The 60,948-nt window shown below is 34.8% G+C and overlaps 4 protein-coding genes and 1 non-coding gene across 6 annotated transcripts; 2 read left to right on the forward strand and 3 right to left on the reverse strand.

Annotated features, from left to right (window-relative positions):
* Nucleotides 1-18,087: 18,087 nt before the first annotated feature.
* On the forward strand, nt 18,088-19,210 carry LOC144576095 (photosystem I reaction center subunit IV A, chloroplastic-like). The gene is made up of 3 exons (XM_078326349.1): nt 18,088-18,566; nt 18,745-18,810; nt 18,984-19,210. The coding sequence occupies exons 1-3, from the start codon at nt 18,312-18,314 to the stop codon at nt 19,086-19,088; spliced, it is 426 nt and encodes a 141-aa protein (XP_078182475.1). The 5' UTR covers nt 18,088-18,311; the 3' UTR covers nt 19,089-19,210.
* A 5,225-nt stretch (nt 19,211-24,435) lies between these two features.
* LOC144576201 (large ribosomal subunit protein eL37x-like) lies at nt 24,436-26,373 on the reverse strand. The gene is made up of 4 exons (XM_078326502.1): nt 26,238-26,373; nt 26,027-26,162; nt 24,998-25,099; nt 24,436-24,677 (listed from the first exon to the last, which is right to left on the reverse strand). Exons 1-4 carry the CDS (start codon nt 26,238-26,240, stop codon nt 24,631-24,633), a joined length of 288 nt encoding a protein of 95 aa, XP_078182628.1. The 5' UTR covers nt 26,241-26,373; the 3' UTR covers nt 24,436-24,630.
* Nucleotides 26,374-26,939: 566 nt separating this feature from the next.
* Nucleotides 26,940-33,168, forward strand: LOC144576200 (TLD-domain containing nucleolar protein). Of its 2 annotated transcripts, none has more exons than XM_078326501.1 (8): nt 26,940-27,290; nt 29,770-30,206; nt 30,521-30,593; nt 30,683-30,763; nt 30,859-30,922; nt 31,075-31,162; nt 31,377-31,461; nt 32,827-33,168. In XM_078326501.1, the coding sequence occupies exons 1-8, from the start codon at nt 27,186-27,188 to the stop codon at nt 32,866-32,868; spliced, it is 975 nt and encodes a 324-aa protein (XP_078182627.1). In that variant the 5' UTR covers nt 26,940-27,185; the 3' UTR covers nt 32,869-33,168. The 2 variants fall into 2 exon arrangements, 1 of the variants encoding a protein (XP_078182627.1); XR_013518615.1 differs by having other exon boundaries at nt 26,984-27,290; nt 31,065-31,162.
* A 595-nt stretch (nt 33,169-33,763) lies between these two features.
* TRNAI-AAU (transfer RNA isoleucine (anticodon AAU)) lies at nt 33,764-33,837 on the reverse strand. The gene has a single exon. It is a non-coding gene; the product is annotated as a tRNA-Ile (tRNA).
* A 3,258-nt stretch (nt 33,838-37,095) lies between these two features.
* On the reverse strand, nt 37,096-38,275 carry LOC144576094 (AWPM-19-like family protein). The gene is made up of 3 exons (XM_078326348.1): nt 38,084-38,275; nt 37,681-37,858; nt 37,096-37,488 (listed from the first exon to the last, which is right to left on the reverse strand). The coding sequence occupies exons 1-3, from the start codon at nt 38,211-38,213 to the stop codon at nt 37,278-37,280; spliced, it is 519 nt and encodes a 172-aa protein (XP_078182474.1). The 5' UTR covers nt 38,214-38,275; the 3' UTR covers nt 37,096-37,277.
* Nucleotides 38,276-60,948: the final 22,673 nt, after the last annotated feature.

Below are 60,948 nucleotides of genomic sequence, written 5' to 3' on the forward strand. Positions count from 1 at the left end.
CTATAGTAGCGTCCCTATATTGCAAGATAATCGGACATTTACAACCCAAGTTCAACATTCCAATTGAAGGTGTTTGGAGCACTCTAGTAGTGTCTATATATTGCAAGATAATATAGCTTTTACAACTGAAATGCAACACTCTAATTGAAGGTATTTGGAGCACTCCAGTAGTGTCTCTATACGACAAAGTAATATGACATTTATAACCTTAATACCACACTCCAATTGAAGGTGTTTAGAGAACTCTAGTAGTGTCTCTAGATGGCAATATAATAGGACATTTACTACCCTAATACGACACACCAATTGGAGGAATTTTGAGCACTCTAATAGTGTCTCTACATGGCAAGATAATATGGTATTTACAACCTTAATACAACATTCCTATTGAAGGTGTGTGGAGCACTCTAATAGTGTCTCCAGATGGCAAGATAATAGGGCTTTTACACCCCTAACATAATACTCCAATTGAAGGTTTTTCAAGCACTCTAGTATGGTTTCAGATGGCAAGAAAATTGGGTATTTACAACCCTAATACAATACTCCAATTGAAGGTGTTTGGTGCACAATAGTAGTGTTTCTATATGGCAAGATAATAGGGCATTTAAAACCCTAATACAACACTACAATTAATGGTGTTTGGAGCACTCTAGTAGTGTCTCTTTATGGCTAGATAATAGGGCATTTACAACCATAATACAACAATCCCAGTGAAGGTGTTTGGAGCACAACAGTAGTGTCTCTATATGGCGAGATAATAAGGCATTTACAACCCAATACAACACTCAAAGTAGTGGTGTTTGGAGCACTCCAGTAGTGTCTCTACATGACAAGATAATGGAGCATTTACAACGCTAATACGACACACCAATTGGTATTGTTTGGAGCACTCTAGTAGTGTCTCTATATTGCAACATAATAAGGCATTTACAATCTAAATACAACAATCCAATTGAAGGCGTTTGTAGTACTCTAGTAGTGTCTCCAAACGGCTAGATAATAGGACATTTACAACCCTAATATGGCACTCTAATTGAAGGAATTTGGAGCACTCTAATAGTGTCTCTATTCGGCAAGATAATATAGTATTTACAGCCTTAATACAACATCCCTATTGACGGTGTTTGGAGCACTATAATAGTGTCTCCAAATAACGGGATAATAGGTCATTTACAACCGTACAACTCTCCAATTCAAGGAGTTTGGAGCACTCTAGTAGTGTCTTTGTTTGGTAAGATAATAGGGTATATACAACCTTAATACAACACAATAAATTGATGGAGTTTCGAGCACTCTTGTAGTGTCTCTATATGGCAAGATAATATGACACTTACAATCATAATACAACGCTCCTATTGAAGGTGTTCGGAGCACTTTCATAGTGTCTTCAGATGGCGAGATAATAGGGCATTTACAACCCTAACACAATACTATATAATTGAAGGTTTTTGGAGTACCCTAGTAGTGTCTCCAGATGGCAAGATAATATGGCAAGATAATAGCGCATTTACAACTCAAAAACAAACCCCAATTGATGGTGTTTGGAGCACTCTATTACTGTCTCTATATGGCTAGATAATATGACATTTATAGCCCTAATACAACACTCCAATTCAAAGTGTTTGGAGCACAATAGTAGTGTCTCTATATGGCTAGATAGTAGGACATCTACAAATATAACAGTCCAATTAATGGTGTTTGAAGCACTCTAGTAATGTCTCCGTATGACAAGATAATAGGGCATTTACAACCCTAATACAACACTCCATTTAATGGTGTTTGGAGCACTCTAGTAGTGTCTCTCTATGGCAAGATAAAAGAGCATTTACAACCCTAATACAACACTCCAATTGTAGGTGTTTGGAGCACTCTAGTAGTGTCTCCAGATGGCAAGATAATAGGACATTTACAACCCTAATACAACACACCAATTGAAGCAATTTGGAGCACTCAATAGTGTTTCAATATGGCTAGATAATAGGGTATTTACAACCTTAATACAATATTCCATTTGAAGGTGTTTAGATCACTCTAATAGTGTCTCCAGATAGCAAGATAATAGGACATTTAGAACCCTAACACAACACACTAACTGATGGTTTTTGGAGCACTCTAGTAGTGTCTTCACATGACAAGATAATAGGGTATTTACAACCCTAATACAACACTCCAATTGAAGGAGTTTGGAGCACTCCAGTAGTGTCTCTATATGGCAAGATAAGAGGGAATTTACAACCCTAATACGACACTCCAATTGAAGGAATTTGGAGCACTCCAGTAGTGTCTCTATATGGCAAGATAATATGGTATTTACAACACTAATATAACACTCCAATTAATGGTGTGTTGAGCACTCTAGTAGTGTCTCCAGATGGCAAGATAATAGGACATTTACAATTGTCATACTGCCCTCCAATTGTAGGAATTTGGAGCACTCTAATAATGTCCCCATAAGGCAAGATAATAGGGTATTTGCAACTTTAATACAACATTCCTATTGAAGGTGTTTGGAGCACTTTAATGGTGTCTCCAGATGGCGAGATAATAGGGCATTTACAACCCTAACACAACACTCTAATTGAAGGTTTTTGGAGCACTCTAGTAGTGTCTCCAGATGGCAAGCCAATAGGGTATTTACAACCCTAATACAACACTCCAATTGAAGGTGTTTGGTGCACAATAGTAGTGTCTCTATATGACAAGATAATAGGGCATTTACAGCTCTAATATAGCACTCCTATGAATGGTGTTTGGAGCACTCTAGTAGTGTCTCTATATGGCAAGATAAGAGGGAATTTACAACCCTAATACAACACTCCAATTGAAGGATTTTGGAGCCCCCTAATAGTGTCTCCAGATGGCAAGATAATAAGGCATTTACAATACTAAGATAGCACACCAATTGAAGGAGTTTGGAGTACTTAAGTAGTGTGTCTCTATATGGTAAGGTAGCAAGGCACATACAACCTTAATACAACACTCCAATTGAAGGAGTTTGGAGCACTCTTATAGTGTCTCTATATGGCAAGGTAACGGGGAATTTACAACCCCAATACAACATTCCAATTGAAGGAGTTTTGAGCACTCTAGTAGTGTTTCTATATGGCAAGATAATAGGGCATTTTCGTTCTTAATACACTCCAATTAAAGGAGTTTGGAGCACTCTAGTAGTATCTCTACATGACAAATATCACATTTACAACCCTAATACTACAGTCCAATTGAAGGTTTGGAGCACTCTTGTAGTGTCTCCAGATGACAAGATAATTGGACATTTACAACCCTAACACAACACTCTAATTGATGGTTTTTGGGAGCACTCTATTAGTGTCTCCAGATGGCAAGATAATAGAGCACATACAACCCTAATATAACACTCCAATTCATGGTGTTTGGAGCACTCTAGTAGTGTCTCCATATGACAAGATAATAAGACATTTACAACCCTAATACAACAGTCCAATTAATAGTGTTTGGAGCGCTCTTGTAGTGTCTCTATATGGCAAGATAATAGGGCATTTACAACCCTAATACAACACTCCAATTGAAGGTGTTTGGAGCAGTCTAGTAGTGTCTCCAGATGACAAGATAAGGACATCAATTTGGAGCAAGATAATATGACATTTACAATTGTCATACTGCCCTCCAATTTTAGGAATTTGGACCACTCTAATATTGTCCTCATAAGGCAAGATAATAGTGTATTTGCAACTTTAATACGACATTCCTATTGAAGGTGTTTGGAGCACTTTAATGGTGTCTCCAGATGGCGAGATAATAGGGCATTTACAACCCTAACACAACACTCTAATTGAAGGTTTTTGGAGCACTTTAGTAGTGTCTCCAGATGGCAAGCCAAAAGGGTATTTACAACCCTAATACAACACTCCAATTGAAGGTCTTTGGTGCACAATAGTAGTGTCTCTATATGACAAAATAATAGGGCATTTACAACCGTCAATCAACACTCTAATTAATGGTGTTTGGAGCAATCTAGTAGTGTCTCTATATGGCAAGATAAGAGGACATTTACAACTTTAATACAACACTCCAATTGAAGGAGTTCGAAGGACTATAGTAGTGTCTATATATGATATGATAATAAGGTATTTACAACCCTAATACAATACTCCAATTGAAGGTCTTTGGTGCACAATAGTAGTGTCTCTATATGACAAGATAATAGGGCATTTACAAACGTAATACAATACTCTAATTAATGATGTTTGGAGCACTCTAGTAGTGTCTCTATATGGCAAGATAAGTGGGCATTTACAACTTTAATACAACACTTCAATTGAAGGAGCTCGAAGGACTATAGTAGTGTCTCTATATGACATGATAACAGGGTATTTACAACCTTAATACAATACTCCAATGGAAGGTGTTTAGAGCACAATAGTAGTGTCTCTATATGGCTAGATAATGGTGTTTGGAGCACTCTAGTAGTGTAGAGTATGGCAAGATAATAGGGCATTTACAACCCTAATACGACAGTCCAATTGAAGGAGTTTGGAGCCCCCTAATAGTGTCTCCGGATGGAAAGATAATAAGGCATTTACAACACTGAGATAGCACTCCAATTGAAGGAGTTTGGAGTACTTAAGTAGTGTGTCTCTATATGGCAAGGTAGTAAGGCACTTACAACCTTAATACAACACTCCAATTGAAGGAGTTTGGAGCACTCCAATAGTGTCTCTATATGGCAAGATAATAGAGTATTTAAATCCCTAATACAACACCCCAATTGAAGGTGTTTGGTGGACAATAGTAGTGTTTCTATATGCCATGATAATCGGGTATTTACAACCTAAATACAACACTCCAATTGAAGGACTGTGGCGCACAGAAGTAGTGTCTCTATATGGCAAGATAATTGGGCATTTACAACCTTAATACAGCATTCCAATTGATGGATTTTGGAGCTTTTATAGTGTCTCTATATGGCAAGATAACAGGGAATTTACAACCCCAATACAACAATCCAATTAAAGGAGTTTTGAGCACTCTAGTAGTGTTTCTATATGGCAAGATAATAGGGCATTTTCGTCCTTAATACACTCCAATTAAAGGAGTTTGGAGCACCCTAGTAGTGTCTCTATATGGGAAATATGGCACATACAACCTTAATACAACACTCCAATTGAAGGAGTTTGGAGCACTCTTATAGTGTCTCTATATGGCAAGGTAACGGGGAATTTACAACCCCAATACAACATTCCAATTGAAGGAGTTTTGAGCACTCTAGTAGTGTTTCTATATGGCAAGATAATAGGGCATTTTCGTTCTTAATACACTCCAATTAAAGGAGTTTGGAGCACTCTAGTAGTATCTCTACATGACAAATATCACATTTACAACCCTAATACTACAGTCCAATTGAAGGTTTGGAGCACTCTTATAGTGTCTCCAGATGGCAAGATAATTGGGCATTTACAACCCTAATACAACACTCCAATTGAAGGAATTTGTAGCACTCTAGTGGGGTCTCCAGATGGCAAGATAATAGGATATTTACAACCCAAATACAACACTCTAATTGAAGGTGTTTGGTGCACAATTGTAGTGTCTCTATATGGCAAGATAATAGGGCATTTACAACCATAATAAACACTCCAATTGATGGTGTTTGGAGCATTCTAGTAGTGTCTCTTTATGGCAAGATAATAGGGCATTTACATCCGTAATACAACACTCCAATTGAAGGTGTTTGGAGCAGAATCATGGTGTCTCAATATGGCGAGATAATAAGACATTTACAACCCCAATACAACACTCTATTTAATAGTGTTTGGAGCACTCCAGTAGTATCTCTATATGACAAGATAATAGAGCACATACAACCCTAATATAACACTCCAATTAATGGTGTTTGGTGCACAATAGTAGTGTCTCTATATGACAATATAATAAGGCATTTACAACCCTAATACAACACTTCAATTAATTGTGTTTGGATCACTCTAGTAGTGTCTCTATATGGCAAGATAATATGGCATTTACAACCCTAATACAACCCTCCAATTGAAGGTGTTTGGAGCACTCTAGTTGTGTCTCCAGATGACAAGATAATAGGACATTTACAACCCTAATACAACCCTCCAATTGAAGCAATTTGGAGAACTCTAATTGTGTCTCAATATGGCAAGCGGGTATTTACAACCAAAATACAACATTCCTTCTGATGGTGTTTGGACCACTCTAATAGCGTCTCCAGATGACGAGATAATAGGGTATTTACAACCCTAACGCAGCACTCGATTTGAAGATCTTTGCAACACTCTAGTAGGATCTCCAGATGACAAAATATTAGGATATTTACAACCCAAATAAGACACTCCAATTGGAATTGTTTGGTGCACAATAGTAGTGTCTCTATATGACAAGATAATAAGGCATTTACAACCCTAATACACTTCAATTAATTGTGTTTGGAGCACTCTAGTTGTGTCTCCATATGACAAGATAATAGGACATTTACAACCCTAATACAACCCTCGAATTGAAGCAATTTGGAGCACTCTAATTGTGTCTAAATATGGCAAGCTAATAGGGTATTTACAACCAAAATACAACATTCCTTATGATGGTGTTTGGAGCACTCTAGTAGCGTCTCCAGATGGCGAGATAATAGGGCCTTTACAACCCCAACGCAGAAATCCATTTGAAGGTCTTTGGAGCACTCTAGCAGGATCTCTAGATGGCAAGATAATAGGGTATTTAAAACCCTAATACAACACTCCAATTGTAGGTGTTTGGAGTACTATAGTACTATATAACAAGATAATAGGGCATTTAGAACCCTAATACGACACTCCAATTAATGGTGTTTGGAGTACTCTAGTAATGTCTCTAAATGGCGACACTCCAATTAATGGTGTTTGGAGTACTCTAGTAATGTCTCTAAATGGCGACACTACAATTAATGGTGTTTGGAGTACTCTAGTAATGCCTCTAAATGGCAAGATAATAGGGCATATACAACCCTAATACAACACTCCAATTGAAGGTGTTTGGAGCACTCTAATAGTGTCTTCATATGGTAAGATAATTGGGCATTTACAACCCTAATATCGCACTCCAATTGAAGGAGTTTGGAGCACTGAAATAGTGTCTCTATATGGCAAGATAACAGGGCATTTACAACTTTAATACAACACTCCAATTGATGGAGTTTGCAGCACTCCAGTATTGTCTCTATATGGCGAAATAATATGGCATTTACAACCCTAATACCATACTCCAATTGAAGGTGTTTGGAGAACTCTAGTAGTGTCTCCAGATGACAAGATAATAGGATATTTACAACCCTAATACGACATACCAATTGAAGGAATTTGGAGCACTCTAATAGTGTCTCTACATTACAAGATAATATGGTATTTACAACCTTAATACAACATTCCTATTGAAGGAGTTTGGAGCACTCTAATAGTGTCTCCTGATGGCGAGATAATAGGGCATTTACATCCCCAACATAATACTCCAATTGAAGGTTTTTCGAGCACTCTTGTAGGGTCTCCAGATGGAAAGATAATTGGGTACAACCCTAATACAATACTCCAATTGAAGGTGTTTGGTGCACAATAGTAGTGTTTCTATATGGCAAGATAATAGGGCATTTACAACCCTTATACAACACTACAATTAATGGTGTTTGGAGCACTCTAGTAGTGTCTCTTTATGGCTAGATAATTGGGTATTTACAACCTCAATACAACAATCCCAGTGAAGGTGTTTGGAGCACAACAGCAGTGTCTCTATATAACGAGAAAATAAAGCATTTACAACCCAATACAACACTCCAATTAGTGGTGTTTGGAGCACTCCAGTAGTGTCTCTACATGACAATATAATAGAGCATTTACAACCCTAATACGACACTCCAATTGGTGTTGTTTGGAGCACTCTAGTAGTGTCTCTATATGGCAAGATAATTGGGCATTTACAACCTTAATACAACATTTCAATTGAAGGAGTTTTGAGCACTCTAGTAGTGTCTCTATTAGGCAAGATAATTGAGTATTTACAACCTTAATACAACATCCCTATTGAAGGTGTTTGGAGCACTCTAATAGTGTCTCCAGATAGCGAGATAATAGGGCATTTACAACCGTACAACTCTCCAATTAAAGGAGTTTGGATTACTCTAGTAGTGTCTCTGTTTGGCAAGATAATAGAGTATTTACAAGCTTAATACAACACAATAAATTGATGGAGTTTTGAGCACTCTTGTAGTGTCTCTATATGGCAAGCCTTGCCTCTACGCTGTCTCCTCTCTGCCATTGCTCTCCCTTGTATACTCCTTGAACCCAAGCACCACCATCTCTACACCCTTTCTTCTCGAATAACCTAAGGTAACCCCCTAAAAAGCTTCAAAAAGTTCAAAATTAGTAGCATCAAGGTTTACTCTACCAAAATTCGCAATTTAGGGGTTTGGACCAGTACCGGTTTACCAGTACCATTAGTACGAAGGGAAAGAAACCCTAAACCGCATGCGATTTAGCCTTGAACCAAGTACCACCTCTCCGACCCTTACCCTCCCACTTGCACACGGTTCATCCCTAAATCGCACGGCCAGTACCATTAACCTAACCCTCACCCGCACACGTTTCCAACCCAAACCGCACAACAATAAGGAAAAGAGATATCCTTAGGGCAATGAAGGCAGGTACCTTCTGGCAGAAGAACCCCGAGATCCCTCCTCCCTCTACCTCTTCTCCCTCTCACCACACCCCTACCTCTTCCGATGAAGAGAGCATCTCTAACTCGACATTCGTTGGGAGGGAGGAGGAAGAGATCTCAAGGGGATACTCCTCTGAGGATGCCAACCCTATGGACACCACTTAGGCCGTGTCCATTTCTAGGAAAGGGAAAGAACCGGCCACTCTGAAGGTTAAGGAGATGAAACTCGATACATTCCGAGTTATTCACCGACCTACCATGGCCACACTTGGGATTGAGGATCAATTCCGAAGCATGGCCAATACCCTCGGCATCTGGGACTTCCTTCTCTCGCTCTGAGAGTGTCATGCCTACGCCAATGCCACCGACGAGTTCCTGTCCACCTTTCGTTTTGGTGATAGGATTACTTTCAAGCTAAATGGGCTGAGGCACCGGTTCACCCTCGAGGCCTTCAAACAAACTCTTGGCTTCCTTACTGATGGCGTTCGCATCTTTAACGGTGATAACGTGAAGAACACTTGGGCTTTCATTAGCCACAGACCAGCCGGTAATAGGAACCGTAAAAGTAATCTCATCTGGCACACCACCATCCAATACTTCCACCATGCCCTCTCCAACTCTATCTTTGCACGGGGAGAGACATAGGCCATAGCTAACCTCGGGGACCTGTTCTTTGTTCACTGTGCTCTCTACCGCCTCGCCAACTTCAACATGCAAAGGCCTGATGTCGGCTATTTCTTGGCCGACCACATAAAGAAGGTGATAAATCACCCGCAGGCTACAGGTTTTGTAGGGTTAGCAGGGGTAGTGCATTTCATTGCACAAAGAATCAGGGTTGCACTCGATCAATACGAGGTACCCGTGGATCTTAAGGTCGAAATGGACCTTAGGTGGATGAGGAGGACCCGAATCCTCCGCGGCAACCAACCGTCGTTCCTCGGCCTGTGTAGCATCGGAGGGAACAATGTAATCTCAACCCCTCTGCCCCTTAAGCCCCTCGTGTACACTGATCCAATTACAAGGGGAGACTGCTGACCTTGGGACAGGCTCCTCCAGCAGAGGCACCTCAGCAGGTTGCACAGCAAGCCCCTGGACCGCACGTGTTTCATGCGGATCAATAGCAACAGCATGCGGCCGCAGTTCCCATCTGGCAGCAACAGGCTGACCATCATGCGACTGGTCATGAATCGCACGCCGATCCGCACTCCCCTCTGGGCTAGGTGCTGGGGGCCATCTAGAGCCTTACTGATGTGGTCAAGTTCGCAATGGCTACAACCAGAGTTTCAGGGCTTTGAACTCTGACTTCGAAGCACTCAATATTCTGATGGATCAATAAGACCTGAGGATTGAAAGAATAGAGCACACATCAATGAGCTCTACTTTCACAGCATTGAGAACAAGAACATGGAGTATAACCCTCCACGTCCTGGTCTCTTCCCCGATGCATGGATCCAACGAGCAAGCCGGCCACCAGCTGGTGATGATGATGACGAGTAGAGGTTGTATCTTTTTCTTTTATCTTGAGTTGTTTAGATGTTAGTTTTTACTTTTCTATTCTTTTTCTCTTTTCTTTACTTGTATGTTTGTACCATGTTGGTGCAAATTCAAGCTTGGGGGAGGGAAAAACTTGTATTGTACCCATTTAGGCATTTAGGCCATATTTATTTATCGAGTCGCTAGAAGTTTTACCTAGTTTTGACTAGAATCACCGTGAATTCTAGAAAGATGAACTAGGGTTTTTATCTAACAAGCATTGCACTTAAAATCTTGTTGCATTAGGTCATGTAGGAGTAAAGCATCCTAGAGGGTAAATTAGGACTTGTTAAATATTATGGAATTGGATATTTATTCATGTCATTGCTTCTCTTGCTCTTTTGATTTCACTTTACATTTTTATTACACTTGATTGATCCTTTTAGAATAAGAAAAACTTGGACTAACAACACATTTGAGATTGAAAAGAAAATTTCAGAAATGGATTTCTTTTAGAATTGTTACATGTTAGAATTTTTTATAAAGTTGAAAATATTTAAATTACATTCCTTTTAAGTTTTGACCTTGATAATTTGATCAAGTCTAAGGATAATTTTTAGGTATGCATATTTAGGAATTGTGTGTATTCATAGTGAACATGACCAATAGTTTGCATTTGTATATATTTTATTTACTTTTCCAAAAATGCAAGAAAAATACAAAAAAAAAAAAGTCAGAAAATAGAAAAACACAAAAATAAGAATAAAGGGTGGAGATAGAAAAATGAGTACATATGCCTACGCAATAATGGTTGTCAATAGGCTCGAAAGATCTCCCATCCACTCGGCTTAATCTTGGGCCTAATGAAATCCTTAGGTGCATTCGGAACGCATAACCTCTCGTTTGTATCTATGCGTTAGAAGGGTAAAACTGTATCAAGTGAGAAGGTGTATTTTACTTTTAATTTCTTTATTTTTTATTTTTACCCTCTTTTAATTTTTCAAAATATTTACATTTGCATAAGTCATGCTTTACTAACACACTTTGTCACTTAGCTTTATCCCAAACCTAAGGGTATGGTCGAAGAAGATATCAAATCATAAAGGGAATTATGAAATGAATGTTTATCTTCTTTATGATTATTCTCATAGTAATAGTTTTAAAAATTTTGTTTTTGGAAATTCCGATTAAAGTCAAGAATGGTGTTGTGAATGCAAGTATTTCTACTTCTAAAAGATCTTCATTCAAGTACAAAAATAGAGTTAGAGCAAGCAATTTCATGGCAAATTTAGATCTGAAGTAATCTAACAAAGTCTTGTAATTCAATTTAGAAACAATGGTCAAAGGTTCGAACCAAGGTAATATGACCCGGGAACGAATTGTTTAGATTTGCTTAGGGACAATCAAATCTTGCACATTTGTAACCTTTGTATTTTATTTGAGGACAAACAAAATCCTCAGATTGTTTGTTCGGGATGAACAAAGGTTTAAGCTTGGAGGTGTGATAGGGGTCAAATTTGTCATGATTTTAGAGAATTGCATATTTTCAATGATTTTGGAGCAAAAACAGGCTTAAAACACCTCAGCCTCAGGTACACAGATGCTGTCATCCACATGTTATCAAAAATGCTACCGCACGGATCTCAACCAAACCGCATGCTATTCCGGCATCCGCACGCAGAAACTGCCAGAACAGCAGTTACAGATCTAACTTCCCAATCAATACCTATTTAAGCAAATGGACGCCTATGAAAGAGAGACTCTCACTCTGGACATATCACAGAACACAATACACATCTGAGAGCACTTAAAACTAGGGTTTCACTCTAGTGGAGGCTATGCAAAATGGAAATCACTAAGGAATAGCAAAGTCTCAACTAGAAGAGAAGGAAGAAACAAGGCGTGAAGACAGCGTGCATGAGATAAGGGGCAGCATAGGTGTTCTCCCTCCATCTCTTTCTATTGCTCTTCCTCTTTATGTACTTTGTTTCTTTTATTGTTAAACCCACCATGAGTGGCTAAACAACCCTATTCTAGGGTGAAAACATGTAATCTTGGATTCTTATGAGTTTAATCTAGTTGTTCATTTATATTATCTTTGCACTATGATTTGAATTCTTACTGAGAGTTTATGTCTTATGATCTTGTTTATTGTGTGCTTAAAGTGACCTCGTATGTGTGGAGTGCGCAATCCACTCATACCTAATCAGGGTTAACCAATATCCGAAGAACATAAGTTATCCTAAGTACAAGTAATAGACTTTTGGGAAGTTGACCCGTTGACCGCTTGTATCCGAACCATAGTCAAGGAACCTATTGGGAAGTTGTTTAGCATATGAATATCTCATTCCATCACCGATAGTGGGGTAATATTGATTATTGTTATTACCAAAGGTTAGAGGAAGGACCGACCAAGTGAACTTGGCCCTTTTGTAATATTGATAGACTTATCATAAATCTTAATGCAACTGAGCCTTACAAAGTATCCAACAGGCGCTTGCTCAGTTAGGGTGTTGTGAGTCCGACCTAGAGATCAACACTAGAATAGGATTAGCAACTCTCAGATCGCATAGATACCAGTATAGGGCGTGTGCGGTTGTGGCCAGACCGTGTGCGATTCCAACTGGAGTTGATACTAGACCTTGTACGGTTTACCCAAACGTGTGTGGATGGTGATAGAGTCGCATGCTATTGAGTAACTTTGCAACTGACATGTATTAGCAATAGCATGCGGATTGTGACAGAACCGTGCGCTATTGTTATGACAACCAGAACCTAGATTAAACAAGTTTGAATGATAGAATGTCTGATTCCCTAGAAGCCCATCTTCTAAACACTTAAACTACTACCACTTCTTTGTTGTAATACAATATTACAACTGAGAAACCAACAATCAACCAACCTAAAGGAACCGATAACCTAGACCTTAGTTTATATTTTAGATCTCTTAATACACCATCAATGCGGATCGACATCCCAATCTATACTACACGGTAAATTCATGAGCTTGTGAATCGACAGTAAGTAGAAATTAGGGTTATAAATATTATTAGCATTGATTTTCACCCTATCACAATACTACAACCCCCTCGGAGACAGATACATCAGGAGGACAGCAGTTTTTGGGATTCAGAGGAAGATATTATTCATTGTTTAGAGGGATTAGACCTCTTTAAGTACATCAGAGACCGTGTTGATACGGATGCTATTAATTCAACCTTCTTCCACTCTTCTGGCCTACTAGATCCCTCTACAACTCAAACAAGTTCTTCCTTTGAAAGCTCCTCTGCAATAGCTTAGAAACTCGGCTACTGTTACTGTTTTAGACTTGCCTTTATAATTTTGTATGCATTTGTGTAATAGACTCTTAGCCCCCTGTGTGTAGATATCTCCTTGCTGCTTCACAGCTTGAGAGATCTCATTTTCTCTTCTTATCAACATTTGAGCTTTATTTTGTATGTGGTTGTATGACTTTGGTAAGAACTCTTTGTTTCTAATGAAACAAGTGGTATTATACCACTTTCATCAAAAAAAAACATACAACATTTGTACCAGTACATTAAATATTACAACTGAATTCCTCTACAAAAGTAGACAAGAAAAAATAGAAAATAAAAGCAGAATCAGGAGTTTCTACGCTCAGATCGGTAGATATATATTGAGCCTTCAAGATTTTCTGTGCTCGTGCTTAGGTTGGCAAATTGTGAGCCGGCGTAATTTCTTGTCGTTAGCACAAAACAATGTAATCAAGACGAGACAAGGGAATCCGGGAGAGCCTTCATGCTCAAATGAGGTTTGTGCCTGATAATACGGCGAGGACACAGAAAGGTCGAAGTAGAGGAGGACGAAGAGGACAAAGAGAAGAAGAGGAGGAAGAAGATCACATTACTACAACAACATCACTGCCATCAACCATAAATGTACCTTATTTATGTATATAAATAGTAGATACTACATACGAGGTGGAACAAATTTACAGCACCTCCATCCGAACCCGGTAAGTCGAGACGAGAGAGTAGCGAGGCAGAGCAGTGGCCAGATTCATTAATAGAAGCACTGCTCGAATTGAGTAAGGTGGAATGGATCGAGCGGAATGAAAAGAGGGTGGAGGGCGGAGGGCGGAAGCTTCTTCAACTCTCAAAACTTCGCTTAAAATGTCGCCAGCGATATTTCCAAGAATGTTGCGGAGGAAACGAGGTTTTTTGGATGGTTAATCGTTGTTAACAACTGCATATGGTTGTCAATAATTATTTTCAACTTTTTGAAGAAACATAAAATAATTGTTTTCAGTAATTAGAGCTGTCAAATCTTTTGAAAGAGTTGTTTGTTTGATCATCTCTGGAAATTATTTACTGAGACAAGAAACTCAAATTAAATTGTTGATATATAGAGTAGAACTATATATGTATCTTTTAGCTCTTTAAGTTTAACTTCAAAATTTATTAGATTGATTTTCAATAACGAACTCTTGAGGCCAATTTACTTTATGAGTGATATATTTGCATGTAAAATTTTAAATTTACGATTTAAATTAGTGTAAAGCCAAATTGTTAAAATAATGAAAAATAAATATATTAAAATTAATTTACAAAACTTACTTTTTTTACCTCTTGAATTTATACTAAATTAATTAAAAAATTAGTAAAATTTGCATGTAAAAACATGCATCACTCGTGATATAGATTGGTTTCAACTGTTTGAATTTGTCATTGGAAGCTAATTCGAAAGATGTTTGATAGGTTCAATTGTTTGAATTTGTCGTTGAAAGCTAATTCAAAAGATGTTTGATAGGGTAGTCAACGAGCCGAGACACGCAGAGGTAGGCAAAGCTTGAATTCGGCTCATACCATAATGAGTTGAGTTGAGCCTTATTTTAGCCAAGCCAACTCGTTAGCAACTCGGACGATGAACATTGGGAAAATAGATTCATTGACTTCTATTCTCTTTTAAAAGTGTTTAATGCTGTACTAGTATGAAGTATTTCAGATATAATATTATAGGCGCTCTGCACCTTATTTTAATATATAATGATTAATTTGTGCTGCCGTATTTTTGTCAAGAAAAAATTAGAATATTACAACTCGGCATGGATATACCAATCCTATAAACTAAAAGTTAGGATTCATTGATAATGAATTAATTTGTGACACAATCTTTTAAAAATAACTTTTAAATGTGAATTCCACATTTAAAATATGGTCTACATTATATTTATTTTATGCACAAAGAAAAATTGATTTAATTTAATGCAAGATTATTCTATATTATTTATCAAACGACTCAAAATTTATAATAATTTATATTTATTGATTTTTGATGGAACATAAACTACATTCAAATTGTATAAACTTTATATAAATTTATTTATAAAATCAACAATACATCGATAAACTTTATTCGGTATACGAAAATTTTCTTAATTGGTTTGAAAAATATTATAACTCTATATGTGTATTTAGGAATCAAAATCTTTTCTCCGCACAAACGTTAAATATATCCAAATTTTGTTAATATATATTCTCAGTCAACACCGACTAAGCTAGAGAGTGGTAGGTTAGCCGATTTTTTTATTAATAGAAAAAAAAATATATCGACAATAAAATATAATTTCTCTAAAATTTAGAGATATAAGAAAATTGTTATGGTCCAAAATATCAACTGAACGTTATAAACTATAACGTCCAACAAAATCAAAATCTTAATGTCACGATCTTAATTGGAACACAATCAGAGATGAGGAGGAAATCAAGGAACAATCTAATGATTTTATTGAAATAGAAAGAATTCAGATACAACTCAAGCTTCAGCTAACTATAGCTGTCGCTAGCCTATTTGACAATTTGTCTAAAAATCAGAATGAAATTATATAATCCTTTTAGCTAATCTAATGAGCTTTATATAGGCGATGAAATCCTGAAAGAATTTGCCACATCCACCGTTCAGATCTTTCAAATGCATCGCATCATGCCACATCAGCATCAAGCCAGTCTTTCAGCACCGCTTTGCTCTTCAATTGACTTAACGAGTAATTAACAGCATCCCTTTTAATTGCCTGGGCCCTATCGTCAGTAGTTTGAATAGTTAACAGCTGTTTGTGTAGCTCCGTTAACTCGGACCCGTTAGCAAAGATCGAAGCCCTCTTATGTTTGCTTATCCGCCTTTTTCTCTTCTTCTTCGTTTATTACCCCAACAGCTAACAGCAAATTCAATTTCGATTATGACACTTAACAAATTTTAACTCCGCTCTGCTGATTAACTAAACGAAAAAGAATAACAAAAAAAAAAAAACAGGACATTATTTATCCTAACGTCCAGAGAACAGGGACAAAAAGCCTTATATTGTAATGATAATTATTTGCAACTTCAAGAATTGTTGGAGCTTTTTTTTAGAGCACCAAAATGTGTATTCATGTATGCATTGAGGATATTCAAGTTGAGCCAATTTTTTTTCTTAATTCATGTTGTTTTCAAATATTTAGGTTATAGAAATTCTAATCTTCAGTTGTTTATTCTTTTTTTTATATTAAGGTATATGATTAAGCAATCAAAATTAAGATTAAACTCATTTTAAATAAAATAACAAATGTTACTAAATTCATGTTGTTTTTAATATAGATATTCAGGTTATAAAAATTCTAATTTTCTGTTGTCTATTTTTTTAGTTGAGCAAGCAACCAAAAATAAGATTTAAGTCATTTTAAATAAAATAACAAATGTTATATATACATGGCTCAACTTAAATATTCTCAATGCATAATTGAGTATACATTTTGGTGCTACAGAAAAAAAAAAAACTCCAACAATCTTTGACATTACAGATGATGGTCATGAAAATATAAGTCTCGGTTATGTGTTTTGCTGCTCTCCGGACGTTACAGCGTCCTGTATTTTTTTTTTCTCTGTTCAGTTAATCAACAGAGTTGGATTTTGTTAAAATTTCGATTAGTTGGACGTTATACTTCATAACGTTCAGTGGACGTGTTCGATTATAACGGTATTCCTATATTTCAAAATTTCGTGAAATCATATCTCATTATCGATATTTTTTTTTTCTATTAATAAAAAATCGGGGCAAGTTAAGCCGAAATTTTTATTAATAGGAAAATAATTAAATAAATATCAATAATGGAGAAGGAAATTGTGCATGTTTGACATCTAAAAAGAACGTGATTGTCTATCACGACCTGCTTAGCGAAATCTAATTACAAACTAAATAAAACGTGGAAAAAAAAATTTCTGGCCTTCATAGACCATCATGGCCAAAGGACTTCATAGTCTATCACGGCCAAAGGGCACAAAACCGAATTGCTGAAAAATAACATGTTATGTGAAGGCCGAATTGCTGAAAAACAACATATTCTGTGAAGGCAAAATAACATGTTATGTGAAGGCCGAATTGCTGAAAAACAACATATTCTGTGAAGGCCGAAACAGACTGTTCCCTCTGATCGTGATAGACTATAAAGTGCTCTGGCCGTAATGGACTATGAAGTCCTGAGTTTTTTTTTTTTCTGCGGATTAGTTAAGAGAATAATTAGATTTTCGCTAAACTGATCATAATAGTTTATTATAAACTATCATGTTTTTCCTAAATATCGAAAAAAACACAATTATCTTCTCCATTATCAATATTTATTTAATTATTTTTCTATTAATAAAAATTATGGCAGGTTAGGCCATTCGATAAAAGGAGTCAAATTGATTATGCTTTTCCATCCGACAAAAGGTCAAGAAAATGTAATTCCAATCAAATTTTATTGTAAAAATATGCCTCCGCTTAATAAAGATATAATATTTTTTTTGGATCAGCCCCTATTTTTTAATAATATTTTTTATCGGCATACTCTACTTCTAGTAAGTGGCATATGATGATCTGAATGTGATCATTCCATCCGGCTACAATTAAAAGCAGCATGATCGGCTTATCCACATCAAAAGGATAAGGAGCCACTTGGCAACAATGCACTGGTGGGAATCGCTTACTCTGGCTGGAGATAATTTTCGCATCAAATTTGAGGCCACCACACGCCTTACTATCCTTCACGCTAAATCCAAACGAGAGAGAAGAGAGAGGATTCATAACTAAAAAAATCTTAGGCACCAGCGCAGGGACGAGGTAAAGCAGTGCGCAAGTACTCCCATAATTAAGCTGCATGGCAACCACCAACATGACCTCGGCTGCATCGAGATTCGTGCTGATGCCATGTGTGGCGGCGGCGGGCACCAACTCATCTTCGCCACGTGTAAATTTCATCAGCTTTCAGAGAGTAAATAACAATAGGAGAGTTGTAGTCCGGGCCGAGGAGGCAGCTGCGCCGACACCTGCTCCTGCCACAGAAGCCCCAGCCGATGCCAAGCCGGCTGTGGCTGCAAAGCCCCCACCGATCGGTCCCAAGAGAGGAACTAAGGCTAGAACCAAATTGTCTTATTTCTTATAATTAAAATATTAGCTTGATTAAAAGTTTCTTCTCTTGTCCCTAAAAGTTTAGATGATAGTAGTACCTAATTCTTGATCCTTTTTGCTTTATTTTCTGTGTGCGAGACAATTAATTTCTTTCCTACTTGTTTCTACTTTTGTCATTTCAGGTGAAGATTCTTAGGAGGGAATCATACTGGTTCAATGGAATTGGTTCAGTCGTTACAGTTGATCAGGTACCTATTCTTCTTCATGACTAATCCAAATTCTTGTTGATTCCTTTATTACCAGTTCAGTAGTGACCTTGGTTGGAAGTATCCGGTAACACATAGATCAATCAAAATACCTTCATATAGTCAAGGTACCAATACCTGGTACTAGTTCTTGATTGTTCCGTGCACATTTTCAGGACCCGAATACCCGCTATCCGGTGGTGGTACGGTTCAACAAAGTGAACTATGCTGGTGTGTCAACAAACAACTACGCATTGGATGAGATCCTTGAAGTGAAATGAGGGCATGGTTTTGGGTGCATGGTTTTCCTCTTGTATTAGCCTCGAATCTTTGTGTATTAGTATAAGTTGTACAATCACTTCTTCTTGCCTACTCCTTAATGCCAAATTTTAGCATTGCAACATGTCTATATGTCCATTAATTCTTTATTGAAAGTTTTCTTTCTAAATTTCTCTCCTCTTTTTTCATGAGAATTTCAAATATTATTATCGAGATTGATTGGTTTAATTTGGGCTCATTATCTTACTTTACCAAGAACTTCCATTCCAGTTTTCCTGATTGTAAGTGTAACACCAATCATCTGTTTTACAAAACAATATTCAACACTTGTAATCAATGAAAAACGATAATTTGAGAATATACATGTTTTTACTAAAAAGAAAAAGAAAAAAAAGAGAATGTACATTCTTTTTTAATATTCAGAATAAATTAATAACCCTTCCATCTATGTGTCAGAAGAAAGAAGTTGAGTTTTATTAGGTGGTTTAACAATTGACACCACTTTTCACGACTTGAATTAATTATGTTGGTTTTTTCTGGTGTTTGAAGGAAATATTTGGGAATTTTTTTATTTGGTGATTTAAAGAAGAGGGAATATGTAGGGGTGTCAATGGCACTCTTTTATCCGTTTACTCGACCTGTATTGTATTCGATAAGACGGGTATGGGTAAGATTTTTTTTTTCGTAAACTTATCAAGTACAGGTACGGGTAAAGATTTTTTTCCGTTATCAAAACAGGTAAAAGTATGGATAAAGCATATTTCGTACCCGTTACCCGATCGGATAATTATATAAAAAAATTATATATATTATATATCTTAATGAGCATTGAATTATTATTCATCTCCAACCGTCCAACTGGCAACTATTCTTGATCTTGGAAAACAAAATTTATTAAATTTTCTAACTTGAACAATTGACCATCCATATAATTGTGTTAAACATAATTCACCATTAAAGTACTCAAATAGATTCCACGCTTTCTAGTAAATTCCAAATTTTCAATAAAGTTTAAAAGCCTAATGAACTTAATAATTGAAAGCACAAAAATAATTATTACCCGCTACCGTTTCGTTATCCGATAACTACAACGAGTAAGGGTAGAGTACGGGTAAGATAATTTGTAACGGATAAGGGTAAGGTACGGGTAAGGATAATTTGTGACATGTACGGGTATGAAAATGCTTCCATCCGATCCTTACCATACTCGTTGACACCCCTAGGAATATGTTTGATATATTTAAAGAAATTGAGATAATTCACAAATATTTTGAAATCCCTAACTATTTTCAATAACTCCCAAAATGGATCAGTAACTAAGTGATGAGGTACTTGAATGGCATTCAAGAGATCATAAAAAAATTTATAGTACAATTCTCTTCATTTGCCATTTTGCTTAGTCCTTGGCCGAAAAATTTATTAATATCGTCCATTAAAAAAAGGAATCCACAAATGCCCTCGTTTTTTTTATTTTTAAAACTGACTCAACCGCCAAAAATTCTGACGGTTTACTACATAACATAACCATTAAAATTCTAGGTGGTTCTGAAGTTTGAACTACTAGAACTTCTGACGGTTCTGATTTTTTTTTTTTTTTTGAAATTTGATAGGCCTAAATTATATACATATTCGATCTGATTTTTATCACAAAATAATATCAAATATCTTGTATTTTGAATATAAAGTGAATATAATACACCTTGGATCAAGTTACTGCGTTTGTTTAGTTTTAATTTGTAGGAAATGAAGAAAAATGAAGAAAACCGAAGAAAACTGCTCATTGCGGACACACGGTTTGTGATATGGCCAAAATAAGTACTTAGATGGATTTCTGGACGCGCGCCAATTTTAAAAAGATATAATAAGCTATACATCAAAATCCGTGCGGATGCATGGATATCGATGCGGACGCACGGATCTCGATGCAGCCGCACTCTGGTCGCACAGGAAAAGTCCGAGCCTAGTGCGGATCTCGATGCATCCGCAGTGCGGGCGGTGAAGACGCAGTGCGGATGGTACTGTAGTAGTGCAGGTGGCCTGGCCGCACTGTAGCAGAACGCATAACTGGAGCCTGAACTTAAAACGGCCATAACTTTTGACTCGTAACTCCGATTAAGGCTTGTGACCACTTTTTGGAAAGGTAGAGAGAAGATCTACAACATGAAAAATCAAATTTCTTCCAGTGCGGATGAGATCACCCGCAGTGCGGCCCGGAGCACCCGCACTGGACCCGCAGAAGGCCAAAAATACACATTTTCAACACGGTTTCTATTTTTGGCACAACCTGGACACGTTTTTACAGCCAAATATGGACAAGACATCCTGGGAAAACAATCCAAATATAGCACCCACTAACTCCACTTCCTAGGCTCTTAATTGAGCATGATCCTTGGCTATAAAAGAGGGGGTTTATTCTCCATTCAAGGAATCTCTCACACATCTCTTCCTCTTTCATTCTCTCTCTATACACAATACTTAGCGATAAATTCTGGAGAAAAGGAAAGCTTTCAAGCAAGGAGAAGAAGGGTTTCCTGAGCAAGAAGTAGGCAAGATAGAGGTTTTTGATTTGTCAAAGGGTGTAATTTCTTCCTTTATTTCATTTCTTCTTACTTTGCCAATTTTTATAATGGATCTCACCATGAGGGAGTAGTTCTCTCTCTAGGGGTTTAGGTCAATGCATGAACTTGTTTAATTGTACCTTATTCGGTTATTTGTCTTTGTTATGATTGTTTTATGGGATTTGATGTTAATTTCTGTGATTTACCATTTGTGTTAATTACATAATTAGTACTTGAAATCGCAGTAGTCCCGCTTTGGTATCTATTTGTCAAAGGATCCAAAGAAGTTAGGACGAGAGGAGAGTACCAAATTATGAATGCAAATACCCTAGGTTTAGATTAGGATTGTAACCAATTTGTAATCTAAGCCGGAACTATAGAAATTAAGGTTAGGAATTTGGTGAAGAACCTAACCGTGAAGGCAAACCCTAATTAGGACATCTCAAATCGAATCGGGTATTGGTATGAAGGACTTAATCGTGAAGTATCAATATTTGAGGAGAGGAGAGACTAACAAGAGCTCAATGGGTCTAGGTAACTAGGGTGGGGGACTTCATTGAGAAGTTCGAGTTACCTAGGCATGTTATTAATTCACGAAAGTGACCCTTAATGACATATTAGGTTAGAAACCTCATCAAATCATACATGAACTTAAGCAAATACCGAATAGATAGAGTTAGCAAGGGAATGTAGACCAAAGACCCCTAGATCTCTAAATCTTGAAAGCAAATCAATTCCTTTCTTTTACTTTTATTTACAATTATTGTTTCAAACTCCTTTTTTTTTGGGTATTGAACCCAACCTTAGGAATTGTTAGAACGAAACCCCCCCCCCCCAATTTACTTTTATTGCATTTTACTTTCGTTTTATTTTCTGAAATTAATTAGTAAAGTTTAAACTAAGTATTTATCATACTCCCTGTGGATCGATACCCGACAATATACTACACGGTAGGATTGTATACTTGCAATATGAACCAAAAGTGTATTTAGGGTTAAAAGGTACATCTCATTGTACTGAAACTTTGTGCATACGCTTTTGCGCGCATCAAAAATTCTCAAAATAAAAATACTAAACTAATTTCTAATAAAACACTACAAAATCTGAGCGATTATTTTTTTTTCTTTCTTATAGTATATCTTAGATCTAAATATAAAAAATGTTAATTCATTATTGATAGATATCCTCTTAGCACATTTTTTAATATCAAGATTTAATACTTTACTCTAATTTTTGTCGACATCTTGTGTGAACAAATGATAGTTTATATAGAATACAAGAATAATATAGTTAACAACATAATTTTTTTGAGCAATTTAGGTTAGCTGCCACTCCACTCTCACCCCCCAACTCCATATCACCACCCCTCCTCCATCCGATTCCGTCTTTTTCACTCTTTGTAGGTCTCATTCCTAACACAATATGCCCCTCTCGGTACTATCTCCTTGAGCGGAGAGGAAGAACCAAAACTGACCAGAATCAAAGATGCAATGTCGTCTAACCTCGGAGCGTAAAGTCTCATTTCAATCGAAACTCAACAATAAATAGATTCAGTCGTTATTGGAGCACAGCGACAGTCGAAGAAACAAATCCAATCATGAAGCGAAAGGAGAGGGATCAGAGCCAAACAAAGCCAATTGAAACCAAAAGTGCATCATCATTAGAGCTTAAAGCGTAGAATTCTTGTATCGATCAAAACACAACAATGAGTAGATCTGATCATCATCGAAGAGCAGTGACAGTCGAAGAAACAGATTCAATCATGAAGCGAGATAGGGGTGTCAACGAGCTGGCTCGGTTCGAGCTAGGCCTCAGCTCGGCTTGTTAATTCTAGACTGAGCTACAGCTGAGCGAGCTGGACCTAGGGCATTCAAGCTAAAATCTCAGCTTAAACTCGTGATAAGCCAACCCGAGCTAGCTCGCGAGCTGACAAGTTGGCTCACTGGGTCTAGATGGATCTTGTTTTAAGAAGAAAATAAATTATACAAACTTTTTGGATCGAGCTGAATCGAGCTAGATAGTATGAAATGCACACAAATTCATACAAATTCGCAAATTGATGCCTAGCCGAGATAGCTCGCGAGCTGACAAGCAAGCTAGGTCTCAGCTTGAATTTGTTAATTCTGGACCAAGCTAGTGACGAGCTAACTCGTTAACAACTCAGTTCAGTAACGAGCGAGCTGTTAGTGAGCGAGTCAAGTGCGAGTCACGATCCCACGATCCAGCCACGAGCTACGAGCTTTTTTGCCACCCCTAAAGCGAGATGAAGATTAAATTATAGAATTAACTATTAAGTATGAATATAAATATTTATTTTGACATTTTATGAGGGGATATGATCTAGAATTTTGTAAATAATTTTTTATCAATATATTTATTAATAGTAATTTAACTGCTAACCATAAAAAAATAAAAACACAAGTGTAAAAAAGCGTTAAGAGTTGCATGACTACAGTCGATCAACAAAAATAATACATTTTAAAACAAACAACGGAACAGTTTCAATATGATACGGTACGATATTGATACTTAAACAGTTGATCACCTAAAAGAGCGAGCACGTCAATGTGAAAGAATCAAAGAAATCCTTCTTGTTTAAAAGAAAATAATTTAATCGTCTTTTATCTACAACAGAGATTTTCCATCAGACAATTTACTACGGATAAACCCCAAATGATAATATAAAAGAGCAAGATAGAGCAGCCAAACAACCGAGCTCAAAAGGTTGATTAGCACCCAAACAATACTGGTAAAACAAAACAACACAAATGATAATATAAGAAGAGCAAGATAGAATAGCAAAGCAACTAAGCTTAAAGGGTACATTAGCAACACAATAAATACTAAAACAAACATCACAACCGAACATATGGTGTAAATTTTTGCTACCATCATATCCAACAAAAAAGACATCGAGAGTCAACATGACCAGTAAATAGAAGTACTAAATCAAAACATTCGCAAGGTAATACAATGCATTTCATATTCATGGAGCTGCCGCTGCTGCAGCCTTCCTCGGTGCAGCTTCAGTTCCTGTAATAAATAAAATCAAGAAGAAAAATTAGGTAAAATTTTGATAAGCATAGATATAACACAAGTCTATCTAAAAACAATTGTATTGTATCTTGGGTAACTTTGACAAGAAAATGACATGGACAGGACCTAAACCAAAAGTGAAACCCAAAAAAGAAAAGTGGTAGAACAAGTTTGAGATCAACAAATATTCTTATAACAGCTGGTGAATCAATCAGTCAAACCTTCTCAAAGAACCTTTCCCCAAAATAGATGAATATAACAAAATAAATTAAGAGAACTTCAATTAAAAAAATAAAAATTAAGAATAATGTTTGTACCCTCTCTAAAGCCACTCTTGAACCTCCTTGGCAGATGGCGGAGGTACCTCATCCTGCCTGTACCAGTTGTCTTTCTCCTTATGGCCTTCACACTCCAGTTATCTATATAGCACAACCAGATAAATATGATAATCAATTAAGGGTAATGCATATTTGTCCGAATTATAATCAACAGCATCAAATAAGTAAAAATAAAAACACTCTTATGGAAACCTTCATGTCCGATTTTAAATGAGGGGAATCCTATAGGAACCTATCTTGATTCTTCTTTTTCTAAGTAATAATATCTTCATAAATCAGACATTCGTTAATTAGTGCATCTTCAGAATTATGCGTAAGAAATAAGCACAACCAAATTAATTTTTTTTTCTAAATTTGAACTAGAGTTACAAGCGTAAACTGTGTGTCTAATGTAATGTAACACAATCAAGCAGCTTACAAATATAATGAAGTCATGACTAAATCACAATCATTAGCACTGATTAGTTTAAATGAAAATCACATATAGAACCATTCCAGTGTGAACATTTTAGTACATGAAACATCTGACCAGTAAGAAATATTACATAATGAAATATGCCAAATATATTTCACCTAAATTCATAATTGTATTTATGAACTGTTCAAATAGCAGAAAATAAAAGGCAGTATTAGGCTCACTGGCTGGGGTGGATTTACATTTGCTAAATGGGGGCTAATTGACCCCCATACTAAGAACCCTTAAAACTTGTACTATATATTATAATATTAAAGATAAAATTGCTATATGTATGCTGAATTTGAACCCCGTAGATTAAAATCCTTATGTGCATATTAAACCCCATAGGTTAAAATTACTATATTTACATTTTCTAGAAAATTTTATGTGCATATTGATCACCATTGGGAATACTGAAAACACACTAGGCACACTAGTATGACTACTACATTCATAATCAGAGCGATCAGCATCAAAGAATAGAGTATCCGTGTGCCAAAAAATGCTTCCCATAACACAAATATAATAATTGAGGCAAATAATGAACATACATTTGCGGATTCTAGCAGATGGGTACCCGCATGACCCACAACGGCTCTTTTGTAGGTGAAAGCTCCTCCTACCGCACCTCACGCACAGTGTGTGCGTCTTGTTCCTCCTCTTACCAAAGCTTCCTGTTCCCTTCCCCTACACACCATTTCAAATCTAGGGTTAGCTTAAAAGATTAGGGTTATTCAATAAGCTCATCGCGTTAGGACTTACCATTTCGCGATGGTGTTCTCCTCAGACGCCCCTGCTGATTGATTGCGAGCTCGGCTCAACGGCGGCGGCGGTGGGAGCGCGAAAGCCTAAACTCTAGATAAACAGTCTGTTATTTATATGTGCTCCTGGTATGATAAAACTGGGCTGAAATTAGGCCTATTTAGAAATTATGGGCTTTCCCTATGAGTCCCCATTATTTTATCCGTTTATAAATGGATCTGATGGGACTCAACTCGATTTAGAAAAGACGGCCTGGATCACATTTTTGTTCATATTTTATTGCAGCTTCAGTTTTTTAAATAATAAGAGGATTGTTTCTCGAATAGTTTACGGCGACATAAGATAAAATAAGAACTAAATTATCATTATAATGGAATAAATTAAACTAATTTATTTTGCCAATAAGATCCATTGTACAGTTAAAATAAAAATTATTTAAACATATTTTAATGGACGCCTCCAAATGTATTAATTGAAGAAGAAATTAAGTTATTCACGGAAAACATTTGCGAAAACAATTTTTTCCTTGAAAAGAGTTTTGGAATACCTTTCTCTTCAAACGGAAGCAAATTTTAAACGCTTCATTTGTGGTCTTCTTTACATGTTCGATTCCGTGACCGGTTCAAAAAGCTACCTTGACAATTTGCATAGTAACAGAAGAATACGAAGCGTACGATCCCCCAGACATGCATATAGCCAAAATTTTGTTATGTGGTTGTCCAGTTGTTATAAACTGGAGAGAATAGGATTGTTCCCTCCTCGCCGACTTGCCGTTACATCTCATCTCAACAACTCTACCACGCTTTGTTCACTTTCTCCCGGTCACCACCATCCATTCCCAACTATGAAAAATTAAGAGAAAAAATAAATAAATAGGCTTTCCTCTCATGGTTCTTCCTCCTCTCGCATTGCAGATCTAGGGTTAGGGCTTCAAACTGGCGCGCAATTATGCTCTCTTTGAAGGAGAAGTTGGCGGAGAAGCTCTCTCGCGTCCTCGCAGAATCCCCGTCTTCCCCGTCTCCCCCTTCTCCAGTGGCCAAATCTGAGTACCATGTACGTTTAATATTTACATACCATAAAGTGTTTCATTTACGGTTTGATCCTTTTTGTGGGCTGTTATTATGTTTATGGCTTCCATTTTCATTGTTGTCTAGTTGAGTAATGAGTATCATTAATTGTTTATCTATGTTGCACTACAAAGGTGTTCTTACAGTTTGTTATTGGCCATTGTGAACACTAATTCGGTTGTCAAATGCAAACATTTTCTTGTTTTATACTTGTTACAATTCCAATTTGCTTCTTAACTAGATATTTTTATTGTGCACGATCTAAATATTAAAGAATGCAATTAAACGTAGTTTTCTTTTAGTATTTACTTATATTATTTGATTTATCACTGAATTGCTATATGACATGTAGGTTGTTCAGTAATCAATAAGGCCTTATTTTTGTATGTCGCCCTTTTGTTTTTTTATGGGAATTTTGAGCGGTTATAGCATTTATATTCAATGTAAGATTTACTTTATGGCATTAAATCATTACAATATTGTTGTATGTTATTACCAAGTATGCTGTACTCAATGGGGGTGTTTGGCAACCCTCCTTAAGAGGTCAAGGATTAAGATTTTAATCTTTACTAAGGAGCACTTGTTCGGTAAAGCAGTAGGATTAAGAATGAAGACTTAGTATGAATAAAATATATTATATAGTATGTAATGACCAAATTACCCTATGTCGTTGTTGTAATGCAAAATGATTAATAAAATAAATTTTTCACGAATAGAATAATTAATATTTGCATCAAGCAAAAGAGAGTACTCGTGCCAGAATGTTCAAGAAGGCTGGTACCGACCGATACCAGCACCATTACAGAACCATCAAGAGGAACCAACGCTATTAGTTTCTTATCTCCACTAAGTTCACTGTCAAAGTTTAAAACTAAATTAAAAGGAAAAGAAGTCAGATTTTAAGTTAACAAAACTTTAAACTTACAATCAAATATATATAACGCTAATAATCAAATTGATTGTTACTTTCCATCCTTATTCATGATCTGTGCTTGCTTGTGCTTCAAAACCAATAAAAATTAAAACATCAACACTTCCTTCCTAACTTGTTTCAAATATATACTATCAAAAAATTTCAAATTAAAATTACACTGAATCTTATGACATACTTACCAGTCCATTGGTACCGATTGGTACGGTTGAGAATAAGCAAATGTTGCCGACCGGTACACTGAATCTTATTTTGTTCTCTCTAGAAAAGACAAAATTAATAAACATAAATTATTACTGAAAGAAATTGGTACAAAATTCACCTCAAAATCACCCCCTTTACTGTTATACATCAATTATTACATCAATTTCTGAGTGCAGTATAAGTTATACCGTGAAAAAGCAAAGTCACAAATCTCAATTTTTCATTCCATTTGAGAGAATTCCAAGCACGTTGAAGCTAAAATAATTAGGAGAGATACATACTGTTATTTCAATCAGACTGTGCTAAATTGACACTTAGAAAAGCGCAAGAGCTTACACCACCTGATTGTCTCCAACGAAATGGATCTTTATTAGAAGAGCATTTTAATGTGAAGCTTCCTATGACATTGAATCAATGGGTTCGTCGCCGGTGAGCTCACAACAGTGACCGGGAGAGACGAATTTTCTGTTTTTGCGCGTATAGAGAAGCGTGTAGGGCAGAAGAAAGAAGACGGTAGAATCGTAAAACAAAGTGCCTTCTTGAGCTCTAAGGAGACACTAAGGAGGGCCGATTCTTAAGGAGAAGTGGAGGCCGCGTTAAGATTTGATTCTAAGGAGGAATGCTTAATCTTTTCTAAGGAATAGATGTTCGTTGGGATTAAGGTGGATTAAGAGGCTAAAGAGCTTTAAGGAGCCCAGCCGAACATGTACAATAGTAATTGGCTTAATCTTTAGAAGTTAATCCAGCTCCTCTTGAGAAAGACGTTCGAACTTAGCAGGAAGAATAAGAAGGTTTAGTACCTGAGCATCTCTTTGCTTATCTGAATTAATATGCCGTCGAGCAATAATATATGTGTGGATTACTAGTATCTTGACCATAGTCTTTCTCAAGTACTTCAGTACATAAAAACTCTTGGCTAGTAGTTTTCTCCTTATGAATTGATGCCAGTTGCTTAGCCATTTTTTTTCAAACAAAAAAGGGAAAAAATAATAATAAAAAAGATGTTCTAGTTGTATGCTCTGTGGTATTTCACGATAACAAGTGCTCCGCCAACACTAAAATATCTCCGCTCATTTTTTGAGTGATCGGTGTGCAAATGGGAACTCTGAGACTCTGAGCAAATGCCTGCAATAGAATTGGCATTTCAGTGCAGAATTTGTATAACTAAAGTTTTTAATTCTGAAACCTGATAAGAAAGCCCCACACAACAGCATATGTGCATGTATCAACTTACATCAACAAGAGACAATATAAGATCAAAATAAACCCAAACCAATGTAATAACAGCCTTTTGTATAATTAAACAAAATCTTTTATGTTTATTTTTCAGGCAACACCTTTTACAGAAGACTTAACTTCCCCAAAGAAATCATCATTTTCCTCTTATGTGTTATCTTTCCTCCCCAGTGCAACTGCAAATCCTAACTCTCCCTCCTTTGGCCAAACCCTACAACCGCCTCCTGAATCTCTCCCCGTAAGGTGGAACAGTGGAGAATGGGAATACAAGCAAGTTGTATTATCTGATGGCGAAAATGATAACAAATATGAAAACAGATTTGGAAGCAAGTTCGAAGAGACTGTTGATTATGATGAGAAATTGAAGTGCTGTAATGGATATCAAGAGGAAAATTTGAAATCACTTTATTCTGCTGATTACCAAAAGCGCCTATCTGATAAGTCAGAGTTTATTTCTCTAAACTTGTTTGATTTCCTTGAATCGTCACTTCCTAGCACTATTAAGGGGTCTCACTGGGTCTTGCTATATAGGTATATTGTCCTTTTTCATATCTTTTATCATTTCAGGAACTTTGCCTTAGTGCTCTCAGAGAAACCAATAAAATTCTGTTTTTATTAGTTCTTAATTTCTTATTATTGGACTGCCTTACTTTACTGCTGAAGTCTGCCACCTGTAGTAACTAATCAGTAAGGATTGTCACTCTTGTTAATTGTTTACTGGTGACCTGTTTATAGCTGGTTATTTATACAGATGATATATTGGTATATTTACTCTTTACTTTAAATTAAATTAGGTTCTGATAGTTTTGTCTGATTTATTTTTAATCACTTGAAATGATCTACAGCACTTGGAAACATGGAATCTCTCTTCGTACTCTCCTTAGAAGAAGTGCCGATCTTCCAGGGCCTTGCTTACTGGTATGGTTTTATCATTTATGTTTAAATGAATTTCTTATTTACTGATTTATTTGCTTCTTGTATTTATTTATTTGTTTGCTATGTATTAGATTGTGGGAGACTTGAAAGGGGCTACATTTGGGGGTTTGTTGGAGTGTCCTTTGAAGCCTACACCCAAAAGAAAATACCAAGTGAGTTCCTTCATTATAAAGCATACGGCCAACTGGTATGTACCTAACCTGTTCATTACTGGTACTAATATTTCTGATGTTTGTATCTGTATCAGGGAACAAGCCAAACATTTATTTACACTACAAGATATGGCAAACCAAGGCTTTTTAGACCAACTGGTAAGCCACCTTTTTGTGTACATTTTTAGTTGTATTTGAATTAGTGTTTTACCTTAATATTGTACAAGTCATTACTAGCAATTGAAAAACAACCAGGTATGCTTCTCTGATTAATTTTTATTGTTTTTAAACTTACATTAAGGTTTCTGTAGGTGCAAACAGATATTTTTATATGTGCTTGAATGATGCATTGGCCTTCGGTGGAGGTGGAAATTTTGCATTGTGCCTTGACGAGGATCTGTAAGTTTCCTTTGTGCCAACCACATACATTTCTCTTGAATTTTTGTTTTCATAGTGCCCAATTTGTTTTGACCAGCTGGGGACAGTGGTAGTGGTCAATGTCAGATAGCAGTACTGGTGAAAACCGTGTTTGTCTGATTTATCTAAGTATCTATCTGTCTGTCTGTTTGATTGTTTTTTTTCATTCCTTTGTCTGCTTTTTTCTTTTGCTTAGGTTGCATGGAACAAGTGGTCCTAGTGAAACATTTGGTAATGAGTGCTTGGCTCATGATACTGATTTTGAATTAAAGAATGTAGAGGTAAGAAAGTAATTCCAAATTATCATTAAGATCTTTAAATACTTTTTTAGTTGAAAAGGTAGCAATTTGGCCTCTGAAACCTTATACAACCAGGCCATTTACAACAGACCAATCATTTGCTTGCATTGTTTTTTCAATAGAAGAAATGTAAAATAAAAAAATCCCACACAGATGTGTTCCCTCTTGTGAGAATTTTTTTTGTGAACCATAAATAATTAAATGAATTTTACGGAACCAATATGATGGCTTTTTTTTTAAAAAAAACCATAAGGACCGTGGAAACCGTTCGGTCTCACAATTGCCTTTTCCCTAGACCGTGGGAACCGTTCGGTCTCAAATTTATTTATTTTTATTTTTATTTTTTTTATAAAACAGAAATTTTTTAAATTTTTATTTTTTGTATTAAAATATTAGAAATGTTGAATATATTTCTTTGAAAATAGATGAAATACAATATAATTTGATTTATTAGAAAGACTGCAACAAATAACCCGGATCAATATTTTTCAAGTCGGGTTTTTCGCGGCTGTAAGAAAAATTAATATATTTCTTTATGTGTTATTGGAAAAAAATAAAAATGCTTAGATTCTGAGTTATTGATCCCGGTTCAAAAGTCACTTCTAAGTAATCCAGAAAATATTGTGATTCTTCTAGGACATTTAATTTATAAAAAGTGGTATCTATTTTGAGAATTCTTTTTGAATAACAATCATTAAATAACTTAAAGTTTTTGTTTTTTTTTTCAAAAATAGATACAACTTTTCATAAATTAAATGTACTAGAAGGATTACAATATATTCTGGATTACCTAGAAGTGAATTTTGAACCGGGATCAATAACTCAGAATCTAAGCATTTTTATTTTTTTCTAATAACACCTAAAGAAATATATTAATTTTTCTTCCAGCCGCGAAAAACCCGATCTGAAAAATATTGATCCGGGTTATTTGTTGCAGATTTGCAGTCTTTCTAATAAATCAAATTAGATTGTATTTCATCTATTTTCAAAGAAATATATTCAACATTTATAATATTTTAATATAAAAAATTTTAAAAATTTCTGTTTTATATAAAAAAAAAAAAAATTGAGACCGAACGGTTCTCACGGTCTGGGGAAAAGGCAAGACCGAACGGTTCCCACGGTCCTTATGGTTTTTTAAAAAAAAAAGTCATCATATTGGTTCCGTAAAATTTATTTAATTATTTATGATTTACAAAAAAAATTCCTCTTGTGATGTACCAGCCTCTAATATGTCTGTCAGATCTGCTACAAGATGTACCTTCTGATGTGGCCAGATAGCAATGTTATAGAATATACCCTTTATATTTTCCCATATTAATTTCATGCTTTCTTTTTCTTATCCAGCTTTGGGGATTTACTTATATGACAAGACATCTTGCTAACTGACAGGCATTATTTTAGTTATTTCCTTATTTTTTTTATTCTTTCCTTAATATCGGCATGGTCATTGCTAGAATGTGTATCGGCAAAAATCATTCATTTGTTCATTATTTGTATGTATAATTTATAGCATTACCTTTTCGTTGCTTGTCCTCTTGATTTTATAAAAGAGGCTATATTTATAATGCGGAATCATAGTGGAAAATGCAAAAGTGGTGAGCTATCTGGTGGTAAGTATTAACAACAGTTTCTTTGCCAGAATTTGTAGTCCATCTGCTATTAAAAGTTGACAGTTTTTGTAGTGTCTCTGTTGTACAAAACTTTCATTTTGCAGTAATATATTCAGCCATTCTAATTTCGTTTCGAGATTGTTGTCAATAACTGTACACTGGCAGTAAGCAATATAAAATGTCTTTATACGTAGGGTTGGAACTATAAAATTTTGACAGAGGTTATTGAAAATTAAAATGCATAATTGTAGTGAGTGGAATTTAAACTCAAGACTTTTCAACCATAAAATAGAGTTTTAACACTAGATTACAACTAACATATATTATTTACTAAGGGTGGGTAGACTACATAAAAAGTTTTAAAAAGATAAAATTTTAATTAAATTTCTATATGTATAATTAAAATTTTAAAATTATAAAGTGGCTTAGTTATCTTTGGCTATTCCTGAGATCCGCCCATGTTTATGCGTATATATTGTCATTATTAAACATGGTATTGTCATATATACTGTGATATTATACATGTATAGTTAACTTTATTGGGTCTCCTTAACACGAGATTATAACATTTAGGCACCGAGTTATAATGCATCAGTTATAATGCACAATCAACCTTAACTTCGGTTATTCATTTGGTTCACGCAATCTCACGTAATCGCAAAAAAACAAAATGGCCCATGCAGGTCTCGAACCTGCGACCTTCGCGTTATTAGCACGACGCTCTAACCAGCTGAGCTAATAGGCCTTTTTGTTATGCGTACATCAATAATCATTAAGAAAATATTTAATCTATTCAGCCATAAATGGTTATAAGTAATTTAATAATTGTGTAGTTTAAATTAATGATGTTGCTATATAAAGGGATCAATTTGAGCAACTAAAACTCAATGAAATAGTTTTAAAAAATGATTGAACTAAGAAACTTGAGACGAGCATAATAAAAGTACATTAATTGAGATGTTGGATTGAGAGTGCATAAGTCACAGTAGAGCTAAGCCCAAATGATGATGAATTTCGTATTTCTCTGGGCGAGTTAAATTATATCTAATATGTAATCTAAAAATATAAAGTATGATCATCAAACATATTCAAATATGGACAATAAAATATAATTGGTTTAATGTATCTAGTACAAAATATATTCGTCAACAAGACGGATTTCTAGAACTATTTCATACTTGTAAATTGTCACTAGAGAGTTTTAACTCCTATTAAGTAGACATGGCTAATTTCATAATTATCACCATTTGTCACATAAGATAATCTCTGAAGTTAATAGATGATAGAGTGGTGAAGTGAGTTCAAATAATTTAATAATTTCAAATGCAAAATAGAACGTAATAATTTTAAATGATAGATAGATGAGGTTAGTTATAACTATACCTTAGAATTTTTTTAAACCCGTATTCAAATAAAATTTGATTAGTAAACTACGGGTTGAAAATTTTAGAAAGGGAATAAAATCAGATGCTTCCATTACTACAAATTCTGGAAAATTCAGATTAAAATTAGTCCAAAATAAATAATAAATTCCAAAATGCGACATAAAAAATCGAAGTACAAATTTAAAGAAGGAAATTTGTTACGTCGTGATCAGTCACGTCATGTCACGTCATATGTGTCGATCACGTGACGTGACCGCATTCGAGCAAAAATTACACGTCACATCACGTCATGGTATGAAACATAGAGTATTCAATATTTTTTGGTATGCATAGAGTATCCAGATTTCTCTTTTAGTGTAGGTCCAGTAATACCGGTACTCATGTAATATTGATTTTTATTTTCTCTATTTTAGTACAATTATTGTTTGTAATTTGAATTTTTAAAGTAATGTCAGATACTAATTGTCTTTTCTCAAAAAAAATCTTTTCTCGACAAAAAAAAAAACTTTAAAATATTATTTACTTATTTTACAATTTTTACAATTTTCATATTTTTTTGATATTTTTTTCTGAATTTTCAATAATTTAAATTAAAATATAAAAAAAATCTGACGTGACTAATTTACGTCACATCACATCACATATGGTCACAGTATAGTTTACACGTGACATAACTATATGCCGTTATTTTGTTCACATCATGTGAAAAAAAAAATTAATCACGTCACGTTTCGTTACGTGATCAAAAGATAGCGTGTTATGTATTTTTTTCTCTAAGAAATATCTGTCAAAATAAAGATACCAATTTCCCTTTTGTATTGCAATTTCCTTGTTAGTCCACAAATCAATGTTCTCCCTCAAATAAGCCCCAATGCAACTTCATCTTCGTCGACCTCTAAATCGACTTCGCCGATTCCGTCGTCACCGTCTGAAATGTTGACCTGATCCTATTCATTAAAGAACGACGCCGAAACAATTCAAAACATAATTTGGCCTCAAAATCAGAACTCAAGTAGTATCTCGAATTTATACCCTCACGTCCCATTCACAAGTCTCGAATTGAATTTTTAGAATCTCAAAGGTCTTCGCCTAATCTCGAATCGAATTTATGAAACCCCAAATATCTTCGCCACAATGCTCCTGAGCTGCTCATTCACGTAATTGAATAAAAAATTCGAGGGCATGTATCGACTAAACATAACACACAGTGGACTTATAGAATACTATCCACATGCATCCAATTTTCTCATCAAATCTTGTGAGTACAATAAAATCTTTAATCAAATCCAACCTTTGGCCCCATACCTAATTCTTTTCATTCGACATTTGTTTTCAGACATTTTAAAACAAGTGTATTAATCACTTATTTTAATTAAATCCAATCATTTTGGCCCCATACACATCTAATTCTTTTCATTCGACATTTGTCTTCGGACATTTTAAAACAAGTGTATTAATCACTTACTTTAATCAAATCCTTTTCATTCGACATTTGTCTTCAGATATTTGAAAACAAGTGTATTGATCACTTACTTTAATCAAATCCAACATTTGATTAGTGACAAAGACACATAATATCTAAGAGGTCATGAGTTCGAAATCCAGATGGAGAAAATTCTTTGTTATAATAACATGTGTTTCTTTGTTGTTATTAGAGATCGAAATCCGGATGGAGAAATTTTTTGTTATAATAATATGGGTTTCTTTGTTATAATAACATGGGTATTAAAAAGTATGCGTATTAAAGAGTTTGGTGACTTGACCTCCAACCTTTACTCAAAAAAATCCAACCTTTGATCCCGTATCTAATTTTTATTTTTTTCATTCGACATGTCTCCAGACATTTTAAAACAAGTGTATTAATCACTTAGGAGACAATGATAATACTTCAACCCTCTGCAGATACTTTTATAATCATTGACAGATCTAAAACTTAGTCAAAAATAATTAAGTCACCTCTATAATTTTAAATTTTAAATTTTAAATATAAATATTTAATTAATTATTTTTATATAGTCTTAGCTATTTTTAATAAATAAAATATATGTAATTTTAATAAATAAAATATATTTAGTTGTAACCTAATAGTTAAAAATTTTATTTTAAAAACTCTTAATAAATAACAATAAATGACATTTTTATTAAGAACAACATTATGTTAAATAACAATAAATGACATATGTTTATTAAGAAAACATTATGTTTAATTGTAAATTAGTAGTTAAAGCTTAATTTATTTTAACTATCCTTAATAAATAACAATTAATAACATATATTTAGTTGTAGTCTAATAGTTAAAATTTTATTATAAATTTTATAATAAGTTGTAGCCTAGTGATTAAGAAATTTTGAGTTAAAATTCCACTCACTACAATTTTATATTTTAAATTATAAAATTTTCTAGTTAAAATTTTCTTACAAGTATACATTTTAATTTTCAACCACCTATTAAAATTTTCTAATTCTGCTTACACTAATTCAGTGTGATCAAACTTTCATTCGAGATACTATTATATTAGGAGAACATTTCACATTATTAGATTCATTTACAGTGTAACAATAGTACCACAAGAACAACTCATAACAATGTACCAATGTACCAACAGAAGGCAACTACAAATACAAAAGAGCAACGTTAAACATACATCCTTTTCAAGCACAATCACAAAAACATAAAACACAATCCTGACAGATAAACAGCTAACAAAACAACATTTGAAACATCCAAAGGTTAAAAATGAAACCCATGGTTACATCCTTCCAGCATATTATTATTTTAAAGTTATGCACACAAACCGAACTAAACCCTAGTGCCCTTGGGCTCTGCACCGGGACCACCAACGCCATAGTCAGGGTCTCTATAGGCCGGCCCAAATCTGTCGCTGAAAAGCCCAGCATGGAGAAGTAACACATATAGAAGCTGTGTGAAGGTCAGGATTATGATAAACGCCTCCAGAACTCGCAGCCTCCAGCCTCTCCCATCACTGACTGATATCTCCTTGCATGCCAACCTACAATAATGTATATTACAAGCACATTACGTACTAACAAAACACCTATCAACTAGAATTGTGTCAATATGAATCCAAATTAGTGCCATCATTGTCCTGTTCATGCCATGCCAAGATGATACTCGGTAACGAAAAAAAAGAAAGAAGGCAAAAATGGATGCAACATGAGGAAATAAATATCGTAAACCTTACCCAAATGCTAAGGCAGTGATAGCCCACGTGATCAAGGCGACGGCTGCACTGGTGGCAAGACTCTCATGCCTATAGACACGAACATGGTGAATTCCCGCCAGCTTCGACACGGCTCCAACAACTCCAGCCAGGATTGCAAAGACAAGGAAGTAGAAGGTTGCTCCATTTGGGGCAAAACCTGTCACCAACAAAAAAAAATTAAAACACAATTTTTCATGCTTGTTTCATTTGTAGCATTTAAAGTTCAAAACCCAAGTGTTATAATTGAGAAATAATTCTAACATTCCTATTCTAGATTACTGTCCCTGGTTAATGCTGCTTATTAATCAGACGCATTCAGGTAATTAATCTTCTTGACCATTAGAAAGAACAAAAAAATGAAGGAAAAGGTAGAAAAACAAACCTGGACGGTTGGTTGTACCATTGATAAAATGATTCAAGCACCAACTCGCGAACCCAATGACAACAATATACATAATCAGATTCAACACCAGCAATGGTGCTATCGCATTTCTCCCCATTCCAGTCGCCATTCCTTGAGCTCTTTCTTTGTTTTTCCTCTGGTAGTTTCTCTTCTTTTGTTTGCTTTATGAGATGAGACGAGATAATGAGACACAGATGGAAATGGATGAGAACAAGGGAATGAATAAATACACAGCGAAAGAGAGGTGCATGTGACGCGTGTTAGAGTGGGGGAACTCGGGAAGAGGCGAAGAGAAAAAAAGGGTTGCTGCGGTGGGTATACATGCGTTTGCCACGTGTCTCATGCTCTGTTCGTTTGTACTGAGTCACCACCTTTTAGCCCATGGGCAGTTTCTCAAAAAAAAAAAAGAGTCGCCACCTTTTCGCCTAGTTCCTTCTCTGAAACTTATTCTTCTCCAGTTCCTTTTTTTTTTTTGCAACCCCGCCTTTTTGCCACGTGTCTCATGCTCTATTTTTTTTTTTTTTGTAATTTATTCTTCTCCAGTTCGATAATATGGGTTTGTCGGTCTGTGCAAGTAGTTCAGTAAAAAAAAAAAAAGAAATGTTCCTGTACCTGAGCCACTAAATCCGAGCCCGTTCCTAAACTGATTTAACTGGGTTTAACCGTCCGCTAAAATGGTAATTTATTATTTTGCCATTAATTAATTAACGAATTGTTGTTTTAATGCATTGCAGTTTTAATTTGATTGTTTTAAACGTTAGATTTGCATGCTTTTGTAATGTGTTTTAATTTTGTGGACAGTTTGTTAGGAACAGTTGTAATCACCAATTCCTGAATTAATCCCCCAGATTGTTAACGGTCCTCTAATTATTTTCTAACTAATTAAGTATTTTAAAGTACTTTAGTGTACTTTAAAGTACAATTTAAACCCAATTAGCTCGGGAACGCGGTGGGGGATTTGTTCTAATTTTAATTATGCAATTTAACAGCTTTTGATATTTAATAACTAAAATAATAGTATTCATTTTGAACAATTAATCTATTAAATGAAAAATTTTCAATATTTGTAAACATAGGTTTATATGCTTTAAAATGTGTTTGTAAACACAGGTTTATATGTTTGTAAACACATATTTTTCAATGTTTGTAAACACAGGTTTATATGCTTCAAAATGTGTTTGTAAACACATGTTTATATGCACATGTTAATTTTAATTATGCAAATTAACAGTTTTTGATATTTAATAACTAAAAAAATAGTCTCCATTTTGAACAATTAATCTATTAAATGAAGATTTTTCAATGTTTGTAAACACAGGTTTATATACTTTAAAATGTGTTTGTAAACACAGGTTTATATGTTTGTAAACACAGATTTTTCAATGTTTGTAAACACATGTTTATTTGCTTTAAAATGTGTTTGTAAACACATGTTTATATGCACAAATTTTCAATGCTTTGTTTATATTGTTTGCTTGCCAGTACATATTGGTTTACATGTTTTACTTGTTCACAGGTACTGTTCCTGACACATTCGTATACAAGTCTGCATTTCTTTTTGGCTTACAGAACTGACTCCATCCTCTTCGTGCCTTCGACATTTCTTATATTGAATCCATTATTTGGAGGTACATTATTTCCTTTTTCCTTTGTATTCCAATTTTCTTTCTTTTTTGTTCATATTTCTAGAAATATATATATATAGGAGATGGAATTGTCAAAATCCGATAACATTCTTCTTGATGCAAACTTCTGTACAAAATTGCAGACTTCTTATTGATACTTGTTCACAAGTATTGATCTTGGTGTTAGGCATGTCTTAGAACCTGAAACAATTCACAGGTATTGATATTAATCAGAGAATTTTCAATGCTTTATTTATGTTGTTTGCTTGCCAGTACATATTGGTTTACATGCTTTACTTGTTCACAGGTACTGTTCCTGGCACATTCTGCACAAATGAAAAAAAAATGTACTGGGGGACGCCCTCGGGGATTAGTACAAATTTAGAGTTGTAAATTTCGTGCTCGGGGACGCGCTTGGGGATTGGTTCAAATTTAGAGCTGTAAATTTTTGCTCGGGGACGAATTTGGGGATTCGTTTTTGTTTTAAAAAATGAAAATTTAACTCATTTACAATGAAAGTTAAACACTTGAATGCAGTTGATTAAACGCTTTCCTTTATATGTTTAAATTATACGATTGTTTCGTTGCATTTGGCTGTGCTTTTGTTATTTTTTTTTAACAGAGCGTTTTTCTTTTCATGCAACGAAATTCTATACAATAAAGAAAGATTGGTACTGTTATTGCGTTGTATAAAGTAAAACCTGATTTTTTTTGTCGCCGACATTCTAGAAGGTTGAGGGACGCGAATGAATACTTTGTTTGGAGTACAATTATCAGCTTCCTATTAAAAATGATACAAGAACAAATTTACAAAATATTGCACTTCAGTAAAATTCCTAACGGTAATCCTAACCATACTAATTATCATGACAATCTTTTGATCTCTTTCAAAATGGGAGATGGTGGAAATTTCCTTTTTTGCAGGACCGGAGAGGGAATGCTTTCTATTAACGGTTACCTTGGATTCACTATATGAGTCCGTGAGTTTATCGCTTTATATTAAAAAAAAAAATGTGGGATTTTCAATCATGCATGCCTTCCGCAATCACTCGAGCGACATTGAAGGCGATTCAAATTATGCTGTTTTGAGAGTCGCAATATCAGTTCGACTGCTCCGTTCCGTCTCGTCTCCACCACTTCTCGTCTTCATTTGAGCAAATGACTCTGTTTGAGAATTTTGCTGCTCGGCATCTCGCCCATCCATCTCTACTTTTCGGATTCAACTGAGAGTGTTGTATATTCGTTTTCATCCTTGTAGTATCTACTATATCTATATATGTGAATAAGGTACGCGTTTTTATGATTGTTGATGATGACGAGATTGCAAAGAGTTGCCTCCTTCCTCCTCCCTTTCTTCGTCTTCTTCTTTCCCTTCTTCTTCTTCTTCCACCTTTTTGAGTGGTAACTGTCCTGGGCCAGTTGATTTAGTTCCTGGTCTGCTTTGATTCAGTGCCTTCTCGGCTGAGTGGTGACTGTTATGGTCCGATTTGATTCAGTGCCCTCTTCTCCCTCCTCTCTAAGTGGTGACTGTCTTAGTCCGATTTGATTCAGTGCTTCTCGGCTGCGAATTCCTCTGGGCGGCGTCGATTTTGAAAAGAAGAAGACGTTTCGTCCTTAAGGAAGGGCTCGATATGGCATACTCTGCTAGCCATGCAACTCAGAAAATTACTGTTATGTCTACATTTCTAGAGAAGAAAATCAGAAGGCCCACCTACTTACTAATCGGGCGCGAATAGACCAATTCACATTCTCTGGCTTCACGTATCTGCTATTTTCTGACATAACAAATTAGATGATTTTACAGATAGGTCAATGTATATGTTTTCATATTTTTTTATTTTAATTAAAAAAAACTATGTAATAGTTATCTTGTATATCGTTGAATCAATGCAATCGCCTACAGCCTTTCAATCAAAAAAAAAAAATAGGCAGACCCTACCATAAATTTGAACCGTCCGTTTAGATCAATCTTTATCAATTGTCTATTTATAAATCATTTACTCAGATTAATTAACCGACATCCGAATCTGCACTCTATTGTCCATCCAGCAATTTATTAATCAAACTATCTTTCAGTTAATTAATACGAATTCACAATTGATAACATTATTATTTATCATTTTTAAATATACTAGTTATTGACCCACGCGACGCAGTAGAAATTTATAGTATTAATTTGTTTATAATTTTTCAATTTATGAAAATTTAGATGATATGTAAACAGTTTGAGCTCTTCACTTCCTCTTTTTCAGACCTCCCCTATGTTTTATTCTTTCTTTAATTTCTTAGCAAGAACACAAGATTTCTTTATTATTATTATTATAATTTTCTGTTTAGGTAGACTTTTATAATTTAGCTTATAAACATGGATAATGCATTGTAACTAATACGTGCAATAAAAAATAAAGCAACACAACAGTAGATTCAACATTTTTATCTCATGATCTTAGCTGGCCAAGAAAATGACATTTGTCTTTCTTTGCATCAAACTTTGTACGACATGAATATATTCTAGACTCATCAAATTTGTGAGAAAAAAAATGCACCAACAAAATATGGCCAACAGAAAATGACATTTGTCTTTCTTTGCTGTAAATGAGCCGAGTTGGAGTGAGTTACCTCCAACTCGTACTCAGCTCATTTAATAAACGAGCGAATCAACTCAAGTTGGGATGATAATAACGAGCTATAGAGCCAACTCGAATTCAGCTCGTTATCAACTTGAGTTAACTCGCAACTCATTTATAACTCGTTTAACCAGTCAAGTTCTTAGGTATTGTTAATTATACACTAGCATGTGTTTATCTATACACAAACAATTGAAATGGTCTAGTAATAGTGTTGAAAATAAATAGAATAAGTGTTGAAAATAATAAATAGGATTAGATAGGATTAGGGACTCGATTAGCCTCAGCGGACCCTTTTTTAGGGTATAATCATCATAGGCTAAATTAAGGCAATAAAGGGAGCAACTAATTATAAAGTTACTCAACCTTTTTTCCTTTACAAAAAAGTTACCGTTACTTTTCTTTCCAACAGTCATTTTTTACTTTTTGACCATATAAATACCCATTGTAACAACTCAGCCAAATATAATAATACACATAATTTTTCTCTCAATTCTACTATCTCAGAATTCCTGAAAATCAACATGGTATCAGAGCCAGGTTTAAAATCCCGACTCAAGAATCAGCAACAGCACAAGCAGCTGTAAATCAAAATTTCCGAAATCAAAATTCTCGCAACAACACAAGCAGCTGTAAAACAATACCAGTAACAGCACCAGTAGCTGTAAACCAAAAATCACAATGTCACAAAGTCACGAGAAACTTACAGGGGTAATGCTAGATGGCAGAAATTACCATGTGTGGGCAAGGCAAGTAATTTTCTCCTTAAGTGGCCGAGAAAAGAGTGAGCATATAGATCCTGAGAACAAGGCTCCTAAACAATCAAATCCCCTAACTGAACCCGAAAAGAGAGCACTAGCAAGATGGAAAGTGAGCGATCATACTGTCATCACTTGGTTACTGGCAACAATGGAACCGAAGGTATCTGAGTTGCTCTCATTTAAAGATACAGCATTAGAGATATGGCAAAGAGCCGAACAGTTGTATGGCCATAGGAAAAATTACTCACACATTTATCAAATCCAACGTGATTACCAACAAGCAAAACAGCAACAAGGACAACCAACAATGGAATTATACGGTTACCTTCAAAAGAAGAAAGATGAACTTAGGGTATATCGACCCCCCACAACTGATCTCGCTGAAATTCAAAGGCGAGAAGAGCAAGATGACATTTTTCAGTTTTTAGCAAGCCTCGATTCCACATATGAGGCCGTCAGATCTCAGATACTGTTACTAGCCGAGTTACCAACCCCAGATGAGGTGGCAGCCATGGTTGACAGGGAAGAAACGAGGAGGGCTGTCATGGTGGTACAATCTCCCGAAAAAACTGAAACCAAGACATTCTCAGTAACGGCGAGGCCTAACCCTAGCTTCAGGCCGGAGGTGAGAAGAGACCAAGCTGGTGTAAAGTGCGATCACTGTAGGAGAGAGGGGCATCGCAAGGACCAGTGCTGGTTCCTCCATCCTCACCTCCGACCCAAATGGCACAAGAGAGGCGGAGCCGGTGATCGAAAGGGAGAGAAAGGCGGCTGGGAGCGAGACAGAGGCGAAATTGAAAAGAGGGGTTTTTTTGCGGAAGGAGAAGGGAGCGCTAGATCTGAGCCGTCCGCTGCTATAAACGCTGGGGCCTCCTCATCAACAATTTCGCTAGATCCCATGAGGCAGCTTCTCCAACAGCTTACTGTGTTGCTAGACCAAAAACAGGAAAATCAGAAGACATCTGGTATGATTTGTATTGCAAATTTATCTTGTTTTTTAAATAATTCTAGATGGATATTGGATTCGGGTGCCACTGATCATATGACCGGAAATAGAAATTTATTAACCTCTTTTAGGAAATACGAAACCAACAAATTTGTCACTGTGGCAAACGGTGATAAAATGGAAATTATTGGGGAAGGTTCAATAATTATTTTCTCAAAAATAATTCCAAATGTCTTGTATTTAAAAAATTGCTCATCCAATTTATTATCCATTAGTAAAATCACAAATGAGTTGAATTGTGAACTCATATTTTTGACAAAAAATGTGATTTTTCAGGATCGGATAACCAAGATTATGATTGGTGAAGGATATCTAGAAAATGGGCTTTATTATTTGAATGAAGAAAAATTCAATCTCAATACTACCAAAAAGGAAGAATTAAGCGTACTTTGGCATAGAAGAATTGGGCATCCTTCCGACAAGATTTTAAAGAATATTTTTAATTTTTCAAAAATGGATAATAGCAATTGTGAAACTTGTAAGCTAGGAAAGCATACTAGATTGCCTTTTAAATTATCAAGTTGTAAAAGCGGGAAACCATTTGATTTAGTTCACTCGGATGTATGGGGATCCGCTCCGATTAACTCTTATAATGGATACAAATATTTTGTCATATTTATTGATGATTTCTCTAAAATAACTTGGTTATATTTATTAAAAGATAAAAGTGAAGTGTTCTCACAATTCTTAGATTTTTATAAATTCATAGAAAATCAATATGAAGCAAAACTTAAGATTTTTAGATCCGATAATGGAACGGAATTTGTAAATCAAAATTTTTCAAAATTCTTTAAAGAAAAAGGAATTTCACATCAAACAACATGCGTTTACACACCTCAACAAAATGGTGTTTCCGAGAGAAAAAATAGACATTTACTTGAAATGACTAGAGTACTCTTATTTCAAAATAATGTTCCAAGAACTTATTGGTCGGATGCCGTTCTTACCGCTATATATTTAATAAATAGATTGCCAAGTGTTAACTTAGAATACAAAAGCCCATTAGAAATTCTTTACCAAAGAAAACTTAATATTGAGCATTTAAAAATTTTTGGTTGTACATGCTATGTACATAAAAATAATAAACAAGACAAGTTGGATCACACTTCAATCAAGACTATTTTTTTGGGTTATTCATCACAAAAAAAGGAATACAAATGCTATGACCCTAAGAACAAAAAATTATACATTTCAAGAGATGTAACCTTCATAGAAAATGAGTCATATTACAAAGAAAAAATACATGAGGAGCCTATTATAGAGTCTTTGGAAAAGAATATTTTACCCCAATCCAATCCATTGATAGAAGAGGTAAGACCAATTGAAATTGGAACCACAACCACAAATGAAAATGAAAATGAAAATGAGAATGAAAATGAAAGTGAAAGTGAAAATGAGGAGGAATTAGAAGAAATTTCATCAAGTGAAGAAGGTCAAAATATAGAAGAAACACCTTTGAGAAGGTCCGTCCGAACAAAGAATCCTCCAACAAGGCTAAGAGATTTTGTAACATACAAGGTACAATACCCTATACAAAATTTTATTTCGTATGGTAATGTCTCCTCCAACCATAAAGCCTTCTTGACCTCAATTGAAAAAGAACAAGAACCAAATGATTATCTTGAAGCCATTAATAACCCGGTTTGGATCAAAGCTATGAAAGAAGAGCTAAAAGCTCTTGAAAAAAATGAAACATGGGTAATCGTACAATTACCACAAAATAAAAAACCCGTAGGGTGTAAATGGGTATATAAAATTAAATATAATAGTAATGGTACCATAGAACGGTACAAGGCTCGCTTGGTGGCCAAAGGATACACACAAACGTACGGTATAGATTACTATGAGACGTTTGCACCCGTTGCCAAAATGAATACCGTACGAATTTTATTCTCAATTGCGGTAAATCAAAATTGGAAACTATACCAAATGGATGTCAAGAATGCCTTTCTTCAAGGAACTCTTGAAGAAGAGGTATACATGAATTTACCACCCGGTCATGGAAAAGGAGATGATAAGAGCTTGGTTTGCAAGTTAAACAAGTCAATTTATGGATTAAAACAATCTCCAAGGGCATGGTATGGAAAACTAAGCTCCTATTTAATTTCTTGTAATTTTAAGATGAGTAATGCCGATCATTCCTTATTTGTTAAAATTATAGGTACTAACACTACTATTGTACTAGTATATGTTGACGACCTTATAATCACCGGAAATAATCAAGAATAAATTAAAAGAATAAAATTGCAATTAAAAGAAAAATTTGACATCAAAGATTTAGGTTATTTAAAATATTTTTTGGGAATAGAAATAGCATATTCAATTCAAGGGCTATTTATCTCACAAAGGAAATACACCTTAGATTTGTTAGAAGAAACCGGTAAATTGGGTAGTAAACCGGCCTCCATACCAATAGATGGCAAATACAAACTAAATACCGAGGATGGTGAACTATTAGAAGACATAAACCAATTCCAACGACTTGTAGGAAAATTAATTTACCTTACGGTAACTCGTCCGGATATTTCATATTCCGTAAGTCAAATTAGCAAATTCATGCATAATCCAAGAACACCACACTTAGAGGCCATTGATAGAATATTAAAATATTTAAAAGGAACCCCCGGCAAGGGAATTTTTATGAAATGCAATAATTCTAATGAAGTGTGTGGCTATTCCGATGCAGATTGGGCCGGAAGCTTCGATAGAAAATCGACAACCGGTTTTTGCACCTTTGTATTCGGAAATTTAGTCACATGAAAAAGCAAGAAGCAAAATGTGGTGGCAAGATCAAGTGCCGAAGCGGAATATCGTGCCATGGCATCTACCGCAAGTGAATTAACATGGATCAAACAATTACTTTCGGATATTGGGATTCAAGCTCAATTGCCAATGCAAATGTTTTGTGACAATCAATCGGCTCGGCATATTGCATCCAACCCGGTGTTTCATGAGAGAACTAAACACATTGAAGTTGATTGCCATTTTATTAGAGAGAATATTCAATCAAAAGAAATTGAGACTCCATTTGTAAGAAGTGGAGACCAATTAGCGGATGTCTTTACGAAGGGTTTAGATCCTAAACCATTTCAACAAAATATAGACAAGTTAGGGTTAATTGATATTTACACGCCTAACTTGAGGGGGGGTGTTGAAAATAAATAGAATAAGTGTTGAAAATAATAAATAGGATTAGATAGGATTAGGGACTCGATTAGCCTCAGCGGACCCTTTTTTAGGGTATAATCATCATAGGCTAAATTAAGGCAATAAAGGGAGCAACTAATTATAAAGTTACTCAACCTTTTTTTCCTTTACAAAAAAGTTACCGTTACTTTTCTTTCCAACAGTCATTTTTTACTTTTTGACCATATAAATACCCATTGTAACAACTCAGCCAAATATAATAATACACATAATTTTTCTCTCAATTCTACTATCTCAGAATTCCTGAAAATCAACAAATAGTTTATCTAAATACAAACAATCTAACACATAGATATAATAGGTCAACTCAAAGCAAACAACAACTTAGAATCCAACAATTTTTCATACAACAACTTAGTACATAAGCACCAGCAAACTCATGTTATGTAACTCGAGTTATAAATGAACGAGTTGGACTATGCTCAGACTCAGCTCATTTATTAAACGAGTCAGCCAATTCGAGTTGAAATTGATTCGAGTTGTAAATGAGCAAGTTAAAGCGAGCCATTAATTAACGAGCGAGTTGCGAATTCGAGCAAATTTGTACATCCCTACTTGACATAGATAAGAAAAGAATCAAGGCTCTTCAATCATGCTTCATGTGCCGATGGTGTGTGTTGTGCGGTGCTCCTCAGAATCTTGGTAGAATGAGAGAATGTCAATTGATATCTCAACTACTGCAAAGCAAAGGGTTGCCACAATGTAACCCAGGACCCAACACACCTACAGTTAAAAATTTGAATTAAGAATCTTGGATTTTATTGTAGGAACTTAAAATTTGTAAATTTCAGAAAGTACCTACAAAAATTGAAATTTATAAATTTTGAGTAGGTGAATTTTGAATGTTCTATGCTGGATGGCACGTACCTTTATAGCATGTTCAGGTATCCAATCGTTTATATCAATACCAAGTGATACCTAATCAATATGTCTTTTTTATGTTAAACGACTAAGTAATTATTGATTTAAAATAAAATGAGAGCTTTCTAGAACTGGGAAAAGAGGAGATGAAATCTTGTTGTGTATTTCTACGTGTCCAGCATCAAAAGACCAAACAACACACGAAATAGAGTCACATGTAACTTCCCAAGAAATAATATAACGTTTCCAATTACATTCCCTGATACGCAAAATATTGTTTATTATAAGAAAAATTAGTAGTTTTCAAATTTGTACTTTAATATTGCGATGAAATTTGAATTGTTATTAATTATTTTGTCCACTCCTATCTCAAATTCTGACTACGTCACTGCATTCTCAGGTTGCTTTTTGGCTCTCCTGTATAGGACTGGAAAATAAATTGTGGTTTGTGGTTCGCTCAAAATCAATTCAAAAAAAATTAACGCCAATGCATTTTCAGATTGCTTTTCGGCAATATCTCTTGTGTTGGACTAGAAAATAAATTGTGGTTTGCGGTTCGCTCAAAATCAATTCAAAAAAATTCATAACTAGCTCGTTGGATTTTAACTTATCTCGTTATTAACAAGTTCAAATTCAATCCAGCTCAATTCGGCTGGCGCGACTTGTTTTTTAAATCATTACAACTAGAAATTGAAGTTGTTTGTCAACTCTTTCATTATATTTCTTGCGCTCATCGTGATAGGACAATACTTGTTGTGAGAAGATGTAATTATTTTCAGACTCGTGATCTATGAGTGATGATTCACATCATCAATTTTGATGAAAATCTTAATTTGATCCATGTGCCGATGTACAGCTCACAACACGAGAAATGGCTTGACTAAAATCAATATCGACTCGGCTAAGCTCGTTAACAACTCTAGGTCCTACACATGTAACACACCACATATTGGTGTTATTGTTATGAATATTGTAATTAAACAACGAAGTAGTTAAGAACGAGCAAGTGACCTTGGGCTGAAAAGCCCGCGTTAAACTACATGGGCTGCGATATGTGAGTTGGGCTTTAATTTCCTTGCTGGAAATTTAAGCATTCTTCCATTTTAGTCCACACATATAGGCATAAATATATTCAGGTTTAGCCAGGCCCGATAATCATTTTAGACGAATATAATTAGGAACCGAATCTTCTGCACCTCCGGAGGAGTTATTGTCGGTGGATTCGAGATGGACCCCAGATCTAATATTTAAATGTTAACAGTGACTCTGGCTCCACCCGGCAATGACTTTAGCCTTTAGGGGCAGAAAATTCCTGCACCCGGGGGCAGGTGATCTCATTCCACATAATTATAGAAATCCGTATCACCCAGGTAGCTGGGTGCAAGTGTCAAATATGGACCGTTCTTTTACCTGACATGAATCTCAAAGCAGACCCTCTATTGCTTTAATAGCCACCGGATATAATTTGAATCAGCTGAGATTAATCTAGGCCGTCTGTTTTGTTAGATTGTACCTCAGGTACTTGGGGGGACACGGACTCGAATTATAGTGGGTATAAATCTGATTTTTTTTTTTTTCTATAATAGTTGAAACCTTTTCACTTGGATCACTTAATTTGATAACAGATAATACTAGTAGAATTATTATGATTTTAAGTTTATTGAGAAGATTCGCAAACTTAATTTAATTATATATGTATATAATCGGCTTTCTGATCTTCAGTTTTTTGTCAAATAAATTATATTACCAATTTTATTTAACTAAGTTTGATAATAGATATATTTAAATTTGAAAAAATACGACCTATACGACTTCAAAGTTGTACTGAATTCTCATAAATGATTATACTTGTTGAGAATGGAATGATAATAGTTCTTAAACTATTTTAGTTTCCTAATATATTTTTTCCCCAAGTGATGCCTCTGAAATATTTTCGGTTCACTTGTTTGAGCTCGACAAGAAATTGCTCAATCGGAAATTATGTTTTTTTAATTATGTGGAGCAAAAAACTTCACATTTATCACTATCGATAGTCTGAAAATGAAAATATTTTTTTTGCCTTCACCGATCCTAAGAATATCAACGGAGTCTTTCTTTTTATAATTTTACCGCAAACAGTGCTTATTCTGTTAAAAAGATTAAAAACAGTTCTATTTAAAAAAATATATCCTTAAAATAAGTAGCTTGATTTCCCCAAATCCCAATTGTCCAGTTGCAACTTAAATAACTTTAAAAAGGTTCGGAAGTAGGGATTGAATCATTGAAATCCAACATTGCTGCAAATTGGCGTAGTGCAAATCATGCAATTTCAACATAGCATTCAACACTTTAAATCTTTCGCTTGACTTCGGAAGCAAAGCATAATTATATTATTGTATTTTACAAAAGAGACATATTAACTATCATTGGAGATGATTCTACTTTTTACTCGTTCATCGATCAATACATATTATATCAATCGTAACATGAAATATCTTTATTAGTTAACAAATTAACAAACTTAAGGAGGAAAATATATTGACATTCGAAATTATTTTCTTCCAAAAAAATATTTAGTCTATGTATGACTCATTATTAGACCACTCCTTCCAAAATATTCGGTCTATCGACTTGTATCTCTATTTTTAAATTTCAAACAGTCAATTATCTAAAATCTAAACCGTTCAATTCGATCTTCATATGAAAATATACATACAGACTATTTTTTTTTACTATTATTTTAAGATAAGTAAAAAATCACTTAATTTGAAATTCTAAACCATTCAAAAGTAGTGATTTCTACCTATCTAATTTAAAAAAAAAAAAAAATTATGTTAGCAGTTTGTATCAACACTGCATAAGCATATGCATAACACCACTGTATAAGCATATGCAGCCGCATTTTACAATACTGCATATAAGATACAAATTATCATAGTCACAAGATTCGCGAATTAAATCTAAATTAAACCCAAATAATTCATTTTTTTTGTGACGCCGAACCGAACACCGAATTATTTAGTTGACCGAACTTTGACAGAATTAAACCCGAATAATTCACAAATTTTACGAATTTTTCCCCAATTTTACAAATTATTCGTGAATTTTTTTCCGAAATTTTCCCAATTAAATTTTTTTGGTTTTTTTTTTCCCTCTCTTGCAAGACTGAGATCTCTGATTCGGATAATTCCGAATCATTCCTGAATTATGCCCAAATTATTTCTAAATCACAAATTTTTTGACCCCGTCGAACCGAACCCGAATAATTCATTTGTCACTATGCAAATTACAGTGATGAAAGTCATTGCACCATGAGTTGTACTGTTTTCCTCGCTTATCAGTGCGCAAATATCGGCTGAAACAGCGGTTCTCAGCACTGACATTTTTATTTGTAGCATTTAAAGGTACTTTGTACTTGAAGAGAACTCGATATATATCAGAAATGCAGAGTGTTATTCAGAGATAAAACTAGGGGTGAAAACGGAGCCGGATTATCCGGCGGATATCCGCTCCGTATCCGGATATAATCCGAATCCGGATAATCCGGATTCGGATAATTTTCGGAAATTCATAAAAGATCCGGATTCGGATACAGATTCGGAGTCCTAAACGGAGCGGATATCCGGATTATCCGGATTCGGATAATTTGGTCAAACCTATATAAAAGAGGAATAAATATTTGCTAAAGGTGGGATTTGAACCCATGTCCTCCTATATCAATGTCTTTAGACTAAGCTTCAAATCACTACACCACAACATCTTTTGTTACCATATACTTATTTGATATATATATATATTATATGAATAGATTATCTTTCATCTCTTATAAGTTCATTAATATTTATATTTAATGTTTTAATTAATATTTGTATTTTAGAAGTTCATATATCTTAATTATCCGACCATTATTCGTTTTATATCCGTATTCGAATCCGTATCCGTGGACTACCCGTTCCGTATCCGTATCCGTATCCGTTTAAGGCGGATTTGGTTTTGAATTTTGATATCCGTTTACTATCCGTATCCGTATTCGTATCCGCTCATTATTCGACGGATGCGGATACGGTATTAGCATTATCCGCTCCGTATCCGCTCCGTTTTCACCCCTAGATAAAACTCATATCTAATTTGTATTTCACTAGAAATTAAGTTTGCGTTTGACTCTAATTATTTGTACTTATTTTTGAATTTAAAAAAAAAATATGTATTATTTGTTCGTTGTAATTAAAAAGTTTACATACAGATATTTGTCGTTATTAGTCGTGCAAAAATATATGTAATATGTAATTAAAACAAATATTGAGGATTAGAAACTTTAACTTAGTTTTTAGATGATTTTATTTTGTTTTGGAGAACATGACTTTTCTGGTTTTACCATGAAAAACTACATATTTGCGAGCTTTTTAAATTGCAGTCATGATAAAATATTATAGTTTTTTTTATCAAAAGTATGCATGTTTGAAGTTTAGAAAAAAAAAATTGTATTTTATTAATACTCTTAATGAGTCTGGCTAGTATAACATCAATGTCATTTCAGTCTATATAACACCAACTCCAAAACCTATTGAATCGACTTCAAACGGTGAATTCAAACCGTTTAAACTGATCTACTTCATTAGTTGTGCGTTTTCATGTAAAATTTATAACTTTTTGAATTTATTTGGTATCAAGTCAAGCGGTCAAATGTGTGAGTTTTTAAGTTAATTTGAATACATTCATTTCTCAACACTTTTACCGCTTGATTTGGTACTAAAATAACTCAAAAATATATCAAATAAAATAAAAAATGCATGTATACGCATCACTACTGAGGTAAATTGGTTTGAACGGTTTGGATTAGTCGTTTGAAGTCTATTCAGTGGTGGATTTATGTATATGTTAGGGGGTGCTAAGCCACCCTATGATTTTAAAATTCTTAATTATTTATATTAAATTTTAATTAAATTTTTTAGTTTTTGAAATTTTCCCTCATAATATAATAAATGTGTGTTGGTAGTCTAGTAGTTTGAGTTCTAAGTTGTTCTGTGTGAGATTATGAGTTCAATTCTCATTATTTCCACTATCTTTGTTATTTCACATATTACATTTTATAAATTAGCCCCCTCTATTCAAACTTTCTAGTTCCGTTCCTGAGTCTATTCAATCAATTTTCAAAGTTGACATATACTTGGAGATTAAATTTTGTATTATTCAAAGCTTTTTATTATTTTTAGGAAGGTAGAAAATCACTACTCTGTTTGATCAAGTGATTTGTATTTTAATCGGTAATATCCTCGAGCGAGAAGAATTCTCAAAAGACCATTTGTTTTAACAAAAAAATCATCTCGCCACAATATGTTGGTAGTTGGTACTCTGCCTATGTCACATGTAAGAATATTGTGTTTTCGGATATCTTATTTTAAAATCATCTTCTTACAAATATATGATATCTTATTTATTTTATTAAATTATTTATCTTGAGTAAGGCTACGGTGCTATGGGTTAGATAGAGGGCTACGGTGCTATGGCTCAATATTCGAGTTTTTAAAATTATAACGGTCGATCCGAACCGTTCATCTTGTTCTCCATATTAATATGTGTTTGGAGACCAAATTTTACATTTTTTGAAAAAATTTACTATTTTTTTAGATAGGTAGAAAATCACTTGATCTAAAAATTTTTGCGCCATTCAGATATTTGATTTTCTACCTATCTAAAAAAATAGTAAAAAATGTTCAAAAAATGTAAAATTTAATCTCCAAATACATATTAATATGGAGAATAAGATAAACAGTTCGGATCAACCGTTAGAATTTTAAAAGCTCGAATATTGAACCGTAGCACCGTAGTGCTCTATACAACCCATAGCACCATAGCCTTACTCATTTATCTTGATGCTACTAGGTAGACTGTAAATCTCCATTTCTCCATTCTATTATTAAGCACGTTGGGTGTCCGATCCGCCAACGGCTACGATTGAAAAATGAAACTTCGGATTTGATCTCAGCCCTCCAATTACATAATTTGTCTTCTTTTGATTAAATACATTTGTTTTATATATAGAAGTCTAAATTTAGTTAAAAACATACTCACCACATGTGTTGACACACAATGCGTTACAATTAAAATTGAAGAGACTTTGAAATTTAGCAATATATTTATCCGTTTCCTTATTTCTTTGTTTCCATATTTCTCGACTCCACCTTCCATTTTCTTATTTATTTGTTTCTTTACTTCTTCGTTTCTATACGAATCACAATGAATTTTTTTTTATTTCCTTATTTTTCTTTCTTTGTTTCTATACATATTGTTGTGGGCAATTTATAATACATTTTCAATATAGAATATATCAATGTGTGTGTGTATTCTAAATTGGAAACAAAGAAGAAGAAAAATATAAATTGGAAACAAAGAATAATATAAATTGGAACATGTGTGTGAATATATATATTTTTTTTGAAGAAGAAATGCAGAGGTCGATGCCTCTATATTTCATTGATTAAAATGACACTAGTGGTGTCCAGTATTACAAATAAAAGGTTCCAAAGGAAAATGTCAAAGTAAATAAAACATAATGTGTGTGAATATATATTTCTCTTATAATGTGTGTGTGTGTGTGTATCCTATACGTATAGACAATAACACTTTTTATTTATGTTTTTTGATATCATATTATATGTCGATATTCAATTGTTGTACGATATTTGATATTAGATTCAAATCGAGCTATTATTTGATATCATTGGTACTTACAAATAAAGAATCATCACATCATCAAATTATTATGAGAGATCACGATTAAAGTTAATTAAAAGAGGAAATTGTGAGAATGCCACTACAAAATCTTGAAATTGTGAGATTGCCACTACAAACTTCAAAATTGTGAGAATGCCACTATAAAATGTTCATAATTGTGAAAATATCATTAACAGTGTATTTTTATAATATTTTTATCAAAAAATAACTGAAAAATACTGTTTTGATATACATAATTCTGTATTCCGATTATGCCCTTCATACAAAAAAGTAACACTCCAGTTGATATCGCCTCTTCAAATTAATTTTTGATAAAAATATTATAAGAATACACTGTTAATGACATTTTCACAATTATGGACGTTTTATAGTGGCATTCTCACAATTTTGAAGTTTGTAGTGGCAATCTCACAATTTCAAGGTTTTGTAATGGCAATCTCACAATTTTCCCTAATTAAAAATACATAATTATATAAATTTTTTATTAACATGTGTCTTAATTTTTGAATAATTATTATTTTCGTTGATATATTTTTTTCTTATAATATGTCCCCGTTGCAACGCACGAGTATAATACTAATATATCATACAAGTAACTTTCTATCTATTTTTTATAGCTTTCTGTCAGTCTCGTGGATCTCGTAATTCGTAACGTAACCTCCATCTTATTTCTCATACTTAAAAACAAAAACAAAAAGGGGGAATTTCACGTATACCCCTCAAAAACTTCAAAATTACATATTTTTCCCTCTAAAATTTAAAATTACATATTTCCTCCTCTAAACTTCAAATACTCACAAATTTACCCATTTTGTTGTCTTTTATATTAAAACTCATTCTAAATTTATAAAATACCTATTTTACCCTTTTATTAAAAGCATATAAACCCCATCAAACTCAAAATTGAATCTGAACAATTTTTCTACCGTCCAAACTGCTTTTCAATATGCGTGCGCAAGATCAGCACGAATCTTGATGCGAACACGCACATATATTGATGTGACATGCACAGATCTTAATGCGATGTGCACCAATCAATATTGCTTTAAGATCCGTGCATGCTAGATCAACACAAAATTGAAGCACTATGCACATTGTAGGGTTTTCAGATACCACTTTTGGGGTTTCGCGGTAACCAAAACCCTTTTAGGCTTAAGCTGCGGAAAGAACGTAAAACAAAAATTTTTACTTCTAACTCAAGCCGTGAATTAAAAGGGATATGCTGGAAAGACCAAAGCAGAGTTCCTTCTGAAGTCTTTCATTGCAAGGACCCTTTTAATCCTTTTTACAGATCTACTCCATGATTGATTTCTAAAACTTTAATCTACTTACAAATTAAATAGATTAATATAACATATTTATACCTTGTTTCCAAATCACAGTTGGAATGCAGACCGAGCGAGTAGAGCCTCACCAAGGAAGGAGTCGACTCGGAGTATCACACGTGTGATACCTCTATCGGTTATCCACCAGGACTAACCGGAGAGCGGTTTATTTCTTCTGCCAGAAATACCGTAAACCGCGGAATTATGCAAAAACACTATTTACGGGAATAAGACGAAAACCCGTAAACACGAATTTTCGGTTGCTCAGTTTCATCAATATGCAAAACTGACATACCGCGAAATTCGGTAAAACACTATTCATCGATCCCGTAAATATTCTCCACAACAACCCGCAAGATTATACGTCAACTACGTATAACTTTCTTTTCTCAACCGAAACACTATTTGGGAGAGAAACAGAGAAAGAGAGAAAATACCGATTCGTTTCTGCACGAAAAGATACATGTGAATGTGCATATGTATATATGTGAATATATCTTTCTCTCTCTACCCCTCCACCCCTATTTATAGTGTTTAGAGTTGGTTGCAAAAGACCAAAATGCCCTCCAAGTTCGGCCTATTTACAAGACATGTCATTGACACCTCATCCTTTTTATATGTGAAATGACCAAAATACCCCTTCCACACCCTTCCACATCCTTCTCCATGCTTCTACACATGCAAGGTGGCATAGGTGTGAAATGACCATTTTGCCCTTGTGGATAGGATTGATGACATGTCATCTGGATAGGATCAATGACGTGTCATGCGGATAAGCTCGAATCTGAAAAGACCCGAATGCCCTCGGCCCGAACACAAATAATATTCGTATAATTATTCTAAACAATTATATATATATTTTTCTTTCGGTTATTTGTTTCGGTATCGATGACATGTCATCTGGATAGGATCGATGACGTGTCATGCGGATAAGGTCGAATCTGAAAAGACTCGAATGCCCTCGGCCCGAACACAAATAATATTCGTATAATTATTCTGAATAATTATATATATTTTTCTTGCGGTTGTTGTTTCGATAATTTATACAATGTGTCATGCACATTTATAAATTAACCGGTCAACTTTTATATAACGTGTCACACACGTTTATAAATTAACCAATGTTTTTGCTTGTTATTTTTACATAACATTTATAATTTAATTATAACACGTATAATTAATTATAACCATCTTATCATTGATCATAACCAATTTATAATCAATCAAAATAAGATTCTCCGATTAACTCCTATATGGTGTGACCCAATAGGATCTGTGTTATGTTGGTAAATAGAGTTAAAACCGTTTTAACTTCTATAATCATGGGTGGCGTCTGGCAACACATCATGACCATCCAATTACACAGATGATGCTGTACTGTACAATATCACGATCCAGTAAACAATTTACTTGTGTCTGTTCCTCTGTCTCATAGCTATCAGATAAGTTTCAAGGTAGATGTGTGTCATCCTTGCTAACTGAATCTTTTCTTGATCTTGAGCATATTATCAAATATGATTACTCTTGTAATCATACCGCGCGCTGATAATCTTACTCTATCAAGGGGCCCAGTGATGCTATAACTCGTATAGAGATACGAGGGACAAGTAGTATTCTTGGCAGACTATCACTTCCTCAGCTAAGCTATATATATCAAAATGCTACCGTTATGACTGCTTTTTACGGACAGTGTTAGATAACACTCACACATATATATTTCTTAGTGGGAACGATAAATACCTTATACTTTAGAACGTGACACTGAATGAAAAACATAAATGACACGAACACAATTCTATTTAATGTTTTCATTCGGGGTCTGTCAAATACCATGTTCCTAGAACATGTATCTATGTGATTAAAATGACATCTCGTGTCAAATGGTTTGTAAAACTTAACTATCTTTCAATCCACATACTAACCTTATAGTGGTAATTAGTGTTCCTGCTAATTACCTTGGTTAGTGACCTTTTAAGATTAAGAGTATATATCATCTATATTATGGAGTTTCACAATTTCAGTCATGAACTCGAAATGATCCATAAATTCAATAATACTCAAGGCAACAAAATGATATTAATCATCCAATTCATGAACAAAGCTTTATGATAAATTATCGTATTATTGACTTCTAGATTATTACAAACTAACAATCTCCCACTTAAGCTAGGAGTCAATCATCATAGACCCTACTTATATACAAAACTCTATATTCTCTAAGATCTCGTAGATCCTGAGAAAATTTCACAGCCAATCTTCTATGTGTTCCAAACTCATAGAAGCATTAAGCATCTAGTGCTTGGCTTGAGGAAGAGATTTTGTTAGTGGATCAGCTGTGTTGCTGACTGTGTCAACTCTACTTATCTTTACATCACCTTTATATTAATTATATCTTTTATAATTAATTATAGACATCTTATGATGTTTACGATCTTTCGTATTAGGTGATAACGTTGTAGACAAGAAACATATCCTTAGTTCTCCTCAAGAACTTAATGATATTCTTTACAGCATTCCAGTGCTTTATGCCTGAACTAGCCTGATATCTACTCGTCACACTCAAAGCGTACGAGTCATCAGGGCGAGTGCACAACATGGCGTTTATGATAGAGCCAATAGCCGAAGCGTATGGTACTCTACTCATAGTGCTTTGCTCATCAGTTGTCGAAAGACACTGAGTCTTGCTAAGCAGTGCACCATGATTCATTGGCAGGAATTCTCTCTTAGAATCCTGCATGCTGAACCGATTCAGCACTTTGTCAATGTACGTGCTTTGACTTAATCCTATAAGTCTCTTTGATCTACCTCGGTAGATCTTTATGCCTAGTATATAGACATCATCGCCCAAGTCCTTCATAGAGAAAACTTTTCTTTAATGAAGACTTGGCTAATTGCAATAGAGGAATATCGTTTCCTATTAAGAGTATGTTATCTACATATAAGATTAAGAAAGGCGATGGCACTCCCACTAGCTTTTCTGTACACATAAGATTCTTCTTCGCATCTGACGAAGTCAAGCTTTTGACTTCTTCGCCAAATCGAAGATTCCAACTCCGTGATGCATGCTTCAATCCATAAATGGATTCAAGAAGCTTGCATACCTTCCCAGCATTCTCTAGATCTTCAAAACTCGTAGGCTGTGTCATGTACACATCCTCTTCTTAAATTTTCATTTAAGAATGCGGTTTTGACATCCATTTTCTATATTTCATCATCATGAAATGCGGCAATTGCTGGGAGTATCCGAATTGACTTAAACATAACCACGGGTGGAAAAAGTTTCATCAATTCCCAGAATTTGTTTGAAACCTTTTCGCTACTAGACGTGCTTTGTAAATAGTCATATTGTCATCCATGTCTGTTTTCCTTTGAAAACCCACTTGTTAGCTATGGGCTTCACCCCATCAAGTGGTACAACTAGGTTCCAAACCGTGTTGTCATACATGGACTGTATTTCGGATCTCATGGCCTCCAGCCATTTATCAGAGTTAGGCCTATCCATTGCTTCCGCATAGGTCAGAGGATCTTCAGTGTCAAAAACTGAGACCTCGTGCAGTCCCAAGTACCTCTCGGGTGCATGGACTGTTCTCATTGACCTACGTAGCACTTGTTCTTCAGGCTGTCGAACTTGATCCACAATTGTCTGCGGATCCAGTTCTTCTTCAACTTGCGTTGAAGCACTTGAGCTCAGGACTAGAACCTTATCCACAACTACTTGTGGACTTGGTACTTCCAGATGCTCATCAGCCAAAAAATCAAGAGGTGGGTTAATCTGATCTAGTTCAGATATTGTATTGTGTGATGTATCTTGAATTTCTTCAAGTATTACATTACTCCCACTACTTCCTTTTGCAAGAAACTTGTTCTCCAAAAGTATACCATGACGAGCAACAACTAATTTGTTCTCGGACTGGTAATAGAAGTAATATCCTTTCGTTTCCTTAGGATACTCTACGAAAAAGCACTTGTCAGATTTGGGACCAAGTTTGTCAGACATCAGGTGTTTGACAAATACTTCGCAACCCCATTTTTAAGATAAGACATATTTGGGATTTCCCAAACCATAACTCGTATGGAGTCTTTTCAACTGACTTGGATGGAACCATATTTATAGTTAGTGCGACAGTATCTAGTGCGTGTCCCCAAAATGATTTTGGAAGGGTGGCGTCACTCATCATGGAACGAATCATGTCCAACATGGTTTGTTTCATTTTCTTGGCAACACTGTAACATTGCAGTGTTCCTAGAGGTGTGAGTTATGAGACTATCTCACATTCCTTTAAGTACATTTTGAAAACCATAACTCAAGCATTCGCCTCCACGGTCCCACCGTAATGCCTTAATACTTTTGTTCAGTTGATTTTCTACTTTAGTCTTAAATTCCTTGAACTCGTCAAAGGATTCAGACTTATGTCTCATGTAAGTCAATACTTTCATGAAACGTTTTGAGTCTTTTGTTATTGATGTTAAACACGTGGTTTTCCATTTCTAGCATATAAATATCATTTAACAAGTAAGATGGTCCATAATATGTCTCATTTTTATAAACAGAACATCTATTGTCCTTTATAACAAACGAGAAACCATTCATCTCTAAACACGAGATTGATATGATATTTCTAGAAATGGTAGGAACAAAATAAACATTTTCTAGTTCTAGAATAAACCCGCTAGGCAAGTACAATTTTATCCTACCGACTGTAGCGGCCGCAACTTGT

Source organism: Carex rostrata, chromosome 25 (assembly GCF_964058835.1).
Source record: "Carex rostrata chromosome 25, lpCarRost1.2, whole genome shotgun sequence".
In the NCBI taxonomy this organism is placed as follows: domain Eukaryota; kingdom Viridiplantae; phylum Streptophyta; class Magnoliopsida; order Poales; family Cyperaceae; genus Carex; species Carex rostrata.

Bases quoted from the DNA above. Each gene is read 5' to 3' on its own strand.
- LOC144576095 (XM_078326349.1), top strand. From the start codon at position 18,312: ATGGCAACCACCAACATGACCTCGGCTGCATCGAGATTCGTGCTGATG. The intron at 18,567-18,744 runs GCTAGAACCAAA...TTGTCATTTCAG, and splicing joins GTCCCAAGAGAGGAACTAAG to GTGAAGATTCTTAGGAGGGA. The intron at 18,811-18,983 runs GTACCTATTCTT...GCACATTTTCAG, and splicing joins CAGTCGTTACAGTTGATCAG to GACCCGAATACCCGCTATCC.
- LOC144576201 (XM_078326502.1), bottom strand. The intron at 25,100-26,026 runs GTATGTTCATTA...TGTGCTATATAG, and splicing joins ATCTGCTAGAATCCGCAAAT to ATAACTGGAGTGTGAAGGCC. The intron at 24,678-24,997 runs GTACAAACATTA...TATTTATTACAG, and splicing joins CAAGAGTGGCTTTAGAGAGG to GAACTGAAGCTGCACCGAGG.
- LOC144576200 (XM_078326501.1), top strand. From the start codon at position 27,186: ATGCTCTCTTTGAAGGAGAAGTTGGCGGAGAAGCTCTCTCGCGTCCTC. The intron at 31,163-31,376 runs GTAAGTTTCCTT...TCTTTTGCTTAG, and splicing joins TTGTGCCTTGACGAGGATCT to GTTGCATGGAACAAGTGGTC. The intron at 31,462-32,826 runs GTAAGAAAGTAA...TTTCTTATCCAG, and splicing joins TTGAATTAAAGAATGTAGAG to CTTTGGGGATTTACTTATAT.
- LOC144576094 (XM_078326348.1), bottom strand. From the start codon at position 38,213: ATGGCGACTGGAATGGGGAGAAATGCGATAGCACCATTGCTGGTGTTG. The intron at 37,859-38,083 runs GTTTGTTTTTCT...TGTTGGTGACAG, and splicing joins TGGTACAACCAACCGTCCAG to GTTTTGCCCCAAATGGAGCA. The intron at 37,489-37,680 runs GTAAGGTTTACG...ACATTATTGTAG, and splicing joins ATCACTGCCTTAGCATTTGG to GTTGGCATGCAAGGAGATAT.